General features: G+C 42.0%; 1 protein-coding gene across 2 annotated transcripts; it reads left to right on the forward strand.

The window, feature by feature from the left end:
• The first annotated feature begins 10,053 nt into the window (after positions 1 to 10,053).
• On the forward strand, positions 10,054 to 57,702 carry LOC116867113 (aromatase). Of its 2 annotated transcripts, none has more exons than XM_032856489.1 (10): positions 10,054 to 10,683; positions 23,790 to 23,972; positions 29,578 to 29,728; positions 40,617 to 40,771; positions 44,908 to 45,084; positions 47,162 to 47,276; positions 51,394 to 51,508; positions 51,936 to 52,098; positions 54,810 to 55,051; positions 56,293 to 57,702. In XM_032856489.1, exons 2-10 carry the CDS (start codon positions 23,828 to 23,830, stop codon positions 56,539 to 56,541), a joined length of 1,512 nt encoding a protein of 503 aa, XP_032712380.1. In that variant the 5' UTR covers positions 10,054 to 10,683; positions 23,790 to 23,827; the 3' UTR covers positions 56,542 to 57,702. The 2 variants fall into 2 exon arrangements, with proteins under 2 accessions (XP_032712380.1, XP_032712381.1); XM_032856490.1 differs by lacking the exon at positions 10,054 to 10,683 and adding an exon at positions 11,445 to 11,906.
• Positions 57,703 to 72,089: the final 14,387 nt, after the last annotated feature.

Here is a 72,089-nt window from a genome sequence, read left to right on the forward strand (position 1 = left end):
TTTCCTTAACAGAGGCCTGAAACCTGAATTTTAAAGTTTGAGATATTCAAAATTTTAAATGATGACAGCAAAAGCAAATTTAAAACACAGCGTAAGCCAAAATGAGAAGGTAAGAAGGGTGAGCGGGTTACAGATGGGAACTTCAGTTAAGGCAGGGAAATGCAACAGAAGATGGTCCTGTGCCCTGCTTCCTGCAGAGAGCCTCCTCCTCCAGGCTGCCCAGCTCCTGCATCAGCTTCTCCTTTTCCGTCACTTCTGCCTCCCCCAGGAGATGTCATCTCTCTCTGGAAGGTAGAGGTGAGAAGCCTTGCTCCTTTAAGTTGTACTTTTCCCCAAAGCTGTGAATGTGGCCAGTCCTTGCCTACCCCTACAAGGGCCTGGATTTTGAAATTCAAAAACCAGGAAAATGTTTTTCCCTCTGTGTTCTGCTTCCCTGAAGCAATGAAAAATCCTCAGCTGACTTAATAAGGAGAGGGCATAAAGAGTCATCCGGTAGCACTAGCTAGCCTGTCCCCCACCCCAGGGACTAGACCAGATGGAGGAACATCACATACACGATCTCAAGAGGCCCAAATGGGGATGGTGTGCTTGGGAAGTTAGGACTAGTTTGGTACAGCTGAGTGGAGTGTAGGGCACATGGCAGGGAAGGAGACTGGAAAGGCCGAGGAAAATAGGGACTTAATATAGAGAAAGTTGTTCATTGGCTCAGGAGTGATTACTTACGTTCTTTTTATAGAGCTATTTTGTAAAGTTGGTGACTAATCCTTCATCCCGTTGGGTATAATTTATCATCTGTGCACTCTGAAGTGACATAAATGGGCTTCCAAAACCATGATCTGGGGAACCATGCCCATTATAATGTGGGTGGTCTTGACCTCTACTATGTATCCAAAGCTGCTACAGGTTGCACGGAGGGTATTAGGTAACGCAAGACTTGACTGAGCAGTGTGCCAGAGCTGTCACTAAACTTTGCTGTTCCTTGAACTGCTGTGTTTTCTGCCTGCCCTCCTCCCACTTCAGCTCCCATTCCCTGTTTCCCCAGGCTCCACCAACTCCTCTTCTTCCCCAGCAATCTTTCCAGCTCTGTCTCTGCACCATACTTGGGCTGATCCCTGAGGACCCTGTTTTCCCATCTGTCTGCTCAAGTAAAGGATGTGTGTGCACCATTAGGTTTCCAATGTCCCCTGTTGGGAGGGGGAGTTGGTGCCTTCCTGAGTGCTGCCTCTGGACAATTATTCCCTTTTTCTTTCTAAAGAGATGAAACCTGCTTGAGGTTTCACAGCATCTACCCACTCACTCTGTCTCCCCTAGTCACAGAAGCCTTTAGTCTCCTTCTACACGTCTTCCCCTCAACCCCATCATTCAAAACAGCTAAATGTCCTTGTGACTGATGGAAGCAAGAACACCCTGGTTGCTGTGTTATCTGACACTTGGTCCTTCTGTGACTATCTCCCTCATTCTCAGCCACTCCCATGAGCACAGCTGGGATCTTGGCATCATTCCAATGTGTATCTCCCCTGAAATCTCATTTTCTTGCCACCTCTTCCAGCTCCTTCTCTCAGGTGCCTTCACTGTGAGATCTCCATGCCAGTGGTCCCTCCACCTTCTCTGTCCGTGACCCTCCTTCTTTCTTTACTTCCTTCATATCTGCCTTAGAGGCAATAATTCTTCCCAGAGTGCCCTAAACAGATTACTGAGAGCATCATGCTCTTTCCAAAAGTCCTTGCCTGGCCAAGACCTGCAGAACAATCCATGCTTGTGCTAAGCATATGAGCCTTACTGAAGAAAATGACCTGCCTGGACATTTTGTCATGGATCTCACTTCATTGAGTTCTCCAGCCTTGTTGGGCCCCTTGGCACTGGCCAGCAGTACTGCTGCACTTTTCTAGACGCTCTCAAGCCACATTCACAATCATGGTTTCATTTCCTCTTCTCGGAGCTTCATGCTTCCAACCCGTTTATTCCAAGAGAAGAGGCCTGGCAGAAAACACTGGTCAGTTGTGTTTGTACCTGTCCTCTCCTCATACCTATATGACAACAGAGCACAGGTCTCCCCTCCAGCCAAAATCTCATCTCCTCCTGCCTAAAGAAAGTCCTGCTCCATCATGATATTTGCTCCCTTTTCCCACCCAAATATTCAATCTCTGCCTCACACCTGGATTTCACTTAAACATATGCTAGAATCCTCCATTACAAACAAAGCCAAGCAAACAAAACTTCCCTTAACTGAACACATCCCTCAAATTCTCACCTAATCTCTCTCCCCTCCACCCACAGCCAAGCTTTTTAATTTTTTTTAACAGTTATACACGGGCATTGTCTCCATTCTGTCTCCTCTTCCCTTTTCCAGTCTGGCTTCCTACCTCACCACTTGGCAGAAAGTGCTCTTGCTGAGGTCTCAGTAGCTTCCTTGCTTTATCAATATAAACTTTGTCTTCATCTGACTTGACCTCCCTGCAACATTCGATACAGTTGACCATATCCTGCTCTTTGAAACACTCTCCTCTTGTCTTTGGTGATAAATGCTATTTCTTCCTTATACCTTCTGACTAGCCTTTCTTAGGATCTTTTGCCTATTCTTCCTCTCCCCAAATTCTGAATTTTTGAGTTCTTTGGGAGCTTCTCTCATTCATAGCACAGTGTCCCTAGGCAACTTCAGGTTCTCCCAAGGCCTCAAATGCCATCTCCAACCTGGTTTAATCTTTCCTGAATCCTCACCTTTTCTATCCCAGAACTGCAGCTAAGTACTGAGTTGAGTGATTATCTGTATATTGTTTGTGGGTTTCCCTTACTAGAACTGTAAGCTCTCTGAGGGGGGGCAATGCCTTTTTTGCTTTTACCACTTCTATGATCCACAGGGACTGAGCTTCCCTGCTGATGGCTACTCGATGGGCCCCTGCTCTGCCTGCCAAAGGAGAAAGCATACTTCTGCCTTCTTGGGATGGTCGAACAGTTAGGACTTGTCACCGTAGTCTGTTTTCCAGATTCGGCCTACAGCTATCTTTTCTTTACTAAAGAATGTGGAGTCCAGATGTGTTCTTTTGCCAAGAGTGGGGGAATCTTGTATTAATAAAAGTAAACCTAGCACTGAGGAGTGGGGGAGGTCTTCAAGCTTTTAAACCGAGGAGTGACGTGGTGAGTGCTGCATTTTGAAAAGCTGTCAGCAGGAAGGAGAAAGAATTCGTGGAAGGAGAGAAGAGGGCCAGGGGCATTTGTGTGACTCTCTTTCAAAAGAGGGCTGGGAAGAGCCTTAGTTCACAGGCGGCATTGAGAAGAGAGAGGCAGGGGAGAGGCAAGACTTGCAGAGATAAAAGGGCAATTGACTATGGGGGTGGGATGGTGGGCAGGGAGAGACTGCCTGGAATCAGAAGACTTTAGTACTTTTCCCATCACCCACTTCAGCAAGCCTTCACAGCCATGATGTTCTCTCTCCCTGGAAAGACCTGCCCCATGCTTCCCTCTTTGGAATCCTATTGCTCCCTGGTGAGCTCTATGAAGCCCTCCTTGGTTACCCCAGGGAGAAGGACTCCCTCTCATTACCACATATATAACACAAGTGCTCTTATAGTTGACTCTATCAAGGCATTTGTGCCATCTGTGATGAACTGGCTAGTTCAAACTGGAACACTTGCCCCCCCCAAAAAAATTTAATAAGAGAAGCATATTTACTATCGTTATTTCCTTATAATTAACTAAGGATATCTCTTTTCTTACATCAAACAAAGTTCTGAAGGGATATGTTAATAATGCTAATTACTCATTTCTTTGACAAGATTTATACAAAGGTCTTGGTTGATCCTGGCTGACCTGCTCCTTACTTTTGTTACAGAGTCAACAAGCTCTTAACTCTAGAATAGCCTAAGAGGCCATCTCCGAGCTTCTTTTTTTTTTTTTTTTAAAGATTCTATTCATTTATTTGACAGAGATCACACAGCAGGCAGAGAGGCAGGCAGAGAGAGAGAGAGAGAGAGGAGGAAGCAGGCTCCCTGCTGAGCAGAAAGCCTGATGCAGTGCTTGATCCCAGGACCCTGGGAACATGACCTGAGCTGAAGGCAGGGCTTTAACCCACTGAGCCACACAGGTGCCCCCATCTTTGGGTTTTTAAATGATGCTTGTATCCTGAAAATTCACGGTAATTGCTCTCCAGCTCAGCTGGTTCAAATCAACCTCTTTGCGAGCTTTGTGTGTGTGTGCTTTGGCAATGTAGCAAAGGGGCCAGATGTTTTTAGTTACACTGGATGCATATTATCACATGGTTTAACTCATATATGCTCTGGGTTGACTTAAACAGATTTCCTCATAGTTAATGCTCCTCCTAAAATTTCTGAACATTCACCAAGGCTTCAGCAGTCCTTTAGGACCAATGCCTTCCATGAAAATGCTCAAAATATACCCGAGTTCATGTCCTATACCATTGCCAAGAGCACTTTGACATCTAGTTTCCGCAGAATCCTAATGATCCCACAACATCAGAAAGACTGCCTCCTTGTGAGATAGTTCCTGATTTCCATCTTCTTCTGTGATGAGTCAATCCTTTGCTATTCCACTGTCATAATTTGCATACTCCTTTCCTGTGGAGTTTATCATAGAAAGCCTTGCTATTTTTATTTGTATTCATGTCTTTCTCTCTAGCTGTATCAAAACCTCCTTAACAGCACAGACGGTATCCTTTTAGTCCTCCCTACCTGCCTTGCTTAATACCATGCCTTGCACTTAGTTGGAAGTTCAGAGTTCTAGAAAAGTCAATGAATGAGTCATAAGCATAATTTGGGTCATTTTTTTCTGCAAAATGCATCACCTGTCTTTGCCCACATTGAAAATCCTCAGCCTCTTCTCAGCCCACTCCTACTGGCTTCCTATAGTTTCTCCCCATCTGTCTGGCATTTCCCTCTACCTCTAGAGAGCTTTCCAATCTGCTCCCTTTTTTGACTCATTTTTAAACTTTTTAATAGGGCTAGTTCCAGGGTTTAGCATTCTTCCATTTGGAGAACTGTTCTACCACTCCTGGTTTCTCCAGCCCTAAGAACAATGCCCCCCCCACCCCACCTCCTTACCCATGACAACTCTACAAGAAAGCCTTATGAAGTTTCCCTTGGCAAAACAGCTGGTCATCTTAGAACCAAAAGAAGCTAGGTGCAGTGCCCAATTCACCCCTAAAAATCTCCCTTGAAACTGAAGAACACAATGTGGTCTCTCTCTGGGTAATTTCCTTATACCATCTTTTCTTGCACATAGCCAAAATGTTCCCAGCTATCTCCAGTTACTCCTAAACTTAAGCATTTGCCAGAATCTGATCCTTGTGCAACGCATTCACCATTATTTTTCATGCAATTTCTTTTCTTTCTTTCTCTTTCTCACTTTCTCTCTTTTTCTTTCTTCCTTCATTGCTTCCTTCCTCCTTCCTTCCTTCTTTCCTTTCTTGCTTTGACTACTTGATAATTTGACAGATGTTACAGGGGATAGCAATGCTAAGCCCTAACTCTGCCTAGCATAATTCTCTGGGTGCTTGTACTAGAGATTCACAATCTCCTCCAGTGATTACATCATCCTCTGGATGGTGAGAGGGCAGGGATCATTAGCTCCATTTTACAGATATACAATCTAGGGCTAGGAGAGAGCTTTTGTGATTTTCCTAAACTGCCACAGCTTGTAAATCATGGTAGGGGCTGGAGGTGGAAGTTAGTCAAACTCACAGCATCCTAAGACTTTCCCAGTTTCTCAAGCTTTTGTCAGATTTGTCGTGAGCAGCATTTGCTGAGGCCCACTTTGGTTCCTTGGACATTTGGTCATCTACTTAAGCTGGACGACCCACCCCCTTAGTTTTTTCGATTTGAACTCTTCTAATTGGATAAATCAGACTTACATTTTAAAGAGAAAACCACTCTTATAGTTCTCTTTGTTTTTTGTAAATATTTGCAATGATTTCAACAGAGCCTACCTTAGAATTCCAGGCCGCCAACACATAGATAGGTACTGAGCACTCCTTTCTTAGCCCTCCTGCTAGACACAAAGAGGACGGTGGGATAGAAGTACAGGGGCAGGAGGAACTGGAATCCAGTCCAAGGTCCACTGAAGGGGCGCCTTTTCCAAAGTTTTCCTCTCAGATGTGGATTTTTCTAGATCATACAAGTGTTCTGTAGAGGCTGACAGGGGTATTGCTGGGAAGTGACCAGAGAGAGAGGCATGATAGTTTACAATCTAACCTGGAAGTCAAGCCACATGCTTAAAAGGACCTGGGTTACGCTGGGATAAAGGCACGTTAGAAATGTCACAAGAAGTGACGAGAAGTTCACAAGTGCTGACCCTGGTCGTGGGCAATAAAGGAGGACACAGGTGGGAGAAGGGACTGGGGCGATCTGGAAAGCTTTGTGGAGAAGAAGCAGTGATTTGGAGAGCACACAATCCTAGCTATAAGGAAAAACATAGTTCCATCCTCTGGCAGGGCTCTAGAGTCCTACTTAGTGCCTGCTCAAGGAGCCTCTGGTCCTTTGGAAGTAGGCAGCATATGTAACATTAGCTACCAGTACAGAGCAGAGGAGAGAGAAGAAAGCAAGAAGCAGTAGAGAGGATCAAAGTATGCTTCTGAGCTACACTGCCAGGATCTGAGTCTGGTTCTACTGCTCAGTAGCTCAGTGACCTTGGGCAAGCTGTTGCTAGTTTCTGGACTTCAGTATTAGTGCCTAACTCCTAGAGTTGGTATAAGGACTAAGTGAGAATACTACCTACAAGGCGCTTTGCACAGTGCCTGGTGCACAGTAAGTGCTCAATAAGTGTTAGCTATTATTATTTACATTTACTGATATATACATATATGTAGGCACAAAATGTCTGTTGTGATCCACAAGTAGGATTGAGAGTTATAGTCTAAAAGATACCACAAAAGGGAAAGAGGGTTTGATCCTCATGTTGCTGCTGTTTTTGTATGGTTGAGCACTTTGGGATAGTATTTGGAAGAAAATGTTGTAATGATAATGGTACTGTTTGAGACTCACCTCAGTGCCCTGGGCTCAGGCACTGGAGCACAGTGTCTAAGAAGCTAGGGCCTGTTTGGAATTCCTCGCACTCTGGCATGGAGGCAAAGCTCCTATTGGTCACCAACCCAAGAGCCAACATTCCTTTGAGCTCTGCACCCTTCCCAGAAGTGTTTGTGGTTCAGACCCTGGAGGTCATGGGAGACCAGCTCTACTTGCAAGGGAAATTTCCAGAGTGGCTCTCCTCACCCTCATAGAATCACTACCTGCTCTGCCCTTCTCTAGACTGAAGGCCACACAGAAGCTTGCTATTCCATCCAGCTCCAAGTTCTATGCTTTGTGAAATCTGAACTCTTAGGCAAGTTACTTCATCTCTCTAAGCCACATATGTAAATGGAAATGAGAGTAAAATCTTTATGGGACTTATTGTGAGGCTTGGATGTAGTAAGGTAAAGCTTGGTGTTCAATAAAATGTAACCATTATAATTATTGATAGCTGGAGTCACTGTAGTGTGATGCTGCAGGCAGAAGGAAGGGGGTGACTGCTTCTGGAAGCACACTGAAGAATCACATATAATTAAGGTGATTATAAAATTTATTACTAAACTGGAACACTTTTGAGAGTAAAGGGAATACTATTAATGGTGCAGGGACAATAGGCATCATTGGGAGTGTTTTGGGCAAACCAGTCCAAGAGTCTCTCTCTACTGTCTACCCCTCACCTCCAATGCCAAGCTGTCTGACTATACATCTTTTCTCAAAACATAGCTCTTAGTTGGATATTTTTCTTCTTCTTAACATCTTTGTCTTTTGACAACCATTAAGGTTGGCTATCACTTATTGGGGAATGAATATGCATTAGCCATTGTACTAGGTGCTTTAAGTAAATGAGCTCTAAAATCCTCACCAACCACTCTAGAATGTAGGTGCTACTTCCATTACAAGGCTATGGAATCCGAGGTTCAGAGAGGTTAAGTAACTTGCCCAACCAAGGTTAGTCTATTAAATGGTATATTGGGGATTTACCAAATAGGTCAAAGCCAGGCCTTTACTGGATCAGAATTTTTAGAGGTGAGCCCAGAATGATATATGCAGGGCCGTCATGCCCACCCCTCACCTGCTGGACTTATGGGCAAATATCCAAAGTAAATATCTTCCTCTCCTATAAATGCCAAATTTCCAAATTCTCAGGTCAGAGAACTGGGCTAAATAACCAGTGGCTTCTGTCTTGATTCTCACAGAAATGGGAGCTTCATAAATATAGGTTCTTGAACCTGCTCCTGGATTCTTTGTAAATGGAATCTTGTGTAGTTTTTGTAAGACCTAAAGATTGTACAGCTAAGCTGGCAGCAGATTTTATCTTTATTTTTTCCATTTTAAGATCCCTAGAGTGGGGGCAGCAGACATAGGGCAGTATCTCTAGGCTCAGTGCTTTTTTTGATAAGCTGTACAGAAACATTTCTTTCAGGAATGCCTACTTTGCATTCTGCCACAGCGATATAGGTACACTGCCTTACCCAGTAAGTATCTCTTGGTGGAAAGATATTAACTCTGAATGTCTGGCTCTATATGAGCAAAATTAGGGCTCCCATAAATCGAGGGAATAATACTTAGGATTTGGCTGAACTATTTGGGCCACTTCATCCTTTCTGGGACAATAATTTTCAGGATTGTTCCCATCAAGTGAGGAAAGGACTGCTTCTTATAGCACTGGCAGGAGTGTGTAAAGAGCTCTTTGGGAAACACCTTACTCATCCATCATTACAGAGCCTGTCACCTTCAGGGTGCTTTCCAGACGTACTCTCTGCCTACGTCATGTCCAAGCAAGGGGGAGTTTTCCTCTGTACCCCTTGGCTGGTTTCTTAGGACCCTTATTAGCAGCTTCCATGTAGAACTTGGGATCAATAGCAGGCAAGCCACAACTTTTGTCTCAGCTAAACATGGGGTTAAAGGCTTCCAAACTTTTCCTGAGGAGAGGAAACACCAGAAAGCCTCCCTCCCCGTTCACTTGTGAGCAAAACAAACTGAAAATGAAATTTCTTCTCAAAATATTGTGTTAAGATTCCTTTGAGTTACTTTAACTGGGTTTTTATGGGAGACAGGGATCCCTCATTGTGCCCAGGTCATTAGTGACTTTAATGAGAAATGGTGGCAATCAATTCAGTGGCAATCAATTCAGGCGCGTGCACCTGCACATGGGGCCAGCCCCCATTTCACTCCCCCGACGAGTCAGGAAACCATGTAAGAACTTACAGCCCAGCTGTTCCAGAGACCCTCCACACAAATAAAATCTGCCTCCAATTACTGGAATAGTGTCTGCATAATTTGGAAAGAAGTTTTCCTACTTTTGGTAAGAGCATTTTCTTCTTAACCACCAGAGCCTTTATACACACTGTTCCCTCTCTCTGGAATAAGTCACCCCTTTGCCATTCCTTCTCCTGGAAAATACCATCTTTCAGATTGAGCTTGAGTAGGCACCTGACCTCATCTGGGGAATCTGGAAGGGGTTTTCTCTTACATACTCTGATAGGACCATGCATGCTCTCTCTGAGTTTATCTCTCTGATAAACCTTGTCTCAATGTTATGCTTACCAGTTCAAGGCCTGCCTTCACTACTAGGTCTTGAGCTCTATGGACAGGGTCTGTCAACCGTGTTCCTCAGGTGCCTATCACCTGGTGTAGTACCTAGAACAGAAGGCCCTTGCTGAAGGAGTAGACACCTTGAGAGAACATGTCTGGTTTGCTGGCTGTGGCATTTCAGAGCCTTGCAGGGATCCCTGGAATGCTTACCTGAGGGTTTCTCTCTTTCAAGGGACTCTCTAGATGGTTCATTTTTGCTTTGCTTCTGAACTCCCAAGAGAGAAGAAGTATCACGCAAAATCATGCCTACCATTTGTACTCTATCACAGTGTATGTAGATATTTCATCTAAGTTATCTCAAGGCAAAGAAGACTCTATTATCTCCATTTTACTGGGAAGGAAACTGAAGGCTCAGACGGGTTTAGTAACTTGCCTCAAGTCACACAGTATGGGGCTATAAATTAAATTATTCCCCCTTATGACAACATAGAATGTCATAAAAACTGTAACAATGCTGATTGTCTCACTTTCAAGTTCCAACTGGTCACAGATCATTCAGGGCCTTGTGCAAACTGTTTCTAACACTTATGAAGGATTTACCCATTACCTTTTTCCAAGTTTACCCTGCATTAGAGAAATGTTGATCATTTTATTAGAATTCTCATGCCTGGCCAAAATCTCCCATGTTCACTATTCTACCCACTCTGGGAGAAGCCATTTTTATGTATGTGCATTTCTGCTTGTTTCTTCTCCCTCCAGCTGGGTCACAGCCCTCCATATCTAACCTATATTTGCTCTCCTGGGTCTCCTGAGTATATCGCTCTTTGTTCTTTATCCCCTGCTGTCTCCTCTGTTTACCATATCCAACTCTGGACCCTCTGTGGATGAAGTCTAGAGCACCTCTGAAATCAACAACGCTGCCTTATTGCCACAGGGTCTGGCCTCAGAGCCACAGGACTGATGAGTAACTATTACATCAGACATTACAGGACCAAGCAGATGACACTCCTATGCAGCCTACTCACTCATTTCAATGATAGAAGCCAACACATCCCCAGAGTTGCTTCTTTGGAATTGCTTTCAGAAGCCTGTGACACTTGTAATCTCCTGAGTAAACTCCTGGTTCTAGATGGTAGGTGAAGCACACATTACAGCCTTTCTTTGTCACCCCAAATCTCTGGAATTGATAGAAAAAGATATTTTAAAAACCTACAACTGAACTCTAAAACAAGAAGGGAGCTCTCCTTGGGCCAGGAATTCTGAAAGTATAAAACCTGACAGGATTGACCTGATAGAGGAAACAAATCAACATACACACTGAAGAGTATCCCTATAAAGGAAAGACAAAACTGAATGGGACTCCCTATGTGGAAAAAGTAGATTCGTGAGGGCAGGAGGAAACTAGGGGCAACAAGAAGGTTGAGGAATTGGCTTCAGGAGTTCCTGAATATCTCCTTCCCCCTTTTCAAGCAGTAGCTGATGTAGGGACTCTTCCCAAAGGAGCTATCAGCACAGAGGGCTGGAGCGGGAGGTGCAGGGTACACCCGAGCCCAGAAGCCTAACTCTAAGATATTCTTACTAGTGGCACGTTTCACCTTTCTCACTCTTCCTGTAAACAGATTGGAATACAAACTGCACCAGAACGTCCTGTCTCTTCTCTTCCTCCCCAAAAAGGTGGACAAACAGAGTCAGCCAGATGCCTTACAGGGAATTTCAGCCACAAAAATGAGCACATAATTAAGACTCACCAAAATCTGATGAATGCCAACACCATAGGAAGTCACAAACTGTAAACAGAAGAGTTTGCACCTGAGGAAACAAGACTTACTGGTCAATGAAAACAGGGCCCAAAAAATACACTGAATAACAACCTCAGAGGTATCAGCAGATATTGCCATCCATAAAGAAATTAATATAAAATGGACATTAATAGTTTGATTTTTGAAATGGAAATCTGAATGGATAGACTGAAAGCCAAATAACAGTTGAAGAGCTGGGAGTTTCAATCATGGAATTATCTCAGAATGCAGCAAAAAGAGGTAAAAGAGATGGGAAATATAAAAAGAGCAGGTAAGAAACATGAAGAATGGATCCATAGGGCTCAATATTTGTCTAGCTGGTATTCTAGGAAGCAAAAATACTGAGAACGGAGGAGAGACAACCACCACAGAAGTATTAGCCAAGAATTCGCCAGAACTGAGGTGGGATTGCCTGAATTCTCCTACACCTATATCAAGGGGCCAATTCTTCATTCACCAATGATAGACTTGATTTGGGAAGCCGTAAAAGGTCATTTGAAGCCATGCGTGGTGGAACAAATGGATGATCAAACCCAGTGCTTGTTGACAGTGAGCCGTAAGTGAAATTAGATGTGAATTTAAAACATTTTTGCAAGGCTCACAAATTGGTTCTGAGGATGCCTGCACCCACACAGGTAGTTTAGCTAGTCGAATTTTCTGTTTCTTCAAACCTTCCCCTAGTTTCCTAGCATAGAAGTACATGAACAAGCTAGAAGCCAGGGGGTCAGCTAAGAGAATCCTGCCTCTCTTGTACCCTCCCTCATCATCCCCACCCCTGCTTAGAGCTCCACCAGTAGATAGTAATGCTTCCCAATATGGATCCAGCTTCTTTAGTCTCATTATCCCCAACCACCCTACTCATTCCTGCCTCCAAGCACTTACAAAACCCTGTCCTCTTACCATTAAAACTCCAACCACATTTCAAGGCCCAGAACAAGTCTCACCATTCATGCAAAGCCTTCTTTGGCCATGTCTCTGTACTAATATCTCTTTGTACTTGTCAACTGTGTCATGCTTATTAGTTTTCTTCTCCTACTAGACCACAGGCTCCCAGAGAGCTGAGAGAGTGCCAAACATTTCTTTTGTGCCCTCCAAAAAACTGCTCCAGGCACCTGTTAAAATGAAAATATCCCTAGGAGGGAGAACAAGTTGAAAGATTAGCCCCTGGAGACCAATTATTTTGGTGAGATGATTTCTTATGACTGGGGAGAAGAAAGTGGGTGGATACAAAACGTGGGCAAATGACACAGAAAAGGAAGTCTGGGTGAGGAAGGGCACTGGAGGCAAACATCAATTATTCGGCAACTCTGCAATTCTGTTCAGGCCACCTCAGCCTCTCTCACATGATCCCCAATTGCTCCATGACAAAAGGGTCATAGAATCATTGACCTCCAGACCACCCACCAATGGGGCTTATGGTGCAGGGAGGTGTAGTGACTTGCCCCAAAGTACAGATGTCTTTGGTGACCCCCAGGATACCACTCCAGTCCAAAGACTGCTGCTCCTAGCTATTCCTAGGACTGTCCCTTATAGCCTATGTTTTTGCTGGACACTGGAGACTAATAACATTTATTGAACTCTTCCCACATGGTAGAGACACTAATAAGGTCTCTTTCTTTATAGTTACCACATCAAGAAACTCTATTTCTCCTTTTTTTCTGATGAAGAAACTGAGGCAGAGCTGTAGCCGTGAACATAAACAGTGATGGGCATCCATTTGAACACAGGAAAACTAATGGCATGGGGAGGGAAGCAGGAACAGCTTTGAGTTTCCCCTGTCAATTCTTTTCTCATTCTCTTAAGCTGCAATGCCTTTCCTTCAATTTGATACCTTGAAAATAATGCTCCTCCTTCAAAGCCTGTTCACTAAACCATAGCCAACCTTCCCACGATAATCAGTTTCTCTTGTCTTCCTAAGGATGCCCGTGGTTAAACTTGTAATTTGACTTACAAGAATGGTAATACAGGTGGCTCTGTATTGTCCAAATTAACTCCTTGAGGGCACGGACCTCATTTTGTTCATTGCTATATTCCTAGAGCCTAGTGCATAAGATGTTGTAGATACGAAACTTGGGGAATGAGCACAGTAGTCTGCCTGCATGTGTGTTTTCCCATGAGGTGGGACCTTCCATGGCAGAAGTCCACAGATCTTAGGAGCCTTGATGCCTACCAACAGTTACTTGGAGAGTGTCCGTGAGAGACAGTGTCAGTGAGAGGTAGGCCACAGCTGGGATTTCAGGGTTATCAGACATTCTCCTGTTAATTTTCTCTCACTAGTTCCACTGGCTGCTTAATCTACCACCTTATCATTAAGGTTTCACCTGTAGATTTAGAGTCCAGGAGAAATGTAAAATTCCCAAAGGAAATTCCACTCACTTACAATCTGAAAATCACACTCTACTGGTCAGTGAAGGTGGTTTTGATGTGGAAAGGGTCTCTGGGATATTGGGAAACTGAGGTGGAAAGTGGAAAAAGGAACTGGTCCCAGAGGTTGTTAATTTGAAGTCTGTGAATGGGCCTCAGGGGGTCCAGAACCCAGACGTGTGTTCAAAAGCACTGCATGTTGATTCCTGAGTGTGTTTCCCAGACTGCAGTTCTGTAAGTTCTTTCATTTGATTCTCAGAATGGGCCTGGGGATTTAAGGAGAATGAGAAGAGCTACAGCACCCCAGCTTCCCTGACATTCCAATTTTGCTCTGGATACCTGGGCCTATGGGCACCCCTGGCTGGCCTAAGGCAATGATACACAAGGAAAAAGAATCAAGGAAGATGAAGAGAGAACCAGGAGGGGAAGCTAAGATAAAGGGTAAGAATTCTGGGGATCAGACACAGAACTAGAAAAGGTCATATGGCCCAATCCCTGTGTTTTAGAGATAAGGAAAGGAGGTCCAGAGGGGTTAAGTAATGTGAGCACTTGGGGTCAGCCAGTGGCTCCCTTGTCAGAGACTGGCCCTGCTCTAGGCCATCTGTGTGGCCTAGTTTGCTCAACAACAGATAAGCTCACAAGGAAAGGCCAGCCGCTGTTATCTGACTGTATGGGTGGTGGCTGTGAGCCACTGCATTGCTGAAACTTGATATATGCAAGCACAGATAGGATATGGAAAACATTCCCTTGCGGGTATGTGAGTTCATCATGTTTTAACAACCCAGGCGCCAAAGTTTAACCTGCTAACCATTCATGTCACTGACATTTACTGAGCACTTACTAGGCACAAGGCACCCATGTAGCCTCCATGGGAGCCACAGGGAGGACAGAGATGTGACTGGTAGCCCTGGAGGATCTTATGCTGTGGTAATGACAAAAGACATTCCACTGCAGAGGCAGCTGGGCGTTCTATACAGGAGCCAGCTTCGTTATTGCCCTTAAAGAGCTTATCACATCCAGGCAGGTAAGCTAAAGCAGGGCCACTTGGGACCTCAGTGTAGTAAATCTTGGATACCAAGGCTGAGGGAGGGCTCTGGATCTTGCCACAAGAAAGAGGTTCTCTCTCTGGACCTCTCCAGCTGGTGGCATCAGGGCTACCTTAGGCAATCCCACTTGGGGACCTGGCATAGTTGCTCCCAGAGTCCTGGAGTCCCACAATTCCATGTGCCACAGAGAGTCTGAGCCTGAGGAGCACCAGCCAACACCACTGGTGCTAGCTCTGGAGGTTTCGCTTTAACCCTTGTCTCCATGTCCTAAGGTAGAATTGGTTTCCTCAGCCAGGGCTCAGGGAGGCTTGGGAAGCAAACAAGCTCACAGAGCTGGTTAGCCACTGAGACTTGAACTCAGCCCCCCTCTCCAAACCTTCCTGTGATATGTGTCACTTCTGCTTTTTCCCTCTTCAGGTTAAAAGCCAAGATTAGGTTGAAAAACTCTACCACCTGTTCCCTCAGAGACCAGACAACATGTTGGGTCTCGTAAAACTGAACGGCCCATGGTGGGCCTCTGGTTCCACAATACCCACACCCTGTCTAGTGGCCTGAAAAGCTTTTAATGTCAAGATATAGAAGGTTTTGCCAGGGATCTCTGCTAACTATGTTTTAAAACATTGTTTTGGGAGGAGATATCAGATATAGCCCATTGGGAAGACAATGGATTAGGTATCTGAGGGACAAGAGGGTACCCTCAGAGGGGCAAAGAGGAAAGCTAAGGTAACAGAGCAGCCAGGTCTCCTGGTAGTTGGCCAGTAAGCTCTTGCAAAGAAAAGAGTATTTCCACAAACATGCACTGAAGTCATGGGACCTCAAAGATGAGGAAAAAAGCCCTAGCCCCACCTGATGCCCAAGAGCTTTGGATCTGCATGCTCATGTGAAATGTGGGTTTTGGCAGCTGTGCAATTATTCAAGAGGGACCCTTACCTTTAACACAATGTCAATAAGTCTTCCCTTTGTGTTTGGAGTGCCAGTGGCTCAGGTCTTGCCAGTGGTCCCTAAAAGGGAGTCCAGGCCAACCACACAATGCTTATCCCTCCAGGTGTCTCCTGTTGGTTCTTATTATCTCTCATTCTCCAGAACAAGAAATTCCCAGAGACTCACTTGGAAACTTGCTGGAAAGAATGACTAGAATCTGCAGTGTCATGACCCCAGTAGGAAGGCATCATGGAAATCATACCGTAGAATGTGCATGTGGGCAAATTTTTCCACTCGTAAGGGACCACTGATGAGTGGATCTTTACTCCTGGACCTCAGGTGGTTGGTTCATTTTTTAAGAGAGAAAACTGTACTATTGGAAGATCTCAGAGTTTCTTTCCAGCTGTGTTTCCTTGATATAGCAGTTCATGGGCAACTCTGCCTGTCATCCTAGAGACTTGCCATCCTCCCACCAGGTCCTGGCTTAACACCACCTTCCTTGAAACTTGTCTTATGCCTCTCATGTCTGAATATAGCATCTTGCTCAGACAATATCTTTAATAAATGCTTGTTTAATGAAACAATGACTCTTGAGTTATAGAGTGACTTCGCAGTCAAAAGCGAGAGTGTCCCAGAACTAAAGTCAAAGAAAGGAGGAAGGGGCTTTTATACCAGGTAAGAGATGGTTCAGAGATGGGAGAGGAGGAAGCAAATCTTTCCTGTGAGGCCTGTAGGGCAGAACCAGCCAAGTTGGGGAGATAGGGAAGGCATGAGGAAGAGCTCCCAGGTAGGATGTCTGTGGGTCAGTGAGGAGTCAGAATGTTGGTGCAGAAAGCCAAGAAATAAATCTGAATGAGGATGAATTTCAACTAGAAGCAAGAAGAGGCTTAGCAAGGAACTGATGTCATGAAAACTGAATTGAAAAGGAGTCTGGCAACAGTGCATAGGACAGACTGAAAGAGAAGGTCTGAGAAGAAGGGTCTCAGGGAGATTGCACCGAGTAGTAAAACCTGAATGAATGTGGAGACTGCAAACCCAGGCAACAGGCTTGTAGTGAGCATATACAAAGTAAAGTCCAGGACACTGTTCTGGGAATGGGATATAGTCTTGAAGGAGAAAGACACAGATCTTTGGTTTCGGAGAACTCCCCTCCTAGAAGGAGAAGTAACAAAAGGAGGGAGAGAACTTTTAAGGATGAATGTCTCATTTTATTCTGTAAAGGACTTACAGGGAGAACCAAGTTACATTTCTCTGTGAGTGGGGACAAGAGGAGCACATCAGGTATAGTGACGAGAAGGAAAAGAAGGGCAGGCTTGGCACCTGGCCCACAGACCCAGGGTGGAAGGGTCCCCTAGACAGGTTGCCCCCATACTGCAGGGCAGGATTTGGTAGGATCTGGCCCGGCCAGGTGGTACTCCTGCAAGCCTGGGGACTGCTTCTCCACCCTGCAGAGGGTCAAGGCTGTACCAGGACATCTGGGAACCCCTCCTGGTACTGCAGGGCCCAGAGTGTGTCCTGAACTCAGGGCACCAGGACACCCAGGCTCTGCAGTGTCCCCAACAGCCTTTGCCCTGCATTGGGACTCTGGGTGTAGGACTGGCATTTCCTCATCCTGAGGTTATGGGGCGGTAAGTGAAGGTGTTAGGATACCTGTGGTTCCACAGAGCACAGAAACACAGATCTGGTTCCTGTTTGGTACCAGGACCCATGTGGGATGCCCAGTGAGTGAAGAGTAGAGACTGCTTGGCAAACAAATGCCCGGAGCCCCAAATACTTGAGATGGCTTTTGAAGGAACATGGCACTTGAGGGCCATGTGTATGCGTGTTTGGGGGTGCGGTGGGGGAGGTATTCCTGGCACAGAGGACATCTAAGCATCCCCTATGACGTTCTAGGACTTTCCTACATTCCTATACCACCGCTCAAAGGTGTCTGTTCAACCAACCTGTCTGTGCGGCCCATTAGAACGTTCTACTGAACAGGAAAATCAATCTGCAAGGAAAGAATTTGAAAGGACCTTTCCAGGTGTTGGTATTCAAAGGTCTGAAAAGCTTACTAATTTAAAGGAAGTCATTCTGAATAGCTTACAAATAAACATAAATAGCTTAGAATTAAAAAGTCCCTGAATGAAGATACCCAATAAATCCCATAATAGGTATTAAAATGGCATGACTGAGAGCATGGGCTCTGCACTAGGTGTTGTATGTAAGTGATGAATCACTAGATTCTAAACCTGCAACTAATGTTACATTGTATGTTAACCTAACTGGAATGTAAATAAAAACTTGAAAACCAAAAGAGCATGGGCTACAGGGAGAGACTACATGGACTTTAATCCCAACTCTGCAGTAAACAAGCTGGGTGCCCTACTTATCACACTTCCCATTTCCTCATCTGTAAAATAGCGATCATCTTACTTAACTCAGGATGGTTGTGAGGATGAATGACTTAGTATTTATAAAGCACTTGGAACAATGTCTGACACAGAGTAAATGGTCTGTAAGCATTTAAAAAAAAATTCTCACACTCTCACATCTTGAGGAAGATGAGGAACCAGCAACCGGATGAGGAACCAGGCTTCTAAGCCCTATTAAGCATTTAGACATACAGGCATTCTTTGCTTTACACAGTAGTATAAGACCACAACAACGACCAAAAAAGTGAAACTATAAAAATCAAGAGAAAAGGGCTCCTGGGTGGCTCAGTTGGTTAAAAATCTGCTTTTGGCTCAGGTCGTGATTCCAGGGTCCTGGGATTGAGACCCTCATCAGGCTCTCTGCTCAGTGGGGAGTCTGCTTCTCTCTCTCCCTCTGCTGCTCCCTGCTTGTGCTCTCTCTCTCTGTCAAATAAAATCTTTTGCAGAAAAAACATTTGACAAAGTACAGCATCCTTTCTTGATCAAAACTCTTCACAGTATAGGGATAGAGGGTACATACTTCAACATCATCAAAGCCATCTAGGAAAAGCCCATTATCAAAAACCCAAATATCATTCTCAATGGGGAAAAACTGAGAGCTTTTCCCCTCAGGTCAGGAACACGGCAGGGCTGTCCACTATCGCCACTGCTATTCAACATGGTACTAGAAGTCCTAGCCTCAGCAATCAGACAACAAAAAGGAATAAAAGGCATCCGAATCAGCAAAGAAGAAGTCAAACTCTCACTCTTTGCAGATGAGATGATACTTTATGTGGAAAACCCAAAAGACTCCACTCCAAAAGTGCTAGAAATTGTACAGGAATTCAGTGAAGTATCAGGATATAAAATCAATGCACAGAATTCAGTTGCATTTCTATACACCAACGACAAGACAGAAGAAAGAGAAATTAAGGAGTTGATCCCATTAACAACTGTACCATGAGATACCTAGGAATAAACCTAACCAAAGGTGCAAAGAATCTATACTCAGAACACTCTAAAGTACTCATGAAAGAAACTGAGGAAGACACAAAGAAATGGAAAAATGTTCCATGCTCATGGATTGGAAGAACAAATATTGAGAAAATGTCTATGCTACCTAGAGCAATCTACACCTTTAATGAAATCTCTATCAAAATACCGTCAACTTTTTTCAAAGAAATGGAACAAATAATCCTAAAATTTGTATGGAACCAGAAAAGACCCCAAATAGCCAGAGGACTGTTGAAAAAGAAAACCAAAGCTGGTGGCATCACAATTATGGGCTTCAAGCTCTATTACAAAGCTCTAATCATCAAGACAGTATGGTACTGGCACAAAAAGACACATAGATCAATGGAACAGAACAGAGAGCCCAGAAATGGGCCCTCAACTAATCTTCGACAAAGCAGGAAAGAATGTCCAATGGAAAAAAGACAGTCTCTTCAACAAATGGGTGTTGGGAAAATTGGACAGCCACATGCAGAAGAATAAAACTGGACCATTTCTTCCACCACACACAAAAACAGACGCAAAGTGGAGGAAAGACCTCAATGTGAGATAGGAACCCATCAAAATCCTTGAGGAGAACACAGGCGACAACCTCTCCACCTCAGCCACAGCAACTTCTTCCTAGAAACATCACCAAAGGCAAGAGAAGTAAGGGCAAAACTGAACTATTGGGACTTCATCAAGATCAAAAGCTTTTGTGCAACAAAGGAAACAGTCAACAAAACCAAAAGAAAAACTGACAGAATGGGTGAAAATATTTGCAAACGACATATCAGATAAAGGGCTAGTATCCAAAAAATACATCAAAGTCAACACCGAAGGAACAAATATCCCAATCAAGAAATGGACAGAAGACACGAGCAGACATTTCTCCAAAGAAGACATACAAATGGCCAATAGACACATGAAAAAATGCTCAACATCATTCAGTATCAGGGAAATACAAATGAAAACCACAATGAGATACCACCTCATGCCAGTCAGAATGGCTAAAATTAACAAGTCAGGAAGTGACAGATGTTGGAGAGGATGCAGAGAAAGGGGAACCCTCCTACACTGTTGGTGGGAATGCAAGCTGGTATAATCACTCTGGAAAACAGTATGGGGATTCCTCAAGAAGTTGAAAATAGAGCTACCCTATGACCTAGCAACTGTACTACTGGGTATTTACCTGAAAGATACAAATGTAGTGATCCAAAGTGGCATGTGCACACCAATGTTTATAGCAGCAATGTCCACAATAGCCAAACCATGGAAAGAACCCAGATGTCCATCAGTAAATGAATGGATTTATGTCTCACATCTTTATCCATTCATTTACTGATGGACATCTGGGTTCTTTCCATATATATATCTATACACACACACACACACACACACACACACACACACACACACATACAAAATGGAATACAATGCAGCATTCAAAAAATGAAATTTTCCTACTTGCAATGATGTGGATGGAACTAGAGGGTATTACGCTAAGCGAAATAAGTCAATCAGAGAAAGACAATTATCATATGATCTCATTGATATGAGGAATTTGAGAAACAAGACAGAGGATCATAGGGAAAGGGAGGGAAAAATGAAACAAGATGAAACCAGAGAGGGCGACAAACATTAAGAGACTCAATCTCAGGTGAGGGCTGCTGGAGTGGAGGGGAGTGGAACTGCTGGGGTGGTTGGGTGATGGGCACTGTGTGCTATGGTGAGTGCTGTGAATCGTGTAAGACTGGTGAATCACAGACCTCTACCCCTGAAACAAATAATACATCATATGTTCATTTTAAAATAAAAATAAATAAATAAAATCTTTTTACAAATCGAGAGAAAAGAACATAAGTGTTCTATGACCTTTTAAATTTTTGTTGAATCATTAAAAACTTTCACACTACAGGTTTAAAGTGTATATGGAAGTGGAAAAAAAAATAGTAAGACCCAATACATAATACACTAAAAATTTTTTTTAAAGATTTCATTTATTTGAGAGAAAGGAAGAGATAGAGATAGAGATAGAGCACGAGCAGGAGGAGGAGCAGGAGAGGAGAGAAAGACTCCCCACTCAGTAGGGAGCTCAATGGGACTGATCTCAGGACTCTGGGATCTCGATCTGAGCCGAAGGCAGAAGCTTAAGTGACCAAGCCATCAGGGTGCCTCTTCACTTACACTTTTAACACTGGGTTCAGGTTTCATTAATATCAACAGAAACCTTGAAGGTCCTGGCTGTCATAAAGTCACAGGGAGCTTATTCAGAATGCTGTAAAATTCCACACTGGAAATTCAAAACCTAAAATTCAACCTGTTTCAAAGCAGCTTCTCGTTAACAAAGGAACCAGATAATAACAGACACACTTCTGACTTTTCAGCCTCATCTTATATACATTTAAAAACACCCAAATTGGGGGCGCCTGGGTGGCTCAGTGGGTTGAGCCATTGCCTTCAGCTCAGGTCATGATCTCAGGGTCCTAGGATCGAGCCCCGCATTGGGCTTTCTGCTCAGGGGGCAGCCTGCTTCCCCCCCCACCCCTCTGCCTGACTCTCTGCCTACTTGTGATCTCTGTCTGTCAAATAAAATAAAATCTTTAAACAAACAAACAAACCAACAAACAAACCACCCAAATTGCCCAATATACATGCAGGCATTTAATGCCTTGCACTTAACTGTTAATAATTATTTAAATGGGGGCGCCTGGGTGGCTCAGCAGGTTAAGCCTCTGCTTTCAGCTCAGGTCATGATCTCAGGGTCCTGGGATTGAGCCCTGCATGGGGCTCTCTGCACAGCAGGGAGCCTGTTTCCCACCACCCCCACTGCCTGCCTCTCTGTCTACTTGTGATCTCTGTCAAATAAATAAATAAAATCTTTAAAAAAATAATTATTTAAATGGTGCAATAATAGAATGAATCCATAGTATGAATTAAGCAAGTGAATAAATTCAACTATATTGTGAAATTTCTCTAATTTCCAGAAATGGGTTTTTAACTGGATATTTAAGATCTCATAGATTGAGGGGTGCCTGGGTAGGTCAGTGGTTTGAGCCTCTGCCTTTGGCTCAGGTCATGATCCCAGAGTCCTGGGATTGAGCCCCACATCAGACTCCCTGCTCAGCGGGGAGTCTGCTTCTCCTTCTCTCTCTGCCTGCTAATCCCCCTGCTTGTGTCCCCCCCCCCCCCCGTCAAATAAATTTTAAAAAATAAATAAAATGAGATCTCCTATAGATCAGGAGAGAAATGTAACTATGTACCCTTTAAGAATCTGATGAAAGTTCTTTCCTTCTAAAAGTTCAGGTGAGGAGATACAACACTTCATGTAGCATTTCAGGGAGTTCACAGAATATCCATAATCCAATCAGAAGATGTGGTTAAGAATCTAGAACTAGGGGCTGCCTGGGTGGCTTGGTGGGTTAAGCCTCTGCCTTCAGCTCAGGTCCTGATCTCAGGGTTCTGGGATCGAGTCCCACATCAGGCTCTCTGCTAGGCAGGGAGCCTGCTTCCTCCTCTCTCTCTCTCTCTCTCTCTCTCTCTACTTGTGATCTCTCTCTCTGTCAAATAAATAAAATCTTAAAAAAAAAAAAAAGAATCTAGAACTATTCCTAGATAAAATCCTGCCAAAAACTGTTTCAGAGCCATTACAAGTCTTGCAAACTCAGGTCACTTTCCAAGGGAGGGTAATCCTCAGAACAGTCATGGGCCATCAGAACCACACTGAATGGTGGCTCTTGCCTTATAATGCAAGTTTATTCAGTCTAGGTTCTTCAACAAACCACTATCCCTGAAGCTCTCCTCTGTGAGTATTGGTCTTAGAAAACCCTACTGAAGAGACAGACTCAACATTACATTGTTGAGAAACACAACAGAACCAGCCAAATCAAATTGAAAGTTACCTTGCATAGGAGGTTAGCTGCTGTGGGCAAAGCACAAGTGGGACCTGAGCCTATTGCTGGCAGCATTCTACTCTTTCTGTCCTTTCTTTTCTCCCTCCTCTCCATTCCTTCTCTTTCTCCTCTGCCTTGATTCTCCCTCTCTTATTCTTCTCTCCTGCTGTCTCTGACATTGGCCCACATGGACACTGTTTCATCCAGCCTGTGGTGCAAGAGATTTTAAGCCTTATTAAAGCCAATAGAGAAAGATCATCCTGAGTCACACTGAATTCAAGAAACAACCCAACAGGAGGCACTGAGGAAACCTCGACAATGCCCAAGCAACAATTCTTGCTAGGGAAGCTCACTCTTTGGGGGAAGGAATTTTGAGCAAGGAAGGGGGTTAGAGGTTTTTTAAAAAACTGATTTGATGTCAAGAGAAAAAGATTGCCTAAGCAGTATCTGTTAATGAAGTCACAGAATGGCTCTACCTCTGGAACGAGCTTCATTTTCTTATATTTTGGTAAGAAATCTGATTCTCAATTGAGAATTCAGCCACTCTACCCACTCAAGGGCAAGATGATAAGGTTCTATCAAACCAAGTGTCTAAACAAACCTGAGACTCTACCAAGGTCAGAAATGCTGCACTTGAAGCCAAAAGATCTCTCTTTGGCTTGTTTTGACTTGTAACCACAAGTTTATCTTGTCTGGGTGTCCAATCACTTTATAAAACAAATGCTGATTTCTGCACTACAGCATCCTCTGAAGAAGCAACGTGAGTCCTGGATGTAACCTTTCGGGGATTCTCTAATTTTTTTTTTTTTTTGCACTCCCCTGATTTCCACAGGACTTTAAGTTTTTTCTCCTGAGATCCAGGAACAAAGGATGGTTTGGGAAATGCTGAACCCAATGCATTATAACATCACCAGCATGATGCCCGAAGTCATGCCTGTGGCCACCATGTTGATGCTGTTGCTCACTGGCTTTCTTCTTTTGGTTTGGAATTATGAAGACACATCCTCAATACCAGGTGAGTCAGTCATTTAGTTCTGTAACTAAGGAGATTGTTTACTTGGGGCTCTCGGTCCATGAGGGTAAGGAAATTTTACAAAAGGACAAAAGCAAACATGGGGAAATGGCAGAAGCCCATGGCAATGTTAGCAAATAAAAACTCAGGTGAAAAATTTTATACCAATTACCTGCACTTTTCAAATGAAAGCATTTGAAAAAAAAAAAAAATCTTAGATAATCCCTTCCAGTCTGTGCTTTGCTTTGGTAAAGTAGACTTGGCAGAAGTATCCTTTCAAGTAAGTTTGAAAAAAAAAGATGGAAAAAAAAAAAAAGTAAGTTTGAGATGGGGTGAAGCAAGGTAAACCAGGAATTTTTTTTTTAAATTCAAACTCATTCCAGTGTTGCTCTGGAGGTGAAAACGTCTCTGGAATGCCTTCTTTTTTAAAAGATTTTATTTTTAAGTAATCTCTACATCCAGTGTAGGGCTTGAGCTCACAACCTAGAGATCAAGAGTCATGTGCTCCTCTGACCAGCCAGGCTCCTCTGAGCCAGCCAGGCTCACCTGGAATGCTTCTTATACCCCTCTCCTTCTCCCTCCTGCTTTGCCTCATCCATGTGCTCTGCCCTCTTCCTTTTTTGAACTTATTTCCTCTCTTCATCCCACTCTTTCTTTCTCCTTCATCCCACATTTCCTCTTAGTCTTGGGGGTAGGTGTGATGGTGGTGCCACCATAAGAGTTGGCTGGGTCCTGGGCAGTGGAAGAAAAATAGGGACCACTATGGTTCCCTTAGAACATCATACCCTGAAAGAATCATCAACAAGATCTGTGGATAACCAAACATAGGGTGTCATATAATTATGCAGATAACTCCAAAAGAAACTGCTACCACTCCACACTATCAGATTAATTCAGAGTTATCAGAACTATTCAAATATTTCTCTGGTGTTCAGTGAAAATTGTTCAGGGCAGGCATCAATCCCCAGTCTCATGAGATAACCAACAAGGCTTTACTTCAAGAGCATAGTCATTACTCACTTCCAAGTGCCGTGGGCCTCATCACAGAGCGACCAAATGTAGGAATGTGAAGCTGATGCCAAGTGCCCCATGTCTGGTTCTTCCAAACCTTTCCAGAGAACTGTGTGTCCTGTTGATCTGATTTAGCCTGGTGTTGTAGGGGACTTTCATGCCCACTTAAACAGAGCACTCAGTTAATGCTGTTCTCTGCTCCCTGAGGGTTCTGAGGGAAGACTCTTTCATGGCCTTTAACTTGAGCTCCTTCCCACAACAGCCCCTTCCTCACTGGACTTCTCCCACAGTGGGCTCCCAGGTCAGGATCTGTGAATGGTAGGTGAGATGGAGAGTATTTTTTAGCAAGTCCCCCCAGACATTTATGTTGCAAGTGTTAGAAGTCGTCCCTGGATCTTTGAAAAAGGAGGTCAGCCTATGGGGGGGCAAGCACAAGAACCGGCACCCCTGGAGCTTTGGATCAGGAGACTACATGACAGCTCAGTGTGTCTACCATTCCTGCGCTGGGGACATCATGCTGTCATACACTAATTGTACTACGGTTCTCCGCCATGTCTGGAGCAGGGCCTGCATGTTGATATTAAAAAAAATCTGGGATGCCTGGGTGGCTCAGCTGCTTGAGGGTCTGACTCTTGATTTTAACTCAGTTCATGACCTTGGGGTCATGAGATAGAGCCCGCCTGGCCCGCACTGGGCACCATGCTAAGCTTGGAGTCTGCTTAAGATTCTCTCTCTCCTTCTCCCTCTGTACCACGACCCCCAGCTAAAAATAAAATAAAATAAAATAAAAATTTAAAAAACCTTCCCAAGTGATTTTTTCATTAGCAGTCAGAATTGAGAGCCATAGATATGAGCCCAACCCCTTCACTTGACAGAAGGGGAAACTGAGCCCCAGAGAAGTGAACGGCCTTACCCAAACAAACAATTATGAGAAATAAACCACTGAGTTCAAACCCTTCAGTGAGGAGTTAAAGCCCCCAAAAAGGAAATGGCTTGTCAGCATCTCAGCTTGAAAGGAAGTGGGAGTTGAGGGGCAGGGGGGTAACCAGGAATTCCTAAATTTCAGCTTAGTGATCATTTTGCTAGCCGGGAATCTTCTAGTCCCATGCTTTCCCTTCGGAAATGTGAGTTCTAGTCAGAATCCACTCGTGGCACAGACTAAGATCCCATGGTGCCCAGCGGGGGAAGGAAAAGTGGGAAAATTGGCTTTGTTGGGGTGGTTCTTCCTGAACTCCTTTTGGTAGTTTCCTCAAATCACTGGTTCTCTGGGTTCTTGGTTTTACAGGTTTGGGGGAAGCTTAGGGTCAGGGAAAGTCAAGGGGAGTTAAAAAGGTGTAATAATTTAAAAACACTTAAGTTAGTTACAATTTACAAAGCAGTTTCACATTCATTTTTCTCTTGTGATCCTCATAGCACTCTGGTGAGGTAGGTGTGTTTATGACTATTTTGCAGATGAAGAAACAGATTAAAGAGGGTCAATGGTGCGTAGCTAGTAAACGATGAAACTGGAACTCAGAACTAAGTCTCTTGAGCCATCCCCAAACCTGCATCTGGGTCCACTTCCCCAGAGCCTCTCTCTGCCCTGGGCACCATGTCCCCAGAGGATGGCACTGGGAAAAGGACTTGGCCACACATTTCCCTTTCTCCCACTAAGAAAAGACTTCACAGAAAAGTACACAAAATAAATATGTCGCCACAACACAAGACAAGAAACAGGGTGTTAGCATCCCAGAAACTTCTCTTGGGCTTCCTCTCTCACTTCCAGAGATAAACATTCTTCTGTCTTGTGATAATCACTCCCTTGCTTTTTATAATTTTGCCACCTAATCTCATATCCCCAAATAATACAGATTAATTTTGCCTGTTACTTTTAACTGTTTTAACAATTGAGTCCTATGTACTTCTATATTCTTCTTTTGCTCAGTATTGTGTTTGGAAACTTCACCCACATTGTGACATGCCACTATAGCTCGCATGGTATGCAGTAGCACACACATCTCATGGTTTAGTTACTGATGATACTGTTGGTGCACATTTGGGTGGCTCCAGTTTGAGACTATTGTGAGCAGTGCTGCTATGAACCTTCCCATGCACAGGTTTCTCTGGGGCGTACATATAGCCTGGAATGCAACACCTTCTACATTAGGACAGTGGGTGAGAGGTCCCAGCTGTTGGCTTCCGGGAGGCTATTTCTGCACAAACACGCAGTGTAGTATTCATTGCTCCTCTTAGGGTATGGAAGAGCCTCCCGAAATCACTGCAGGCCTAGATCAGCCTTCCCAAATCCGACAGGTGGAGAGCAACTTAAGGCGATTGCAAACAAAGTATTTCTTAAATATTGTACCAAGGTCTCTCCCCTCCTAGAACAGTCTTTTCTCAGATGGAGGGTTTAAGATATACATGTAAATGAAAGGGTCACACTGTGTTATAATAATTCAATATTGTACTTTCTCCTCACATACTCTCCTCTCCTGGCCGGGGACTCTGATGGGAACCTAGTTATGCATATCGCTCATCTCTGGCCTCTGACTTGTAGCTAGGGTCTTTACCTAGCAGAGTCTCAGTGTTTGTTGGATGACTTAAGCTGACACGTGACTGATCACTAGGGACCCCAGACTCGGATTCTCCTCTGGTTAGAACATTCAGGTTTTCAACCTGAGCAAAGCTCATTGTCATCTCCCTTTTTCAATGGATAGAGATCTGCACTGTCATATTTTAAACTTGAATGGTGGTTCCCTAATATTAAAACTATCTACATGGCACCCAACTGTTAGATTATAAAAAGGAAGAGTGCAGCTTTTCATTTGTATGTCTTTGTACCTCGTGGGCCTAGCATAGTAAGTAAGTAAATGTTTGTTGAATGAATCTATTTTCAAATAGCCAGATGTCTGATCTCCCGTGGACTAAATGTACATGACACAACAATATTTTTCCATTTTATCAAAATGTAAATACTACCTAAAATACTCTAAATGAGGATGACACTTAAAACTTCATCCTTTACATTATACACCCATTTCTAATTAATTTAAAAAATTCACCAGGGAACACTTATTACACATCTACAATGTTTCAAGCTGTAAACCCCAGCAGAGTAGTTTATTGTTATGTACATTTTAGTTGATTAGAGATCTATATATCTGATGACCTTTAAGGAAATACATATTCAAATTTGCTTTTTTCAATCTTTTAAAGAACTTAATGAAATTATTTAATATAAAGTCAGTCATCTTCTTATAATACAGTATTATCAGAACAATCAGATTAAGAAGAACCCTTTGAAAATGTTTTGATTCTATAGATACTACCAAAGACCTTCACTTCTAAGATTTTATTTATTTATTTGTCAGAGAGAAAGAGAGAGAGTGAGCACAAGCAGGGGGAGCAGCAGTCGGAAGGAGAAACAAACTCCCTGCTGAGCAAGGAGCCTGATGCTGAACTCACTCCCAGGACCCTGGGATCATCACCTGAGCTGAAGGCAGACACTTAACAACTGAGCCACCCAGGCGTCCTAAAGGACCTTCACTCTAAAGAAAAAAACCTGACAGTCTTATCCCCATTAATCCGGCAATTGCAAAAGACTAAATCTTATTTGCCAAATTTGGGAATTAAGATCTAATTTAGATAATTTAAGCAGAATTAAGATCTAATTTAGATAATTTAAGCAGAAGCTTAGATTATCCAGATTTATTTACACAGTCCTTGCCCCTGGAATGAGAATACTGTCTCAAACCATTGTGCATGTTGGTTTCCTATTTTACTACTGGAATGGAATTAAAGGAGAAAGATTTGATGTACAAAAGCTACTATTCCCAGGAAAACTCCTAAAACCATTCCAAGAAGTTTCTGTCTAACTTTTTACTGCCACCAGTAAAATCAAGCTAGCAAGTTTATTCTCTGGTCTAAGCAATAGCAAATTTTTCCATTTTTAATGTAAGCAAGGACATGAACAGTCACTTCTCTTGAGTAAAACCACATCACTGGACCAAATTCTAGTCCAGACTCTAATTGGACTCATTGACTAGTTCCTCAATGCTTAGCTGTATTATTTGCATAATGAAATTTAGCTTAGGATTCTTCTCTAAAACGGAATCCTTTTTGAAGGAAAAAAAAAAAAGAATGGTTAAAAAAAAATGAATGGTTAAAAAGTTCACACCAAAACTACAATCTAATTTTAAGCCACCCATTCCATCAGCTGGGCATTCAAATCGAAAGTTTTCAGACAAAACTGGACAGCCAAACAGATCGGTCAGCTTGTCGCATGTCCTGGTCTCCGTGCTTGGAACTAGATGGACTGACTGACTTGTATTTAAAACTCACTGACATTGTTTAACATGGCAAGAAAATAGCAGACCCCTACCCTGGTTCATTCAGATCAAAATGATGGAGACCAAATGGAACTACTGTTGTATGGACACTGAACTACTCTTTTTTCATGTTAAGCTTGTTTGTTTGTTTGTTTAGTGATTCACAGATATGCACTGGAAGATATCAAAGACCTTTCAAATATAAAAGAACACAAGCAGAAATAACATAAAGCGGTTGCTCTTTTCTGGTGTCTGCTAAAATGCTGACTGTGGTCTGATGACTCTTCTAGGTCCTGGCTATTGTATGGGGATCGGGCCCCTCATTTCCCACTGCAGGTTCCTGTGGATGGGCATCGGCAGTGCCTGTAACTACTACAACAAGATGTATGGAGAGTTCATGAGAGTCTGGATATGTGGAGAGGAAACACTCATTATTAGCAAGTGAGTCTGTTATAATCAGAGACAAATTTTTAAAACCAAGGCTGTGTTTTTCCTATTAAGTAACAAACAAACTTATTTTGATATCTTGACGCTTTCGTTGCTAAGGCTGTGTTTTTACTTCCCGGGTAAAAAAAAAAAATCTAATCCTATATAGAAGTGGAATGCTTGAGTTTTGCTTAAACCCAAAGGTACATAGATAAAGAACTCTGGAAAGCTGGGAAACTATTTGAAATTTCTCTGAGCAGTGAATGGAAACTTAGAATCCAAAGGATATGAGTTTGACAAGACATACGTTAGGGAGAGGCATTATCTTTTCTGATTTCCTAAGATTTTGGTCTAATTGCTGTAAGCAAAGCAGTTAAATAAAAATAAAACCAAACCCTTGAGAGAAAAGAATCTGCATCAATTTGCTAATGTGCTTCTAATGGCAGGCTCTAGAGCACCTCTAGAAGGGGAAACAGTAGAAAAAGATGTCATTCTTTTTTTTTTTTTTTTTAAATTTATTTGACAAAGATCGCAAGCTGGCAGAGAGGCAGGCAGAGATAGAGGGGGAAGCAGGCTCCCCACTGAGCAGAGAGCCAGACATGGGGCTTGATCCCAGGACCCTGGGATCATGACCTTAGCCGAAGGCAGAGACCTTAACCCACTGAGCCACCCAAATGCCCCAGAAAAAGATGTCATTCTTATGCTCCTATTCTATTTATGACTATTGTCCAGTGTCTCAGCTGAGTGACCTTAAATAAATCAGGAATATTTCCTATTTTTAAAAAATGATTTGTTATATTTTCTGGATAAATTTAGCAGATTGAATTCATCCGGGGTTAATCAAATAGGCATTGACTGTAGAGATCTAGCTTTGTGAAATACTAGTTTTCTTATTTACTGATCATAGAAAATAGAGAGCACATTTCACTAGACTTTCAGCTATCTTTACTGGATATTTCACAATGTTATACTCCAACACTGTGTCATTGATAAGTTTTTATATTCCCTGACAGTAAAACTAGGGTTTTACTGATCCATTAGAATTTTTTGTCCAGATATATAAACTATTACTCAGAAGTAAGTGAAGCATTTCTGGAAACTACAGTGATTTCTTTCAAGCCAAGACTACATGCATTATTTCATAAAATACCATGGTAATCTCAAAGGTCAATTCTTTGAACCAAATAACACAGAAGGGAGTGGGGACCAATAATTATTGTTGGGTTTACTTCTCTGGGCTACTCTGGTCAGCCAGGATTTAGGTTTTTAGAAATTAATACTTTACATTAGCAATGGCCTACAGTCTCGAAATGTCTCAAAATGTCCTCAAAATGTCTCAAAATGTCCTGGGACTGATGACACAAGGGCTTCGTGGCTTGGGATGTTTGGCCCTGTCCTTTCATCCACCGGCATAGCTAGTTGCCTTCCAGCCCTTCTCAGCAGACAGGTGAAGTGACCCGCAGGGTATTTAACCTACAGCTCAGGACATAAAGCAGTGGTTCTCACCCAGGCTGCACATTAAAGTCACCCAGGGAGCTTTTAAACATCCCAATGCCCAGGGCACACCCCAGCTTTCAGAATCTCTGGGGGGGGGGTGTGGAACCTGGGCAGCAGGTATTTGTAGAGCTCCCCAAGTAATGCCAATGTGCTGCAGAGCCTGAGACAGGAGAACAGGTAAGCAGCTGCTAGCACCGGGGGCCTTGCCTTGGGGTTGGGCAGCAGCTAAGCAGGGTTGGAGTGCTTTCCTATCATCAACTTACCCTTCAGTCTAGCTCGAGTGGTGGTAGTATAAGGTAAGAACTGGAGTGAAGAATGGGACAAAGGACCAGAGGACCAGAACACATACTACACATTTGGATCACAAGATCCAATCCTGGAAGCCCAAAGCCATTCCTGAAGTAGGATCCTTCAGTGACAGTGCAGGGTGGCATCGGACTGCTCTCCTGTCTTCATTAAGAAAGTCACCTTAATGACCCTGACCAATTCAGATGCTGAGTCATGCTCTAGATGAGTACACAACCCATCCCGCCCTTCCCCCAGCTCTCCCAGTTCTCTCCTCATCCTGTTCTCACAGGCTCTTCACTGGTTGGAGTCTTTGTGTTCTCCTTAATTGCCTCTGAGCCGCTCAATTTTGTTGTTAAGGGCTGAGCTCCCTGCGAGAATAGGACATGTTTGTCCCCATCTCCTCCCCTTGCCTGTTCTTCAGGGACCTTCCAGAACTACCCGTGCCTCTTGAAAATACCCCACTGGACCTCAGAAAGCTTTTTATTTTTAGTTGAATAGTTTCCCAGATTTTTTCTTTTGAAAAGTTTAAGATCTGCAGTCATTACAACTGAGTAGAGATTATGGTCCAACTTTCCCTACCAGCATCATCCCAAAGTGGTGGGGGCTGCAGAACTTCACAGGCAGGGGACGGAGGGCGGTTGCGGGGGTGGGGCAGGAAGGTCAGGCCAGAGTGCTGCCAGGATGTTGCCTGAGCAGCTGGGAGTTTTGGGAGAAAGTTCATCTCATCATCAGTAGATGAGGCAGGTGAGCTCTTAAGGGTCTACAGATACTGTACATGACACTGTGTGTTGTGTGTATATACTAGTTTTAGTAATGAATAGAAAAAAAAGACTATAGGTAGCATCCATTAAGGAGAGTTAGCAATTAACATGCTAATTAGGGTTATTTTTGTATATCTGTTTTAATCATGTGTACATTTATAGGGAATGCATTCATGTATTCTTTCAACATACATTTATTGAGAATTTACTATATATTAAGCACTGGATGATCCTAACATATAATTATTATTGGCTCCCATTCACTAAATAAATATTTATTGAGGACTTAACTATGTACATGGTGTATCATGAGCAGATCAGTCAAATATCCTTACTCTCGTGGAGAAGTATATCGTTGTGTTGTTAATATACCAACAACAGATGAGTAAAACATATAGTATAGGAGTAGAGTGACCTAATATCTTGGTATGCCTGGGACTAGGGGGTTTCACAGGATGTGGGACTTTTAATGCTAAAACTGGGACAGTCCCAAGCAAACCAAGGTGGTTGCTCATCAGGTAGATATGAGCTATATAGGAGACTAAAGTGGGGAGGACCAGTTGCAGGCAGTTAAGAATGGCCTCACTGAGAAGATAGCATTTGAATAAAGACCTAAAGGAAGTGAGGGAGTGAGTCATGCAGAGATGTAGAGGAAAAGCATTCTGGATGAAAGGAAGAACAAGTGCAAAGTCACTGAGGTGGGAGCCTGTCTGAAATGTTCAAGGAACACCAAGGATACCAGTGTGGCTACAGGAAGAATAGTGGTGGTGACATTAGAGAGGTATTAAGATACCCAGTCATGTTGGGCCTTGTTGGCCGTTGTAACAACTCTGAATTTTATCCTGCATGAGATGGGAAGCCTTTGAAGAATTTGAGCAGAAGAGTGACATATCTGACTCATTCATGTTTCAGCACATTCCTGGCTTCTCTACCCACATTTTACTTCCATTCTACCTACATTCTTTAAGAATAGGTGCTAAAGGAACAAGGATGAATGTACGGAGAGCAGTTATGCAAGAGAGGGTAGCTGGTCCACATCAGCACAGTAGAAGTGATAAGATGAGAGGTGAAATTCTAGGCATATTTTGAGGGCAAAGCCAGTAAGGTGTTAAGAGATTGGAAGTTGGGTGTAAGAATCAAGGTGACAGCATAATTTCTGCCTCTAGTACCTAGAAAAATGCAGGTATCATTACCTCAGATAAGTGGAACAAGTGTGGGATGGGGAGAAATCAGGATTGCATTTGGGATATTTTGACTTGACATGCCTAGTAGACAGCTGAGTGGGATGTTGTAAAGGAAGGTTTGTGTCTTTAGACCACCCCCTCCCATCTCACAACCATAATCAGAAACTAGAAAAGGAGGCTGAGAAAGACAGCCAAAGAAGGGAAAACCAGAAGCATGCACAGGTCTGAAAGCCAGGTGATGAATGCAAATCAGAAGGGATGGAATTGTCAACCATGCCAGAGAGTGCCTGGTGAATAGGAGATTTGAGTGTTGCATTTAGCAAAAGGGAGGTCATGGATGACCTTGAAAAGAGCAGTTTCAATGGAGTGCTGGGGGCAAAAGTAGGACTACAGTACAGAAAGAGGGGAAAGAATTACAGACAGCAGATGTAGACAACTTTTCTAAGGAGTTTGTCTTAAAGGCAGCAGAGAAATGGGACAAAGAAATAGAAAGGATGTATGGTCATAGGAGCCTTTGTTAAGATAGGAGAATTTACAACGTGTGTGTTGAGATGGCAATAATGGATTACAAAGCAAAATTGTTGATGGAAGAGAAAGGGGTGTGCTAGGTGAGATGGCAAGGGGGTCCAAGTGACAAGTAGAGTTGGTCTTGAATAGGGACATAGAAGTTTACCCACAGTAAGTTTGGGAAGTCTGAAAATATGAGCACAGATCCTAATAGTTGGAGCTTGCAGAGATTCTAGTTTCTTCTTTTTCTTCAGTAAAATAGGAAATAAAGTCTTCAGCTGAGACTGAGGAAGTAGAGTATTTGAGGAGCGAGAAGTCGGGTTGTAATAGTCATCTAGAACAGTGACAGTGAAGGAACTTGAGGAAATGGAGAATTGCCAGCTGCGCCAAGGGTCCATTTGAATTTAACTGGGACCTGTGTGTGTGTGTGTGTGTGTGTGTGTGTGCATGTGCGGTTTTTACCCCAGGCACATTCAGCTGTCAGGGGTAAGCACAGAGTAAGCTAAGAGTTGGATTTAGCCAGGGGTGAGTTTTTACCAGGCAACTATGACAAAGTAAGGAGAGGGTCAAGGGAGTTGAGAATGCATGGGAAGAGAGTGATTTTAATGATTGACAATAAAATATTTTTCCATTTTTTTTATTAAGAAAATGTTCAAATGAATAGGAAAGCTGAAAGAGCAGTTCTCTCATTCCCTGCCCCACGTGACATTGTCCTTCTCAAGGGAACAAGTCAATTGTCTTATGGGATGTTCTACATTTCCAAATTTCTCTCATTACATTATGGTGTCACTTAACATACTCCCCTATTCCCTGTATTTCTTATAAGCTGAAAATTATGGCTTAAGGCTTAGTTTCATTCAGGTTAAACACTTTTGTAACGATACCTCCTTGGCAATATTGGGCACTTCATACTGCATCCCATCAAGAGACAAGAAAATGTTGTCCCACTATCAGGGATGTTAAATGTGATCACTGGGTAGGGTACTTACAGGCAGATCTCTCTATTATAAAAATTGTTTTTCTCTTGCATGATTCCACTATTTAAGCTGGGTAAGTGAGACTATTAGAGGGGCAAAGGACAGGGGAAAGGCAATGGGATCAACAGACTGTAAGTCTCAAGCACAAAACAGGTCTACACAGGCAAGTGTTTTTAACTGTTTGGTACCAATTATTCCATTAGTTTCTCTTCCATATGTTCAGTACTCATCATTCCTGAACCTGGCCACAGAGGCGTGAGCATGAGTCCTTTTTTTTTAAGATTGTATTTTTAAAAATTTTTTATTTTTTTGAAGATTTTCTTTTTAAGTAACTTCTATACCCAACACAGGTCTCAAACTCACAACCCCAAGATCGAGAGTCCTGTGCTCCACCAACTGAGCCAGCCAGGTGCCCCTATGTGAGTCCTTTAAATTCAGAACTGAAGGTGGCTTCCTCCTCAATACCTAAGAACTTACTCTGGCTACTTTTCATTTTGAATAGACTATAGGTTTGCCATCTTTAACAATGTCTTTTGACTTTAGTCATGTTTAAAGAAGAATAATGAAGGGGAAAGGGGGATATAGGCTTCCACTTATGGAATGAATAAGTCACAAGGATGAAAGGTACAAGACAGGAATACAGTCAAAGGTCTTGTAATAGCACTGTATGGTGACAGATAGCAGCTGTGCTTGTGGTGAGCACAGCATAATGTATAAACTGGTTGAATGACAACCTTTTACTTCTGAAACTAACGTAACACTGTGTCAACTATATTCAAATAAGGAAGAAAGAAAAGAAAAGAAAAAGAGAGAAAGAGGAAGAAAAGAAGGACAGAAGGATGGAGGGAGGGGGAGAGGGAGAAAGGGAAGGAGGGAGGGAGGGAAGAGAGGAAGGAAGGATAATGACCTCATTTACCAACCAGTTTACACTACCCACTACCCCTCCTGAGCCTGGGGATTCCCTTAGTCTCTCTTGAGTGGTAAGAAGTCCTTACTCTCCCAGTCAGTATAACATCTCCCTTAACTGGTATTACAGGCTAGCCCACAAGGCTGGAGCAAGGTCTCTACTATTTCCGGAATGTCCTGAGAGCTCTGGGCTGGAGTCCTTAGTTCTTCACCAACTTTCTTTTCTTCACTTTCTTGATTTATTCTGGTTAGATAAAGCCAGCCTACTTTTGATCAAAGACTTTTTTTTTTTTTCATTCTGACGTTCTTTATTTTTTTTTCCATTCTGACATTCTTTTTTTTTTAATCTTTTTTTTTTAATTTATTTTCAGCATAACAGTATTCATTGTTTTTGTACCACACCCAGTGCTCCATGCAGTCCATGCCCTCTCTAATACCCACCACCTGGTTCCCCCAACCTCCCACTCCCCCACCTCTTCAAACCCTTCAGATTGTTTTTTCAGAGTCCATAGTCTCTCATTGTTCACCTCCTTGGTTTTAAATTGCTCACCTGCAGCCTGTCTTCTCCCTCAAGGTCTCTCACTTCTGTCTTCGTCCCTTGCCAAGTCCCAGCCTCCGACTCAAAGAAATCACTGAGTTGTTGGCGCCCCCTAAAGAACACATTTATGTCTGAAGTTAGCTCTACACTTTTAGCAGGATTTAAGTCTGGAGTCTCTTGTTCTTTTTTTAAAATTGATTAGTAATTTTTCAAAGTAAATGGACAGGTTAATGTGGTTAAATGCAAAAAGTAAATGTGGTTAAATGCAGTATATAAAAAATAGTGTTCTGCTTTACCTCTGAACACTTAAAAATTTTAGATATGAATTTGTGAATACAGAATGTACAAATCACTTACTTTCTGTTGTCAGTATAGACTAAGGTAGGGGAAGGTAAAAGAAGCTAAAGTCCTGAAATCTATTAATAAGATTTTCAGTCCTCTCATAGCATGATTTTTATATACAGGACAAAGTTTTAGCTATTTGCCAGTCAAATTAATTCCCTAGAATGTAAACAGAAGCATCTGGATTTTGTTTTTATTTTTGTCGCTAGGGAGAGAAAAAACTTGTGAAAACACAAGGATCATTTGGTAAATATTATCCAGAATCGAGAGAACATCTGACTTAATAGAGAGTGTTTTGATTTGAAAATAAGAATTTGTTTCCTTAAAGAAATTATCTAGTACATAATTTATTCATAAAATAATAGTTTTCATTTTTTGACACTGACATTATTTCAGGGTCTTTCTTTTAAAATTTAAATAGGACTACGGAACCATCACAAATGAGGATTTGGCTATTTCTTAGCCCGCAGCCTGATCTATTCAGTCAGAACCCCCAGCTCCTTTGGCCCAATGCCTTCTTTGGGAATGTGTTTTCACAAGCACTAACTGAACAACCTCATTAAGGCAAAGTCATCCTTTTATGAACCAAGTATCAACTTTAAGAGGGAAGAGCAAGTGGTAATATGGCCACTCCAGCCCAGTGTAGGAACCAGGTACATACACTATAATGGCCACTCCCATCTCTCAGGGTTATGTGTTCAGAAACGTCCCATAGTAGGAGAATTTGCAGTTGAAAAACAAAATTTCAGTGGAAAAGTGGAGAGGAAGAACCAAAGTCACAGTGAACACATGAAAACTTGTATAAATATTAAGGTCACCCAAATAGAAAAAAAATAACAACAGCGTCTAAAATGTAACACAGGTGATATTTTATGTATTTTGATTTTGCACATTTAAGGCACCATGCTGTTAGGTGTTTTTTTTCCCCCCTCGACCCCTCCCACACCAGAAAGCTGCCCAGGTTCTCTCTCCTTTGCAGTAGCAGAGAGACATTTACAGATATCCTTTGCTTTCTTGCAATAATGTGCCCGTTTTCTTCCTATTCCTCTGCTCAAATGTTTAGTTCCTTTCTAATTTTGTGATCTCTTTCTCTGAACTCAACTCTGGTCTCAGAGACATGGAGTAATTTATAATCCCCAGGTGAAAAAAAGCTCTGGGAGATCTATTCGAACTTACCTGGCAGACCTGAGTAGTTTAGTTCTTAAGCCCCAAGGTTAAGAGCTATGTCACTTGGGGTTTGCCTGAAATCCCCACCAGAGCATACACAGCTAAGTGACATTTATACATGGCCTGGTTCTGGCACTGTTAACACGGCCAAAAGCCAGACTCCTGACAGTTTACCCTGCCTCCACTTTCTTCACACCTCCTATGGGTGCATGCCAAAAACCTCTATTCCTCCTCTGCTCACCATTCTGCCTCCTCTTTTTAATTCCCAAACCCTTCTCCCTCCCATTTTCTCCCTATCTCCAAGAAAAATGGCGATCCATTTGAATATACTTGAGTGGAAATTTGTTGAAGTGGCTGAAAATATATATGGAGGGAAGTAAATCTGCTTATGCTTACAGTTTACCAAGGGTAATTTGCATTTGGCCATATTGTCCACATATAAGTACTTGGACATCGGCCTTATGATCTGAAGAACCTGTCACCATGTGCCTCAGAGGAGTCTGGGTAATGTATGTGCTTGGAACAGGCTTTGTTACCATAGGGAGGCCAAGGACGACACATGAGACTTTCTGAGCACAAACTCTGCAGTCCTCTGTGTACTCTGTGTTTCTAGTGTCCACTCAGGAGCACAGGGATGTTGGAGGGCCCCAAGCCTCTGAGGTGGCATCCTCCAGCCTTCTGTATGGAAGGGCTGGGCCTTGAAAGGAAGTGGCTGACGTGTGACCTCCCTTTCTTCACTTACTCAGGCATGACCATGCACCACTGTGGGTGAGGATTTGGGGATCTGGCAGCTTGCACCCCCTTCTGCACTATTTCGTCTGCCTCTTGTTCTCACTCTGCCCACTTTCTTCAATATCCTTTAGATAACCTCATTTGATTTTTTTCCAAGTGGGGTCTACACCTACAATATGATATTGGCATTTATGAAAACAATAGACATACAAGCACCACATGTCCTGTTTATTATCTTCTCCATCCTCCAGTAAACACTGTCCTGTCTGTCTTCATGTAGTGTCCATCTTGCTTAGCTTATGAAGGGTTAGCCACATAGCTTATTAACACATGCCATCTTGGCGTTCTGGCTTCCTGACCCATTCCATCCATGGCCTCAGCCATCACTCAGCCCTTGTCCAGCTAGCCTGCTTCCCTCTGGGCCCTGCATGAACCTGTTTTCCAGCCAAAGCCCCATGCCACGGGAAATGCAGTCACCTGTAACATCTTTTAATTTTTCTCTTGGCAGATGAAAAATGAATTCATTCCATCTACCCCATAATTCTCAACTTCATAAATTACAGCAGACTTCTTTTGCTGAGTACTGAGCCAGGAGTCCTCTCTCTACAAATCTTCACTCTACAGCATTCATCTCAGCTCCCCACCCTCTCCTTCCCCATGCTGCTTGCACCCACCCTCCAATAAACCCACCTATTATTTATCCTGAAGAGAATAATTATCATTTTGCCTTTTATCCTTTTGATTATTACTTAAATTACCCATATCCTTCTAATGCCATAGGCTAACTCCTAAGCAGTCTTAACATCTTCTCAACAAAGCGAGTCAGTCTCTCCCTACAGAAGAGTTCTATACCACTGTCCTAAGAATATAATACTCTACTCACATGTGCAGGCTCCTATAACTTCTTCAGCTTGAGTTTTATCACATTTTCTAATTTTCAGTGCCTCATCATGCTCAAATTGCCTCCTGGGATGTGGAGGGGCAGGAAGTAGCTCCTAGAGGAGGAAAAGGCCTTAAAAGCTGGGCATGGCATGGAAGCAAAACAGTGGAGAGGAGCTGAGAAGTTCAAAGAAGACTGTTGGCAAGGTCCCAGCGTTGCTGCCTCAAGGGCTATCAATGCCTCCCCATGCCCTATATCCTAAGAGAACTGTGTGACCCTGGAGACCTTGATGAGTCAGGATGGAATGTAGAGTCTCAAGATAACTGCTGCCACCACCACAGAGAGCCTTCCAGGCCCAGCCCAGCCAGCGAAGCCAGACCCATGAGTGCCCAGGAGATTCCTTCAAGCCCAGAATAATACCCACCAGAGAGGCTAGGCCTGATGAGAGATTCTGAGGATAGGTGGTATGAGGAAGAACTGCTTGTTCCAAACAGAAGAAGACTTCAGCAATTCCAGGAACTCATGATTCTGAGACTCAGTCCTGCAGGGGGTGGTGACTGTCTGGAGTGGGGCTGAACTCTTCTGGGACTCAGGGCCTTGCAGCTCTGACCCCAGTCATGGCTAGTATTTTTGTGATTTGGGATTAGAAAAAAAGGGGGGGGGATAAGGAATGATGTGTGTGTGTGTGTGTTCTATCTTTGGTGATACTCAAACAGGGAGTCAGTAAGTAGGAATATTTCAACTGGAGAAGGATGTTCTTATGCTCACAAACACTACTCAATATGAATACTAGAATGCCTTGCGTTTTTAAAAAAGATTTATTTATTTATTTTTAGAGAGAGGGAGAGAGTGTGTGAGTATGGGAGGAGGCAAAAGGAGAGGGAGAGAATTTCCAGCAGACTTCGTGCTGAGAACAGAGTCCACCCTGGGGCTTAATCTCAGGACCTCAAGGTCATGACCTGATTAAAAAACCAAGCATTGGACACTTAACCTACTGGCACCCCTCGAATGCTTTGCATTTAGAGCAACATGCATTTGCTAAGAAAGCCACCTGGTAGTCAAAATCATCATCATGAGCTTTCTGGACCCTTCAAAATTAACATGAACTTTTGCTGTCTCTGTAGGTCCTCAAGTATGTTCCACATAATGAAGCACAGTCACTACAGCTCCCGATTCGGCAGCAAACTTGGATTGCAGTGCATCGGAATGCATGAAAATGGCATCATATTTAACAATAATCCAACCCTCTGGAAAGCCATTCGTCCTTTCTTTACAAAAGGTAATCAGATGCTGGTGACCTTCTGCTCTTTTGTCTGTAAATGAGCCCCTTTTCTGGAACTTAAATTCTGCTGCATCACTTACGTTGAAATAATAAGATATGGGAGGCACTATTCTAAGTACTTGATATTTTAATCCCACAACAACCTCATGGGGTAAATACTCTTGTCACCTACATTTTACACATAAGAAAGCTGAAATAACTTACCCAAGGTCCCCAAATTAGTAAATGGTGGCCCAGAAGACAATGCCAGTGCCTACATTTTTAACCACCACAAACTCCATTCTTCCTGTTGATACACAAAGCAATTCCACAGACATGAAGAAGAGCTACAGCTCTGTACTTAGGATCATTTCAATTAAGAATTTAGTGTTTCAGTCACATGTTTGATTTAAACATAGCCAAACAATGTGTTCACTGAATCATTGACTGACGTCCTGGATGTTTTAACAGAAAGCAATTTGTGAATAAAACTAGAGAATTTTAGAACTAGGAAGGACTATATATATGTCATCTCATCCAGTCTCTGAATTTTATAGTTGGGGAAATGCAGTCCTAGAGAGGTTGTGATTTTTACTCAGGCAACATAGAAAATAATAGAAGAGCAGAGACTTGGTCCCAAAGCTCCTTATCTAGGCCCCTTTACTGTATTTCACTGGAAAATGAAGCAGCTGGGGAATACACACGGCCAGTCTTTGACATCAATATCAAGGAAGATAATCATGCCCTGTCAACACTGTCAGTGATAGAATCTGGGGCTAGATGGATCTTAGGCCTGACCATGCAACATTCTTCCCTCCAGCCAGCCTCTGTAGTGAACCTGGATGCCTCCCATGTGGCTAATGGGACCGGGAGAATCTATGCCTGACACAGCTGAGCATTGATTCTCTCTACAGAGTTGCCTATCACCAAGGCTCAGTACAACTCTACCATAGACTCCATTGTATTAGTCTCCTAGTGCTGCTGTAACAAATTACCACAAACTTAGTGAGTACCCAGAATACAATAATAGTCAAGACATGGTCCTTGCCCTCAGGGAATTTATAATAGGGGGAGGGGCAGATATCATATCACCAAATATCATCCTAGGTGATATATTATGCTAGAGGTGTGTACAGAGTGCTACAAGACATAGAAAAAATGGGCCATCTAAAGTACTCTGAAGGGTCATGGGAGGTTTTTTCAGGAGCAGATGCTTGCAATAAGTTTTGAAAGAAGATAAAAGCTATCTACATTAAGAAAGTTTGACAAGGATGCATTCCACAGAAGGAAAGAACAGGATACTCCAAGACAGAGAAGGGTGGATCAGCACTGTATGTCCATAAGTAGGCCCTTGTGCCTGTGATGGACACATGTAGGCATGAGGCCTAGGGGAGGCACCAAGCTGAGTTTATCTCAAAAGTTACCGTAAGTCATTCAAGATTTTAAGCAGAATGACATGAACATCTCTTTGTGACTTTTTTTAGATAAACATTGTATATAGAAGATCAGATTTTCTAATAAAAACATTATAAAACTACCCATATTAAATGCCAAAAATAGAGGTCTTTAAAAAAAAAAGTAGAGGTCTAATTACTTATTAAAAGTTCTCTGCTGTGTCTGACATTTTTAGTAATCAATGAGAGTCCCAAGCATTTTTTTAAAGATTTTATTTATTTGAGAGAAAAAGAACATGAGTGAGAAGCAGAGGCAGAGAGAGAAGCAGACTCCTCACTGAGCAGGGAACCTGAAGTGGGGCTCCATTCCCGGACCCTGAGATCATGACCTGAGCTGAAGCCAAACGCTTAACTGACTAAGCCACCCAGGCATTTCTTGAATCTCCCTTGAGGGTTATGTTTCTCATTAGTTTTCCTGATATAGCAGAAATTTGGAGTTACCCTATGACCCTGCAATTACACTACTGGGTATTTACCCCAAAGATACAGATGTAGTGGAAAAAAAAGGGCCATATGCTCCCCAATGTTCATAGCAGCCATGGCCACAATAGCCAAACTGTGGAAAGAGCCGAGATGCCCTTCAACAGACGAATGGATAAAGAAGATGTGGTCTATATACACAATGGAGTATTACTCAGCCATCAGAAAGGATGAATACCCAACTTTTGCATCGACATGGATGGGACTGGAGGAGATTATACTGAGTAAAATAAGTCAAGCAGAGAAAGTTAATTATCATTTGGTTTCACTTTTTTGTGGAATATGAGGCATAGCATGGAGGACATTGGAAGAAGGAAGGGAAAAAAGAAGGGGGGTGAAATTGGTGGGGGAGATGAACCATGAAAGACTATGGACTCTGAGAAACAAACTGAGGGTTTTAGAGGGGAGGGGTGCGTGGGAATGGATGAGCCCAGTGGTGGGTATTAAGGAGGGCACAGACTGCATGGAGCACTGGGTATTATACGCACACAATGAATTATGGAACATTACATCAAACACTAATGTTGTACTGTATGGTGACTAAGATAATATAATAAAAAAAAAGAAATTTGGGGGTACATTTTGGTATCTAAAGTAGTAACATTAATGAAGGCTTTGATTCTCTGGGCTTACCTATGGAGAGATAATGAAGAGCAGCCTAGGCAAATGGCCCATCCTGGAGAGATGAAGGTGGAGGGGCAAAAAATAGCCTGTATTTCCTGAAACTGCCAGAAGAGTTCTCCACAGTGAAGGAATTACGTTGATTACTTGCTCTACTTTTTTTTTTTTTTAACGTGGATAAGATTCAGTACTTTTTCACACATTTTAAAAATTAAAATTATATCCACATCAGACCACTGCCTATAAGCAATGATATTACATTTTGCTTATATGGTTGAAACGTGGCTTCCAGCTCTTGGACAGAGAGGCAAGTCATACATTGATAATAGGAGAAAACCACCAGTAATATTCCAAGCCAACCCTTCTGCACAAAGGGCTGAATCATTAAAGAATCATTAAGGAATCCCACCTGGGAATGTGATAGAAAGTATGAAAATCAGAAAGTATGCTACCAACACAACCTTCCTTTTTTATAGATAAGTAGAAATCTTAGGACTCTAGAACTGCTTACCAGGCTTCCTTTCTTATTTGCAAAGTCTGCCTTCAGGGGGCTCTTTTGTACAACTGATTTTTTTTTTTTTTTAAAGAAAGAATTATGGCTACAAATTTTCCTAGGATTTTTCATTGCATTTCAAAAACTGACTTTAACAGTAAGTCTGAATAATAAAAGACATAAGTAGGAGAGATGACTCTTAAAGAGAACTTAAAAAAAAATAGGAGAAAGGAAGGCTTTAAGAGTTAAACTCTCTAGACAGATCATCTACCACCATGACCCACTAGCTACCCAGATGACCTGGAGCAGAGCCAGTTCATTCTGTCTTTACTCATTTATTCACCCATCCTTTCATTCGTTCATTACTCTATTTGACAAATAGGATTTGAAGGCCACCATGTACTGTGGACTTGAAGGACAGCGCTAATAGCAGGCTGTCACTGCAATTCAAGAATTCCCAGCCAGTTGGGAAGACTGGTACACAAACAAAAATTTGCTTAGTTGTCACGTCCTTGGCTAAGTAAAACAAATCTAGAAGTAGTCTGAAGAAAAACCAAAATTAACAGAAGAACACTTTTGGCAATTTCTAAGACTAGTATTTTGAACTGTATAAACCACAATTAAACAGGAAGCACTTTAAATCAAATAGTCAAGGGCCAGTTTGACTAGTTCGATAGCAATACCCTGCCACCTGTTGAAATATAAACATCTCCCTGGCCAAATCTAGACCTTCTTTAGAGAAATACATATACAATAAATATGGAAAATCATTGATGTGTGATTCACGACCATAAGAACTAAATGTTTCATTTGTAGTCTCTCAAGTGCTTTGCCATAACATGAAGAAGAGTTTAATTTTGAATGTTTTAAGATTTTCATTCATTCATTCATTCATTCATTCATTCACTTTTCCCCATAAAGGTGATGCGCGTTTGTAAAAAATTAGGAGAATGCAGAAAAGTATTCAAAAAGACATGAAAATTTCTGCCAAGTTATTGAATTAAAAAAATCGTGTATGGTGAAACTCCACACAGAAAAGGCCAAACTAAGCTGATTGTGTGTGTCCCTAAGTTCATGTGACTCCCTCTCCGACATGCTCCCCTCAGCTTTGTCCGGCCCGGGCCTTGTGCGCATGGTGACCGTTTGTGTTGGATCCGTCCTCACGCATCTGGACAGGCTGGAGGAGGTCAGCAACGAACTGGGGTACATCGATGTGTTGACCCTCATGCGGCGTATCATGCTGGACACCTCCAACGTTCTCTTCCTGGGGATCCCCTTGGACGGTACGTGAGAACTGACATGCTCCCCTTTATTGACTAAGGGGATGGAGGGGATGACAGACTCGAGGAGAGATAATGCTGCTTTTGTACATCACTCGTATTCAAACATCTCCAAGTATTCTTCTGATATTTTTTCCCCTAGAGTGTCTGCCTTGATCCTTTATAAGTTTCTGTAAGTAGGGACCATCTCCTCATTGCTCTGGGAAATATGATTCTACCCAGTCAAAATTTGACAAATATGATCAGTTCATTTGGCCATGAATATACCCTACCACCAATCAAATGGATATATTTAACCAATTCCAACCATTCTTGTGGGCACACGCACACACACACACACACACACACATACACATGCACAGATATACATACATATATACATAAATATACATATATAGTCCTCCCTCAAAGCTATTAAGCATGAAAATTTTGACTGTCTGTACGATAATGGTGCTGGTGCTGAAGCTGCTGGAAATGATAAAAAGAGCTACTACTAGTTTAGTATCTACTATAAAAAAGTTGCCTTATATATGGAGTTTGTCATGTAGCATTATAACAACTCTTATAAGAATGTCCCACTCAAAAAGCTACTCCCTTCACTATACTACAGAAACAAATATTAAAACACATACACGCAACTCTATCACCACCAAAAAATAAACACTAATCAGTTGGGTTAATTCCATGCTGCTGTTGTCCAGCATAATGTAATTTCCCCTGAATTCTAGCATATTTGTTGACTCCTGTGTTCATTCAAAAAATATTTTCTAATTGCCTATTTTATGCTAGGCACTGTTCTAGGTTCTGGGGACTGAACAGTGAACAAGACAGATAAAGTCCTTGCCTTCAAGGTGGTCACATCCCAGTGGCAATATAAACAGAAACAAGTAAATATACATAATACATCAGGCAATACTAAGTGTCCTGAAGAATAAACGAAGCAGGGCAAGGGGACAGAAAGTGAAGAAGGAGGTGCACGGGGTGTGGGGAGAGGGTGTGGCTATCCCAGAGAGAGTTGTCAGGAAAGGATTGCACAGGGAGGACACCTGGACATCAGCCTAAATGAAGGGAGATCGGGAGCTACATCCAAGTCTGAGGGAAGAACACTTCCAGCACGAGAACAGGGCCTCATTTTAACAATGGCCCAAAGCAGCTGAGCTGTAACACCTGCTGCCTCACTGGCCACATTTGGAAGAATAGATAAGCTATAAGCCTCCTTTTCTCCTCTCCAGCTCTGCTTACCTCATGTCCCCTGCTCTTTACTTACTCCCCACAAGAGTCATAGAAACCATGCCTGACTGTCATTTGGATGGGGGCCCCATTCAACTCTGAGTATTTTTAGTCACACCCATTCCTTCATCCCCTTCAGACTGGAACGCTAATCCCGGCTGGCCTGTCCTACATGCAGCTTCCCAGTTTCTTGGTCTGAAAAAGTGATGACACTATATTAGTGTCATCCCCTAGCAAGACTGTAAGGATTAAATGAGGTCTCTTTTGTAAAGCATTTTGCATGGTGACTGGTATTTAGCAGTTGAAAAGAAACGTCTGTTCCCTTCCTTCTTGCACAATTTGAAAAATGCAGGAGTTTTCTTTCCCCAAACATGCAATTTAATTAAAGGATGTTCATTAGGAGTTGACTATGCATGAGGCTCAGGATAAGGGATACTAAGATGAATTCTATACTCTGGATCAAGATGTAACCAGGAGAGAGTGACGTGGCTTTTTGCCCTCCCAGGGGCCAGAATTGAGGCCAATGACACCCATAATTACTGGTGTCCCTCTTATTTCCATAGTCCAAAAAAACCAGGAAGGAGTTGGACACTCAAAGAGGTGACATGAGATTCTAGGCTGTGTCTATAAACACAAACTTGAAAACTTGCAAACTCTGGTTAACTTGGTTGATTTAGATGTCAAGCAGAATAAGTTAATGTTGGTTTGTCTAGTGGCATTCATATGGCTGAAACACCTACTAAAGCCCAGGGTGGCAAGAGACTCTATACAGGGGGACTTCTCTTCTCAGATAACTTTCTTGGGCTCACATTTTTGCTCAACTACTCTGCTCTTTGTTTTGTTTTTCCAGAAAGTGCCATCGTGGTTAAAATCCAGGGTTATTTTGATGCATGGCAAGCTCTCCTTCTCAAACCAGACATCTTCTTTAAGATTTCTTGGCTATACAAAAAGTATGAAAAGTCTGTGTAAGTAACACAAGTTTGGAAAACTTATCAGTGAGATTGGATTGACTTTGGGTTGTGTCTTTGCTATTGTTGGCCTCTTTGGCTAGCTTTCTGCTCTTCAGAACCCACAGGGGAGCTGTGGATTAAGTTGCTGATGAAACACTGTACAGCAATTTGGCGGCATGTGGTGGCCAGACCGGAGTAAGGGAGGCCTGAGGCCCAGGCAGCTTTTCAACAAGGGGACCAAATAGGTGGTCTGAGAGCCCCATGTCTGGAATTAGGACATGGCAGTGTAGTTTCAGTTGAAGAGATGGGTTGGCTAAACCTATCATTATTATCTGTAAAAATTCTCTTTTCATATCTGGAAAGTGGAAACGCAAAATCATTTTATAGCCCTGTTGCTTCTGAATAAATTTAATATAATTCAACTTGTAGGAATTAACAGTAGTCTCAAAAGAATTTTTCCCAATGAATATAATGGACTTCAACAAAATGTGTGATTTCCTTTTTTTTTTTTTTTTTGGTCATATATATTAGGGTGATCCTGAAACTGTCATTAAATGGCTTTGCCTTGATTATAGACAAGTCTAGACAGAAACTGGACAAATGCTCAATGGCCTACAGGCTAAAGAATAGGTTTCTAGAGTAAGGAGCCAGCCACTAAACACTGCCCCTCTCACCATCAGTGAGGAGATTATGGGGTTTAGAGGCAGACAGACCTGGTTTATATCCTGTCTCTACCGCTTAGTAACTAATTGGCCTTGGGCAGTTATTTAAAGTAAAATATAACCTACCTTCCAGAATAGAGATATAGATTAATGAGAGCCTATATATGGGCAATTATCACAGAGGATGGCACATGGAAGGCACTAAAGATGATAGTTTTCTCCTTCCCTCTGTTCATATCTTCTCCCAGATATCCCTGATGATCTTAAATTCTTCATCTCTAAAAGTTCCCAAACTTGTTTGAAGACCCAACTTTATCCTGTTTGTGTATTTTGAAATTTAATAATGTTAGTCTCCAGGAAGGAAGCCAACTTGATGTCGCTTTATATATTCTCCTGTGGTTGGTGAATATTAAGTAGGTGATTTGGACACTTGGGTCTTTATATGTTTCATTTAGTTTTCACCAGACCTTATTGTGACTTGCATCAATGAGATAAAGGATTCATCACTTCCATATGTTCAAATTTGGCAGTGGTTTGAAGAGTCTCATTTTATGCTTCCTGGTCATTAGTTTGGCTTTGGTTTTGGCCAGCAAGCCCGTTGAAACTTATTACATGAAACTATATAATGGTTTCTCTTAGGTTTCTATAGAAATTAGCTCCACAACATTCCCTCTGTATATAATATTTGCCAATGGTTGTTAGTACACTAATCTATATAACCTAAGTCCTAGAGCAGTAAAGACAGAGAGAAATCTTTTAATCTTCTCTCCCACCCATGCCCATTGTAATAAAGCCATTTTTTTTTAATTAAAGTATAACTGACATAAAACATTTCAGGTATACAAACAACACCATGAGTCAGTAATTTTAAATATTGTGAAATGATCACCATTATATCTCACTACTAAACTTTCTTCTCGTGATGAAAACTTTTAAGATCTATACTCTTAGCAACTTTCAAATCTGTAATACAGTATTGTTAACTATAGTCACTATGCTGTACATCATGTCTCCATGACTTATTTTATAACTAGAAGTTTCTACCTTTTCACTCCCTTCAGCCATTTTGCCCACCCTTACCCCCCTCCACCTCTGGCAGCCACCAATCTGTTCTCTGTATCTTTGAGCTAGGGTTTTGTGTTTTAAGAGTCCACATATAAATGAGATCATGTATTAGTTGTCTTTCTCTATCATGCCAGTACTTTTTAGAAATATACTGATGGAAAGGATTCTGGGACAACTACTCCCATCCCTATTTATTCAGTTTTATACTTCTGCCTGTCTTAATTCCCAATATTACAGCAGTATTGTTTTCTACTTTTTATTCTGGCAAGTTTGAGGGTTTTTTAGCCACAGAACACCTTAAATAAGTGTTCTTGGCCTGGACTGATAACCTAACCAACCTGTTTGGATGCAAAATACGCTCAGAGTTCCAAACCACAAACCCACAGATACATTCTTATAATACATGTTTGTAAGTTGGAGATTTCCTGTTTCCTGAACACTGTCGATGAACTCAATTCTCCCAGTTTTTAAGGGCATATAAATTCAGACGCATACATTTATGTAAGACCAGCTTCTAACCTGAATAGGGAGGATTCCAATGGACATTCATAGGTCCCAATTCTGGCCCAGGGAGGACGTAGGTGGTCAGAAATGGCTGCAGTTCCATCAAGGAATTCTCCATGAATTTATAGTCTTAAAGCATTTCAACAACTCCTTGACCTAAATTTAGGGGCCGTGGCTCAGGTAGGAATGCTACGAGCATTCACAGCCCACCAACTGAGTGAATATCTGTCCCTTATAAGTAAGAGTTTCAGTAAATATTCGCTGAGTAAATGGACTGGTAGATGAATGAATGAATGAATGTAAATTTATCTCTGGTGTATTTCTGGAGGTATGTATGTATCTACAGACACACTTACAGAGATACACAATAGATGGCAGCTTCATTTTGAATGACACAGTTACTACACTAGCCTGAAGAATACCTCTTCAAATGTTCAAACACCTTTCTTGAGGGGCGCCTGGGTGGCTCAGTTGGTTAAGTGTCTGCCTTCATCTCAGGTCATGATCTCAGGGTTCTGGGATCAAGTCCATCTTAGGCTCCATGCTCAGTGGGGAGCCTGCTTCTCCCTCTGCCTGCTGCTTCCCCTGCTTGTGCCTGTGCTCTCTCTTTCTGACAAATGAATAATAAAATCTTAAAAAAAAAATTTCCTTGAGATGCTCATAAAGAAACTTCAAAAAGTGGGAAGAATCTTAAAGAATGTTCCCTTACTTTTCCTGCTGAGCTGGAGTAAACATAGAGGTTATTTATGTCAGCACCATCCACAAGGTGTACAGGTGACCATATCAGCAAATTTTTGAAAGAAATATTTATTGTGCATGTAAGGTAATGCAGAATAGCATGCCCTGAGATTGGTAAACAATACACTTACAGGTGGACACATACGGTTTAAGACAAAGGCAAGCAGAGCAGAATCTAGATCTTAAGATGGACTTACTGTTCATTGAGTCTGAGCCCTTCACTTTAAAAGAGATGTAAGAGATGTAAAATAGGTCACATAGAAAGAGAACAATCTGAACTAGAACCTGACTCTCTCTTTCCAAGGTGCTCTTCCCATTACCACACCATCAAAACACACATAATATACATGCTCTTGTGGCTAGTCAATCAATAAATATCTACTTCATGTTTACTATGTGGGAGAAACTGCAAGGTACAGGAGTAAATATCAAGAATAATATTTGATCCCTTGTGTTCACTTTCTAGAACAGGAAATCTCAAACTCAATTGTTTCCAGAGTTGGGCAAATAGAAATGGGCTGGGTGGTTATGAGTCAACAGGAAGTGAAGGTGCCTGGGGCAAATTGGTGAGTGCATGCCCCCACCAAAGACCTTCACTTGTCTTGGGGTTTGTTTTTCAACTTAGACACTGTACTGGATCCATCAAAAATCAGAAAACATGATTGGATTTATCATTCTGGTACCAGCTTTTAACCCTTAACTAGAGGTTAGAGCCTTCATTTTGCTACCAGTACCTACAAATCATAGCTAAATTTGGTTCCTTCAGATGAAGTGTAATGAAAATGTAACTTAAGGATCTTTGCGAAAAATTAAGTTTAAATTCAGTAATTCATGAGTGCTAAAGGCTTCAATTAAAGCAGATAATTTTATTTAAACAAATGGGACATGAATTCGTTTTTGGGCACCTCGGTAGCTCAGCTGGTTGAGCAACTGTCTTCAGCTCAGGTCATGATCCCGGGGTCCCGTGATTGAGTCCCTCATGGGGCTCCCTGCTCAGTGGGAAGTCTGTTTCTCCCTCTGACCCTCCCACATCTCGTGTTCTCTCTTTCTCAAATAATTTTTTTTAATCTTTTAAAAAAATGAATTCGTTTTTCTAGATGTCTTAATTGACTGCAGATAGATTACATTTTCCTTTTTTCTTTTTTTTTTTTTTTTTTTTTTAGCAAGGATTTGAAAGATGCCATGGAAATTCTGATAGAAGAAAAAAGACATAGAATTTCCGCAGCAGAGAAACTGGAAGACTATATGGATTTTGCCACCGAGTTGATTTTTGCTGAGGTACTGACCTGGATTAACCATAATTCCCACACAATATATGTACTCAACTGTGTGCAGGTTGTGTAAAGATCCCCTCTTGTAATTGTTGCATACTTCCGCTTTTAAGTATCTGCTCTAGTACTTCTATAATGATGACTCAAAGAGCCCACTCATTGCACATTCTGGTGAGACTGACCTTTAAGATTGAAACTACTGTGTCTGCACAGCACAAAATATGAAAATGGGGGAGCCCAGAGACAGTAAATACAGATAATTAGTTAAATTTTTCTGATTTCACCTGAAGACTATTACGAAAAATGTCAGTTACAGAGGTGTAATATTTATGACCTCATTTTACTGATGTTTTTGATCCTGACTGTCCCTTCCCCTCCTTTTTGGAAGCTTTGAGTCTCTTTTCTAACTTTTCTCCCTTCTTGCAATTGTTCAGAAACGTGGTGACCTGACAAGAGAGAATGTGAACCAGTGCATACTGGAAATGCTGGTTGCAGCACCAGACACCATGTCTGTCTCTGTGTTTTTTATGCTATTTCTCATTGCAAAGCACCCTAAGGTTGAAGAGGCAATAGTGAAGGAGATCCAGACTGTTATTGGTAAGAACTTATCAAATAATAATAGAGCTTAGAAAACAATTCCTTCTGAACCTCAGCTTTTTATGTCCTAAGAATCTGATTTCAAAAAAATCTTTATTTTAATCCAACCAGAGAATAATAAAGGTAGTCATTTTGCCACACTTGGTTATGCCAGATAGATCGCAAATTCATTCTTACTGTGTTTTTTTTTATTATAAAAACAGTGAATCTTCATTGCAAAAAAATTAAATAACACAGAGATGTATAAAGCAGAAAGTGACATTCCCTGACCCCTTCCACTCTTTACCAGCCTCATCTGCACTCCCCAGGGGGAATCACTGTTAATACTTTGCTGTATATTCTTCAAGGTCTTCCTTAATGTGCACTTAAATGTTCTGCCTACCCTACCAGGGTCAAATGCTTTTGTGGGTCCTTCCAGGGAACTGGCTATCATCCACAGCAGTGTTTCTGGGTTTCAAGCAATCTGTTTACAAATGAACTTCCAGTCAGTGGCAGAAGGACAAGGGGAGGATGACAGCAAAGGGACAGGAATGATCAGTTTCCCTCTCCCCCCAGATCCAGTGATGCTGGACCCTTCTTCCCCCAGTCCTCTCCCCCTCCACCAGGTACCTGCTCAGCTCTTCCTGACACCACATTTTCTGTTCTGCCTTTGCCTAAGCATCATTCTGCACGCTGCCACCCCCTTCCATACAAACACTGTCACATTTGGAGGAAATTGCTTTCTGGAGAACAAAACCAGAATTCCTTATTTGGAATGTCCTTCATGTGGATAATCTTTTTTCTTTTCTTTTCTTTTCTTTTTTTTTTTTTTAAGAGGGAGAGCAAATGAGAGAGAGCAAGCACAGGTACCATGAGCATGGGTGGGTGGGGTTGGTGGGAAGGGGGAGAGGAAGAGGAAGAGAGAGAAAGAGATGCCTCAGGATCCTGGGCTGATTTTGATTCTGCAAGAGTAGTAACCCATTCGAGGATGCTCTGATGCAGGGCTTGATCTCACAGCTCTGGGATCATAAGGAGCCGAAATCAAGAGTTAGACGCTTAACCGACTGAGCCACCCAGGCTCCCCAACATAGATGATCTTTTTAGGAACACATTTCTGACATGTGAAGAGATATCAGTAATGATAAAGACCTTTCTCTCTTGATCTTATACAATCCCTGTGAAAAGACTTACTTGGTTGCAGAGCGGCACCATCTTTTTAAAGCCATTCGAGTGTTACTTGAAATAGTTGACAGAAAGGGGAAATTTCACAGAAGGGTTAAATATGTGAGAGAAGGTATCTACAGATGTGTTGCTGTGGATGGGAAATTACCTGGGAAGATAGAGAGCAGGAAGCCAGAATAACATCTAAGACCCCAATTCCAGAATGGTTTCTCATGTGCCCCCTGTCAGGTTCTGGGTTCTGGGTCAGGCACAGGGGGACATCAGTGAATAAGCCAGAGCTATTCCTATACCTGTAGGGCTCACAGGCTGGCAGGAGAAAGAGAACTTAACAAGCAAGCCCAGAGGAGTGAAGAGAGAGCCATAGAATGATGGAGTTCAGGCAACAAGGGGAAAATTGTTCTTGAAACCATGAGCATTTAATACAATTTCCTTGAGAGGTGAAAAGTGTTTGTGCCCTATGATGTCCCCCTGACACTTCAACAAACCTTTACAAAGACGGAAAACAGCTGAACCATTTGTCCATGTGTTCGTGCTCCCTCCAGAAATACCTACATACTAATTACTTCCTAGGGAATGCCTCTGATTATCTTCTCTATCGTCTTCACTTCTATCCACCCCACCCCAGATAAATGTACCCCATGAGACCTGTGAGTATTAAAAAAAAGCAGTATGCAAAGTGCAGGGCTGTTACAGTTCTCTAACCAAATGAGAACTTTTCTGAATGGCATAGTTGTATAGGAGACAAAGCTGACTGAGGACCCTGGGCTGATTTTGGTTCTGCAAAAGTGGTAACCCATTTGAAAATGCTCTGAAGCTTTGCCAATTCTGGGAGTAATCCAAGCCTCTCTGACCAGTGTCAGGCCAATCTGAAACAGTGAAAGTATCTGTCAACCCTAGCACATCCAGAGTTTAGCTGAGGCACCTGTTTTGCTCTGGTAGGGAGAGAGGTTCTTGCCACTCTACTGCAATAGGTCGTACTTGATGAGATGGAAGGAGGGACTATCAATGATGCATTCCAGGCAGATGACTGCACAGGTGACCAGACGAGAAAATTTCATTGAAAGGGATTTAATTCACCATTTCACTTTGACTAGAGAAGGAGTGAATGTGTCCTAGAATTTAGAGGAGGATACCAAACTCAAAGACCTCAGAGGCCAGGCAGATAAAAGTTTGAAGCAGACTGTAGGTCTGTATAAAACTGCAGGTGGATACCCCTCTAAAGGGCTCATCGGCCACTCAAGGTCAGCCCGTCATTGTCATGCAGGGATGTGGGTCCAGTATCCCCAGGTTTTCTGATTTTTCTAGAAATCCAGACTTTTCCATGAAATCTCCTAGGTTTTATAGTAATTAGCTTCAAGTCTGAATTTTTATAAAACATGCTGTGAACCAAATGACATATTCAGCCTAGGTTGCTGGTTTGCATTAGAATCTAGAAAAAAAAATTATTTTCAGCCAGGAGAAGACTTTTCTGTGGAAACTATGGGAGTTTTAATGCCCATCACATATTGTAACTACCATTACCTCCTTGTCCTGTTTACCTGTTCCCACAGGTGAAAGAGATGTAAGGATTGATGATATGCAAAAATTAAAAGTGGTGGAGAACTTTATCTACGAGAGCATGCGGTACCAGCCTGTTGTGAACTTGGTCATGCGCAAAGCCTTACAGGATGATGTCATCGATGGCTACCCAGTGAAAAAGGGGACTAACATTATCCTGAATATTGGAAGAATGCATAGACTCGAGTTTTTCCCCAAGCCCAATGAATTTACTCTTGAAAACTTTGCGAAGAATGTAAGAGCTCTTCCTTAAAACTAAGCATGCCACTCTTAAAAATGTCAACTGTTAAATCCTCTCTGGTTCTGTGTTTGCACCATGTACATTTCATTCTATTTACTTGTTTCCCTCTCTTGCCTCACCAGAAGCACATGTTTCCTCTAGCTTAGGACAAGACTACCGTCCTCAAGCCAACAATGCTGGGTCTCCAGCTCTGAGAAGCATCCACCTGGTGGCCACACAATGGGTCAAAGGTCCAGCCCTTAATTTGGCTGCCATGAGACAAATGTTGTTTAACCCAACTACTTTCCCATTTCAACTTGTCCCTTCGTAACCATGTAGATCCAACTCTGGTACCACGTAAGCAAAGGAAAATCCAGTTGTGCTTCAGATGGAAATCAAACGAGACCAAGAGATTTAGTTTTTACAGTCTGCCTTTGGTTAGCCAAATGGCCCAATGAACCCTAGTTCCCATTCTAAATGGAATTTAGTACCTAGAAGAGCTTCTAAATTCCATTCTAAATGGAATTTAGTACCTAGAAGAGCTTCGGCTTTTTCTATCACTGAAATATAGTGTAGATTCTGCTTCAGTTATGTCAAATTTTAGGCAATGATGTTTATTAACCAAAATTTTCCAGATATTTCCCTCTCCTCCTCTTTTTCCATTTGCATATGATGTATAAATCTGATCCCTATTAATCCAGGTCTCTAATTCATTCTGTTTCTATGTGATCAACCCATGCTATATTGACAACGGGTCAACAAAAATTTATTGAACATATACTATGCACCAGGTATTATGTAAACACAGATGGTAACAAGACAGACAGATGTGGTCCCCATTAATTTTTTGCATATCTAAAAATATTTGGATACTTGACACTAATGGGCCAGGAGTCAACACCTTTGCACAAAAAAAACAATCTTTGCCTTGGTGAAATGCAGTAGAGTAATAAAGCTGTGGCTATCACACAGACCTAGTTGAGTATGCTAACATTGGCTGTAATAACATGATGTGCATTGCTTTATCCCAGCAAATTAATGTGAAAAGCAAAAGCAGGGACTGTCCAAGTTGGGCATATATCACGGGGTGAATCATACTGGATAAAAAAAAGAACTTACTTGAGTTACACTCATGCATCTCAGTGAAGGAACAGTATGGTTTGGACCCTATAACAGCGTTCTGACCGATTGGTGGTTTCAGGGTGAATCAAAGAGAGACTGCATGACTCTGGCTAACTGTCTGATCATTTTCATAGGTTCCCTACAGGTATTTTCAGCCTTTTGGTTTTGGGCCCCGTAGCTGTGCAGGAAAATACATCGCCATGGTGATGATGAAAGTCGTCCTGGTTACACTTCTGAGACGATTCCACGTGCAGACATTGCAAGGAGAGTGTGTTGAAAGTTTACGGAAAACATATGGCTTGTCCTTACACCCAGATGAAACTAGCAACTTGCTGGATATGGTTTTTATCCCAAGAAATTCAGAAAAGTGCCTCAAACACTAAAGAAAATTGATCAGTACCTACTCTGGAGCATTTCTCATCAGTAGTTCACATGAAAATCGTCCGTCTTTACCAGGTAGTGTCATCCTCACAATGAACATTTGGTGGCCTGTGCCATTTTATAGGCAGACCTCATATGGATTGTCAGCAAGTCAGGAGACATTGCTCACCTGTTCTTTCCAAATCAGAGAACAAGATTTCCGGAGAAAATAGAGGCCAAGAGTTTATAGGGAAAATTGTCAATCCCACAAAACATGCTTTGGAAAAAGTAGGTCATCAGCAAAACTTACGTCCTCCTTCCCACAAAATCTCCACTGCCCTGCCCCAAGAGCACTTTAATGTCTGGGGCAGAAACACTCAAGTCCATTAGAAAGGCCAGCCTGATGTCCAGGTACTTAGGGCCCAACATACCTGCTAATGTGAATAAAAGTATTTTGATTTAGTTTTCAGTGGTAAGCTCCATGACATTCATATTCTTTGGAGAAGTGCTTACAAATTCAACATTTGATGTTTCCTATGAATTATTCAATTAACTCTTGATTACCCACAGGTGACTTGTCTGTGGCAAAAGTTAAATAGGGGACTATCCTTTCCCAGGGTCTCAGTTTATGCCTCAGCCACTCACTCCCACTACAATAGACACAGATTTGGGTAATATAAAGTAACTTAGTAATAGCCTGAGTAAAATATAATCAGGACCACACATCTGCTGTAGGAAAAGAAAAATCACCCAGTGCATTTCAAATTCAAATAAAAATTCTTTTCTTCATGTTTGCATCATTGCTTAGCTCCACTAGTGCTAGTCAAGAGATAACTTTAAATAATGGTATCTCTGAACTCTTACAATGGCCCCAATGATTTGAGAGAGGAGAGCTCCTTTACATCTACATCTAATTCCACAACCTAGTGGGTTCAAACCCATTCCAACCTCTTTCTCCCTCAACAGTTTCCCCCCTCTTTCTTTCCGTGATTCCGAAGTTAACAGCAACAGATCAGTAGAGAACTTGGTCAGGGTAGAGGTCTTGCAATCATCTTTTATTCTACCTCGAATTTAATAGTTACTTCAGAGATTTAACAGCTATTGAGTTTATTGAATCATTATATATAGCCACGGATAAAATGCACACCTTGTAAATTAGTTCTTTAAAGAGAATCAAGTATGAGCCCCGGGTGGCTCAGTCAGTTAAGCATCTGACTCTCGGTTTCGGTTCAGGTCATGATCTCAGGGTTGTGAGATCGAGCCACGTGTCGGGCTCCATGCTGGGTGTGGAGCCTGTTTAAGATACCTTCTCTCCCTCTCCTTCTGCCCCTCTCCCCACTCTTGTGTGCTCTCACTCTAAAATAAATAAGGAAATAATGAAAATTTTTAAAAAGAAAGAATCAAGTAGACAAGTTAATTTTCCAAATACCACTTTACTTGTGTTAAATAGCGAATATGATTGTATCTACTGAATGCCATTTAAAAATTGTAAACTCATTTACAAGTAAGTAAATGTTTGCTATTGAGTTAAGTGCCATCTCAACATTTGAATATTTTTTTCATCCTATTGTTTGGTAATAGGACAACAGATGAGAATAAAATGAGAGTATAAGAACCTTGAGAGTAGGAGCTCTTTTATTTCTTTTGTAACCCATCCCAATCCCCCATTCGGATTCTGTATATTTACCCTGGAAGAAGGATATCACTGAACAGACACTCTTGCTTATACATAATTTAAGTGGTCTCAGAATCCAAGTAAAGGGGAGGCAGGTATTCTAAGAATTCAAGGATAGGTCTTAGTAAAGAAGGAAATATTTGAACTTGGAACAATATAGATCATTTATATGGCTTAAACATACACAGAAATATACCTGTATACCTGGATATGTCCATAGTCAGGTCTGGACAATCATCCAAATAATTCAGACTCCAGTAAGAAAGGCCAGGATTTTATAGTTAATGTACCCAAGTTAATTCACTTGATGACTATAAACACACACTTTACTTGGCCTCTAGCTGGAGCTGCAGGGTAGAGGAAAACAGACTTCAGACAGTATACTTTGCCCATCTAGTTCCCTTGGAACATCTACTGTATTTTGTATGTATGCATGTAGCGAAGGCCAATGTCTACACAGTCAAAGTCAAATGGAAGGTTTATATAGTTATACAGAGATATTGTAGATACAAAAATATGCTGGGGAAAAGCTAGATATGGGGGTGGGGGACAAGGGAAGGATAGGAAGAGGGAAAGTGTTGGTTTGAATGACCCAAGAAGACTCCCAAAATCAAATTATCCTGGTAGTCATTCAACTTTTCATTCTGCTTGGTCTGTACTAACAACCCTCATATGTTTGTACAGGCTTTGCTTAAGGAATTGGGAGTATCATTGATTTTTCATTAGGTTGTTCAACATATATTTGAAAATCCTGTTTTCAGAATTTTGCCTCATTGTTATGTACTTAATTATCATCTTGAATGTGCTGTGGATTCAACTTTTACCAGTTTTCAAAGAAATTGTCAGTGAAATGCATGTATAAAGACTCTATTGTTGTGAAATCATGAAGACAGTTGTGCCCTCCTATCTTCAGGTGTACTATCTTCAGGTGTACACTGCTCCCTCTGCTTTCATTGACATCCCACTTTTTTCTCATCCAAGGAGAAAATAATGCCATACGGATCATCCCACATATTGAGAAATGTCAGTTGGAAATTGTCACTTTTATTTCTAAATAACACCTTTGGCTAATCATGGTGCTAATATTCTCATAAGTGTATGGCATTGGCCCACTAGAAAGAATACAAGCTGAACCCTCCTCAGTCTCCTTTATCATCTGGGCTCTGTGACTGAATCTTTCACCCATACTTGCAGAAGGATATGCTCAATTAAATTCCATCAAAGTAATGAATGACATGGAATTTGTGATACTTTAGTTGGACTTAGCTCACGAAAAGCAAAGTCAAAGGCTGAACTCTCCAGGGCTCAACAGATAGGGCTTACCTGAGTGAACGCCCTCATTTCTTTTCTGCAGCTCTTTGCAGATGTTGGCCAATGTCTAGGGAGCCAATGGCCATACCCTCTTTCCACCAGCTCAACCAAACAGGATGCATTCACACAAATCAACCTGGTCCAAGTCCAGCCCGTTAAGTATACTCTGCCTTTCTTCTTCTATCAAGAAAGCATTTTAAAGCATAAAACAAATGGGAATCATTATAAGAATATAATTATAAAAATTACTATAAGAATAACCTTGAATCCACTCTTATTATAAACAAATGTAAACGTTTCACAAACTTCAGTATTTTTAATTTACAGTAGTCCCCCTTTATCCATGGTTTCACTCTGCACCATTTCAGAGACTCATGGTCAACAGCAGTGAGGGAGAAGATGATCCTTCGCAAGTACTATGAGAAGGTCAACAGTAGCCTAACACTGTGTCACAGTGCCTGCATCAGTCACCTCACTTCTGCTCACCATGCCGGCATTTTATCATCTCACACCACCACAAGAAGAAAGGTTCATACAGTATAGTAAGATCTTTTGAGAAAGAGTGAAACCACTTTCATACAACTAATATCACAATCTGTTGTCAAAATTGTTCTCTTTTATTACTAACTATTGTTGTTAATCTTTTACTGTGCTTAATTTATAAGTTAAACTTTATCATAGAGATGTCTGTACAGGAAGAAAACAGTATGTATAGGGTTTGGTACTATCTGTGGTTTCAGGCATCCACTGTGGGTCTTGGATGGCATCCCACATGGATAGCGTGGACTACTGTATTAGTAAAATATTTCTTATGATGAAGATCTGAAATTACAAGACCTAGAGGTTGAGCCTGTGGCCCAAGTGGTTTTTTAAATTCCTTTCAGCTCTATGACCTCCTAAATAAGGAGGCAATAAAGCCTCGAATCTAGGCTCGGCCTTTTCTTAAATGTATAGTTGGGGCAAGCTGTTCAATCTCTCCATACCACAGTTTTCTCATCAATCCAATGGGGATAATAATTACTTCAGAAGGTTGCTGTAAGGCTTATAAGAGATGATTCATGTGAAGCTGTTAGGACAGTGTCTGGTACAGGACGACTTCTCAATAAGCATAGGCACAATAATGATGATGCTCAGCAGTTATGTTGACTCATGACACCCTCAAACATTTTCACATGCAGTAGAGAGGGCAGAAGATGTGCCAGATGCTTTTACATCCATTTCCCATTTTAAGCTTCATGACGACTCTCACATTAGTATGATTGCTCCAGGAAGCCCCACATTGTATTCATGAGAACAGAAACCCAGGGAGTTTGGTAGACTTGCCCTCAAGTCCACCACTCCTTCCAAAGCCCTTGGCCCCTTCATCGAGCTGCCCCTTTGCAACAGGGCTCACTGCTGGAAGGCTGAGAAGGACAGTTTCCCAGCTCTCCCATCTTGTGATGTTAGGCAAGCCCCTTTTGAGACTTGTCATTCCTTGTCTCCTTACCCAAGAAATATGACACAGGAAATATATCAGTTTCTTCATCCATAAAATCTGGATGATTCTGCCTTACTCACCCCACACACAGGTATGTTTAGAGAATCTTTCTCAAAAAGAGATAGTCCACGGGAAAGTGCTATAAAATTTCTCTTAGTATAAGGTGGGGGATCTAACATGTGCATGTCAACATCTCCCTCAAGAGGAAATTATCAGATTCCATCAGGCTATTCCCCAACCACTAGGAACATTTCTAGTTTTGCACAATTTCAATTCCTTTCAGCTGCAGTACTGTGTAAAAAAAGAGAGCAGAAGAAAAAAAAATAGTAATTTACTATAAACACACAGTAGGCAAACTGGACCTTATGATGGCCGCAAAATCATCTCTATTTTGGCCAAATTGGAAAAGGCTAAGAAGCCGACTATGGTGGACAGCTGTTAAGGAAATTCTACATTTGGCAAGGATTCCAGATATGAATGAACTATTCAGTCTTTCATTACTTCCAAATTGTTATGTGTTTGGCATGGAGGAAACCCAACCAGACACAGTGCATACAAGCTTCCTCTGCTAGCCCATTTGAGCTCAGATGGATAAGTAGCTGAACACAATACCCCTTTGCCTCCTTCCCACTCCAGGTTATTGTGAAAGTGTGTTTCTTCTTTCAGACCAAGAAAACAAGAATGACTGCATTTACTTTCTTATTCTTCTAAGTTCTTTACATTCTCACTTAATTCTCCCAGCAATACTATGAAGCAAGTATTATCCTCATTTCCAGAAAAAGTCACCCACCCATCCAGCCACGTATACCCCTTTGCTACCTGCTTGTTAGTGTTTCCCTCTCATACCTGCACATCCCCAACACACATGGTGAGTGTCTCAAGTTCTCTTATCAAAACCTGTTCTCAAAAAAATTTTTAAGTCTGCTTTTAACCAATCTGTTTTCTTTAAGATTTTATTTTTAAATAATCACTACATCTAATGTGGGACTTAAACTCGCAACCCTGAGATCAAGAGTCATGTACTCCCACCACATGAGCCAAGCAGGCACCCCTCTCCTCTGGTTTTTAGATCTACCTAAATTATAAATGATAAAGCAAAGCTAAGGCTTGAAATGTTATCCTCCCTTCCAACACAGGTTTTTGTTTGTCCAGAGGATTTCCCCAAAGCATTATAGGCAACAACAAGCTGGGCTTGTGGAAGGAGAGGAGGGAAAAGGAGGCAGTGCCTTTGAGAACCCCTTAAAATGATAGCACCTACTTCACACACACAGGAAGCTGGCTTTACCTACACAGTAGTCTCTAAGGTGTTAAGGGTCCTGAATCAGAATGTCTAGAGGAGCCAGGCAGGTAACATAAATCAGACGATCAGGCCAGCTGTAAATAGAGCTTGTGTGAAAAAAGAAGCATTCTCACCTAAAGGCATTCAAGTTCAATGTTCACAAAACACAGTGCCAGCCAGATCAGACATCCTTGGGCTGGACTGGGCCCATGGCTTAAGTCTCTAACATCAATCCCTTTCACATCCATCGTTTTTTTGGTGCCCCCTTCCCATCCAACCACCCTGTGAGGAAGGTGAGAAGTCTCCATTTCACTGATGAGCAAACTGAAGCCCAGGGAGGTCAAGTGGTTTGTCCAATGTCACACAGTAAGGACCACATCTAGAATTCCTCCCAGGGATCCCAGCTCTGAGTCTGACCTCACCCAGCCCAACTTCTCTTCCTAGCTGGCCATCTTCCAAACATGACTGCGATGTCCTCTCTCCAATCTGAACCTCAGTGGACCATCTGTAAATGCAGATTTCACCAGAGGACTTCTACAGTCATTTTCAATGCCTTCATTCGAACTTGTTATTTTGCTTCATAAACATAACACCATTTCCCCCTTTATATCTAGGCTCTAATAAACTGAGTGGGTAAGGCAATTTCACTCGCAGGTCAGACATGCAATTTGGCTGTTGAAGGGACGATTTGGGCATTCACTGCGTATCAACTACAGAATACAAGTCCCAAACACTAATATCCCTGTATGTAGCCCTGACTTACTGCTGCAAGGGCATGAAATGTGTTCATAGACCACTTTTCACTCATAGATTATCACTTTATGCCCTATTTGAACTTGTAGGCAAACCAATACATATACTGAAGCAAATCCTTTTCTCTGAGTGGCCTTGGTTTTATACTCAAACTAATGGATCACTAAGGTCAAAGTACCTCCCTTCCCTCCTGAAATTAATGCTCTCTCTGGCATGCTTACCACCCTCCCCAAATGCAGCTTGGTGCTTTTACTGTTCGTGTAACTCATGAAACAATCAAAAACACACAAAGAAAAATGAACTCTCTGCTCGTGATAATGCAGGAGTGCCTGACACATCTTTGTGTGTGGTCTCTGAGGCAAGTGTGGAGAAGAAGGAAATGTTATAAATCATTAAGTTGAAAAAAAAAAGAAAAAATCATTAAGTTGTCACAAGCAATTGCTCTCCATCTTCAAGCACTTGCATGTCCAGCTTATCTCATTTAAACCTCACAACAATCATGCAAGAGATTATTCCCCATTTTGCAGGTGATAAAACTGATTCTCAAAGAGTAACTTGCCCACACTTTCTTACCTGGAAATTTGAGCCTCTGGCTTATCCTAAAATCTATGATTTTTTTTCCATGTATGCTACACTGACTAAAAGTGGGATTTGGTCCTTTGTAAAATCAAATATAAATTTAAATATAAAGCCTGTAAGTTTTCATTGGCATAGTTATTAAAATTGGGGGGAAGAGTGCCAGAAAATCATGTCCTTAGAATACTGATAAATCTTTGCCCCTATCTGAGCTCCACCACCCAGATTACTACAGGAATAAGTCCAAAAACAGTGACTTGGGACTCTGTCTTGTCTCTCCCACCACCAGGCAATGATAGATCAAACCAGTTATATCCATTTGGCTATATGAAGGAGTCAAAGTAAATTAATCAATATATTTTCTCTAGCCATTCATGTTTTAGTCATCTTAGTGTCTGGCACATAGCATGAACTCAATACATTTTTGGTGGATAGAACATTGGTGAAAGAATATTTGAGTCACTAAGAAAATCAAGTTCTACTAGATTCACAAAAATAATTGGTATCATATGTACACCTTCTAAAATCAGCCACTGACCCAGGCTGAGTCAGTGAATGAACTGGCTATACATTTAAAAAAAGAAAAACGGGCACCTGGGTGGTTCAGTTGGTTAAGCCTCTGCCTTCTGCTCAGGTCATGATGCCAAGGTCCTGGGATCAAGTCCTGAGTCTCCCTGCTCAACAAGGGGTCTGCTCCTCCCTCTCATTCTGCCTCTCCTCCCTGCTTGTGCTCTCTCTCTCTCTCCCTCACTTAAATAAAATAAACTTAAAAAGATAAACAACAACAAAACAACAACAACAACAACAAAAACATGGCCAAACCAGGGGAGCTGGTACACTTCTTGGTCAGGGCTTCTAGGGAGAGAGTTCCTGCTCATTAGGGAGTTGGGACTAGATAAACCTTGACACCCCTCTTATAACTTGAAACTCCACAAGTCTATGGGTTGGTAAGGAGTTGAACATTTTCCTTTTTTTTTTTTTTAATAAAGACTTTATTTATTTATTTGACAGACGGAGGTCACAAGTAGGCAGAGAAGCAGGCAGAGAGAGAGGAGGAAACAGGCTCCCCACTGAGCAGAGGCCCCAAGGCGGGGCTCCATCCCAGGACCCTGGGATCATGACCTGAGCTGAAGGCAGAGGCTTTAACCCACTGAGCCACCGAGGCACTCCAGGAGTTGAACGTTTTATGATTGGAGCCAAAAAGCTGGTCCCCTGGAACACACAGCCTCAAAGAGGCCATCTTCCAGAAGAACCTCCCTTAGCTCCACAATCAGTCCCAATTCATAAGGATAGTGAATATACAGTATTTTTGTGCTTAGTGATTGCATGTGATGCCCACTGGTTATCAGGAGAGGTAACACTGTGCATATTTACAGCTCTAAGTCATTTCCAAATAAATCCAAAAAAGCACATTTCATCATATTTCAATGTGATTATCCCCTGTTCTCCATCATAGAATTCAGTAGTAGTGGTAATCCTCTCTAATTCAGTAGCCTGCATCCCGGCTTCTCATAGATCTTTGGCAGGGCCTGCCACCTGAGTTCTCCTGATAGTCCTTTCACTGCCCTGCCTCCTTTGTCAGGTGCACTGAGGACTGTGCTCAGGGAACCCCCACCCTGTTTCCTGGCCCAGGACTGCTGTTCTCTTCCAGCGAATCTGGTCTGTATTTGCTTTTCATCCTTCTTTTTCTTCTTCTTCTACAGATCCTCCTTCCACAATTCTTTGTGCTTTCGGAAACTCTGTTACCTCTTTCCTTTCTTTTACAATCCCTGGTCACCTTCCCGAATTTCTCTAGCACAAGCCACAGGTTCAGGGGCTTCATGGACCATTTTATTCAGCACTGGGGGAGCTGAGTTGCCCACTCCCCATTTACACCTCAAGCTCTTGCCTCAGTGAGGGGTCACCTTTCCTCACTGAGCCAGTTTCCTTGGAAGGCCATAACTACCCATAGCTGGGAGGCTTAAAACCTCAGAAATAGATTCTCTCATGCTTCTGAAGGCCAGAGGCTGAAATTAAGGTGTCGGCCGGGCAGTGCTTCTCAGATGTTCTAAGAGAGACTCCGCTGCCTCTCCAGTTTCTTCTTGACCTCCTTGGCTTATGGCCTCATCACTCTAATCTCTGTCTCTGTGGTCATGTTGCCTTATCCTCCTCAGTCTGTCTCAAGTCTCCCCCTGCCTCTCTTGTAAGGACACATCATGTGATTGCACATGGATTACCTGCACACCAGGTAATCTCGGATAATCTCATTTTAAGATCCTTAATTACACCTGCAAAGAACCCCCCCACACTTTTTTTTTTTTTTCCCAAAGATGGGTCACATTCACAAGGTCCAGGGATTTGGGTGTTGACATATGTTTTAGGGTAGGGCATGAGGGGTCATCATTCAATCCATATAGTCCCTCAGGACCTGCCTGGCAGTTCATACTTTCTAGAGCAGTGTTTCCTAAACTTGAATTTACATCTCAGTGACCTGAGATTCTGTTACACTGTGGATCCTGACTACGTTGGCCCGGGCAGAGCCTGAGATTTCTGCATTTCTCTCAGGTAACTATGGTGCCTAGCTAGGTGGTCCCAGATGAGCAAAGCGTGTCTGAGCATGGTCTACTGAGCAGCCGTGATGGCACCTGAAGCCTGTTAAGATGGAGACCCTCGGGCCCCACTCAGACCTGCTGAGTCCAAATCTGCATTATAGCTAGATCCCCAAGCTGCAACACTGGGGATTTGGTTGCACGCTGAAGTCTGAGAAGCATCAATCACACAAGAAGGTTTTTATCCTCCTGTGTTACACCCTTAGAAAATGAACAAGTCAACTGTGTCTTTCCTTTTTCTTCCTCCTCCTTCTTCCTGGCTCAGTGGTCTTTCAAATAGTTCATTTTATTTTTTTTTAAGATTTATTTATTATTTGAGAGAGAGAGAGAGTGAGAGAGAGAGAGAGCTTGGGGGGAAGGGGTGAAGGAGAGGGAGAGAGAATCTCAAGCAGACTCCCCCCCTGAACATAGAGCTGGTGGCAGGGCTTGATCTCACGTCCCTGACCTGAGCCAAAATCAAGAGTTAGAAACCTAACTGATTGAGACACCCAGGCACTCCTCAAATAGTTCATTTTGAAGAAAAGACTGGTCCCTATTTTGTCTTAAGAAGTCTATCTACATTTGTCTCCACATCAAAATAGAACTATGCCAACTTAAAAGGAAAAGAATTCTGAAACCAATGTTATAAACCTCCAGAGTCAAGCTTTTCCCTAATGCTTATCATTTCCATCTTGCAATAAAAACAATTAACTCTTGCCCTATTCTTAATTTCATTCTTCAACAAACATGCCATGAGCAGGCCCTGTTCTAAGTGCCTGTTCCCTTGCAGCTTATATGTTGAAACAAAAAATAAGTAAGTTGACAGATAATAAGATCATTTCAGATGATGTAAGGACAGCGAAGGAAATAAACTGAGTGATGAGATATGATGGGGGAGGGGTTCTGTTTTAGTGTTAGATGGTCAGGTGAGGCCTCTCTGAGATACTGACATTAAGACCAAAGAGTAACTAGTCAAGATCTGGAAAAGAAAGTTCTAGATGGAAGGAATAGCTAATGAGAAGGTCAACTTGGGATGAAAGTTGGAGTACTTGAGGGCTTGCAGGCAGTGTAGCAGCAGTGCCATAATAAGAGGGAGCATGAAACAGGGTTGACGAGGTAGGCAGATGCTATGGCCCCAAATTCGTGTACTGAAGCCCTAACCCTGGTGTAACTGTATTTGGAGACAGAACCTTTACAGAAGTAATTAAGTTAAATGAAGCCATCAGGTTAGGGCTCCAACACAGTGGGCTTAGTGAGTACCTTGTAAGCACATGAGGACACAGTGAGAAGACAGCTGTCCATAAGTCAGGAAGAAAGTCTTCACCAGGGACTGCCTTGGCCAGACCTTGATCTGGGACTGCTAGCCTCCAGAACAGGGAGAAAATTGATTTCTCTTTCTTAAGACATGCAGTCTAGTATTTTGTTATGACAGCAGACCAAGCTGGACCACGAGGGCCGCAGTAAGAAGCTGGGTTTGAGCAGGAGTATGCTGGGTCTGGTTCATTTGAGCTCAGAAAGGTCAATGTTGAGTTTTCAGGAATTTTGTGAGCCACTAAACACCAAGTTGGTGGCTTGAGATTGGCCTCAGTGGAAACATGCACACCATGGAAATTGGCAAATTCTATAAATCAGGGCTCTTCTTCATCATCCCAAGCAAACTTTTCTTTTAACATTTTGCTCTCAGGCCTGATTTCCTGAACATTTTTTTTTTTTAACCAGCTCTCCTCTTCACTCAAAATAACCATCAGTATCAAGCTTCACAATCGGGACCCCTCCCTCCCCCAAATGCATCAGAGCTAGAAAGACTCTCAGAGCTAAAGGGCCTATAAGACCTCTGACTGGCTGAGCCCTTGCCCCACCCCCACTCTATTCAATGTGGAAACTGAGGCCCGGAGCTTCATGGCCTGCTCATGGATGTACAGATAGATGGCAGGGGAAGAGCACAGATAGACACTGGCTCCTTGTCCAATAGCGTTTCTACTACACAGAAAGGCTGAGCACTAGTGAGCACAGAAGACTGTCCTACCATTCTTACTTCGGTAGAAGCCATCAACAAATGATAAAGACAGGATATTTTTGCAGACTGCAAATCACTAAACAACCAGAACAACCTCTTGGTGTGGTTTGCCTTCATGGCTGATCACCTGTGACTTGGTCTACATGTGCAGAGAAGGGACATTTCCAAGAGAACTGGTGGATCCACTTATATCCAAATAGGAATGTCTTAATTTTTTTTTAAGTCCAATGCGGCTTCAGCTCATAAATCCCATGTTCTACAATCTTTCAGTATATTTTTAATTTTCTAGGTTGCTATTCATGTTTTCAGATGACACACCCTTGGCACCCTCTGCAGCCTTTATGAGCATGTTCCCTATAAGGCATCTGGGTTAGGAGCATATAACAAGAGCAGATCAAGAATCAGCTCTCATGGGGTGCCTGGGTGGCTCATTCAGTCAGGCATTTGCCTTCAGCTCAGGTCATGATCTCAGGGTCCTGGGATCGAGTCCCATGTTAGGCTCTGTGCTCGGTGGGGAGCCTGCTTCTCCTTCTGCCCTTCCTCCCCTGCTTGTACTCTTTCTCTCTCCCAAATTAATAAATAAAATATTTTTTTAAAAAAGCAGCTTTCAGGAGACAACCTGCATTTTACTCAACTTTAAGAAGATATACACTCAATGCTGATACCTTGTCAAGGCTTCTCGCTATTTACAACACAAATTCAGATAATTTAAAAGGGGCCATAAGGGCACTCAAAGAAGCTTCCCTCCTTTAATCACACACACACACACAAAAAAACAAAACAAAAAGGCAAAAAGAAAAGAAAAGTGAATCTACCACCTTTTTCAAAAGATCTTGAAATTATAGATTATGGAAATGAAAGTGACTTAAGTATGTCAGGATGAAACACTTACTTCTTTTCTTAGGAATTAATCATATCTCAAGGTTTCAGGAGAAATTCGTTATATGACTGCCACCATTTTCACAGATTCATGGAATCTCATTGTTGGGGCAGACACAATCTACCATCTATAAATCCGGAAGGCCTAGACATGGTGAACTCTGCCTAAGCCTCACAGCTCCTGTGCGGCAAGATGAGGAAGCAGCTCGGTCTCTTGATTTTCAGTCTAATGATGCTTATGAAACTCTCAGTCCCTTCGAGAAGGCTCAGGTTACCCTCTGCCTAGTGTGGATGGCTGTGCATCACCCCTCCAGGGGTACTGTCACCCAAAGGTGGAGTCCAAATCTCATTGCCTTCAAAGTCACCTCCCAGTGCAAAGACCTGCCTGCCCTCTGCTCCTAGCCTGGCTCAGGCCATGCCTTCCTGAAGCATAAAGCAAGACTGCGCCGTAGCCTGGCTGTGAACAGTGACACAGAAATGGCAAAAGACTTTTTTTTCCCCCATTAATGAATGCAGCTGAGTGCTTCAACACTTCATTCCAAGGTCTGGATGTGGGCCAGCCTTGGTCTATTGGCCTATATTCAAGTCACTTTTCTTTTCATCGTGAACTGTGGTTCTATTCATTATGGAGGAAATTGGAGGAAATGAATTGGCACATGAAGTTTTCAAGTCATCCTGCATTTCTGAGGGACTGGCCTCAAGATTATAGTGAAAACACAGTCATGAGATGCACAGATGGGGGAGACACGAACTGAAAACCTACCTTTTTTTTCTCTTTTTCCTTTTTAAAAAAATGCTATCATCATAATATATATAACATAAACCTTATCATCTGAATCATCTTTAAGAGTACAGCTCAGTGGTATTAAGTATATTCAAGTTGCTAGGCAACCATCACCATCATCCACCTCCAGAACTCTTTCATCTTGCAAAACTAAAACTCTGTACCCCTTTCACGATAACTTCCCATTCCTTCCGCTCCACAGCCCCTGGCAACCATCGTTCTACTTCCTGTCTCCATGCATTGGACTATTCTAGGTACCTCATATAAATGGAATTTTACAGTATTTGTCCTTTGGTGACTGGCTTCTTTCACCTAGCATAAGGTCCCCAAGGTTCATCCATGTTGTAGCCTATGTCTGAATTTCCTTCCTTTTTAAGGCTGAATAATACTCCACTGCACCGATATATTGCATCTTGTTTATCTACTCATCTGTGGTGGGTGTTGGTACCTGGTCTATGGAGTTCCAGTAAAACAAACACAAACATCAGCTGTCTCTCCAATAGAAAAATGTTTACTTATCTGATTTGAACATTTGCCTCAGGGCAGTGATGTGGAATGACCATGGTTGGAAAATTAGTTCAGTGAAGCTGGAGGGTAGGGGATGAAGAACCTAGAAGATACTCTGCGTACAGGGTAGCAGATGCGAGGATGAAAGTAGGCTGTGTGATGGGGCAAAGGAGCAAATAAAAAAAAAGTGCTGGCGAACATAGATTAACCCTGGAGCCTTTGGAAACAGTGTATACCTCACATTTGGCAGGTGAGCTTGGACTTCTAGACCTTTGGGCCATCTGCAAGATCCAGACAAGCACATGGAAGCTATACCCGAAACTATAGAGCTGCCCAAGCATAAAACAGTAAAAATGACATCATTTGAAAACACAATTATCCTCAGAAGTCTTGGATAGGTTTTGAAAAATTATACGTTTTGCTAGTTATTTGTTCTACATGATTTTCCATGGGTTCTCTTATCTATATCTGAATGGACATAACCTGATGGTGACCCTAAAATTCTACAGTTAGCTTATGTTTCTAGAAGTCTCTAGACTTCTAGAACTACTTCTGAACCATTTCCCTAAATCTCAGGTTATTAGACATTATAATGAAAAAGTTTATTAATGTATGTCAATACTCAGGGTATTGTCCTCTGAACACAATTCTAAAAAAGTCATTCCAAAAATGTTCTGAGCAGTGACAGCATCATTAGAACAACAGTATGATCCACAAGCTGAATATATAAGTTCCGAATGTCTATTGAGAAACAGTCTCATTCCTGTAAATTAAAGCTCCCTCAGGGGCTTGGTACTGTCTATTTTTTTTTCTTTTTACATATTCAGGATATTTCCTAACAAGAGGATAATTTTGAAACCGATTACTAGTGTACCTAATTTTTAATTTTTATTTTTCAGTTGAACAAAGTTACATTAGCTTAGTAGCTGAAATCAAAATAGAAACATATTAAATTCAGTACTAAGATCCAAAGCTGAAAATAACCAGAAAATCAGAAAGGATAGGCACAGAGTTGGCGAATGTCCAGTCCTGTCCTGTCCCAGGAGAGCCAGCTCCTGCCTGTTCCCATTTCTGGACATGTTTTTCTCAATACCACAAAAAAGATTCAGAGTTTTACACTAAGTGTGGTAGAGTGTTATTAAAATGTAATAGTGTGCTATTGTTCCTTAACTTCTTAGTATTTGGTACCGTAAGTATGTTCAAGTTTAAAGGAGGAAAGCAATACTTCCGGTGGTGCTGAGAAACAATTCCAGGAATCAGAGGGCATAGCCATTGGCATACACAAATATCTCTTTAATACCACTGTCTTTGGGTAAATATGGTGACAAATGTTACGAATTTTCCTTTTGACTCCTTGTGGAAAATATCCACTTGTTAAAAAGTACTATCTCTATTGTAATTATGAAGACTGATTTCATCTCCAGAGAATCCAAAAATTAGAATTCACAAACTGGGGCTCAGGGTGAGATAAATGTAGATATAGAGAGTTAGGATTTAGAAATTTTATAGCAATGTGATGCAAACATGTCATTCAAGTATGTGATCAGAGCACTCATCTCACTGAAGAGAATAGAGACTAGTTTAGGCATTTTTCATTTTCTAGTATTTTCTTTTATTGCATTTTTTGAGGTGTCAGTCCATGACGGGCTGAAAATCAAGAAAAATAATTTGTTCTTCGCCACAGAAGCTCTGCTTTAGACCCTATCTGGGGTTGAATAAATGTCTATATTATGTGTGCTCCAAAGT

Source organism: Lontra canadensis, unplaced genomic scaffold, assembly GCF_010015895.1.
Source record: "Lontra canadensis isolate GAN:19392208 unplaced genomic scaffold, GSC_riverotter_1.0 scaffold12, whole genome shotgun sequence".
NCBI classification, from domain to species: Eukaryota; Metazoa; Chordata; class Mammalia; order Carnivora; family Mustelidae; genus Lontra; species Lontra canadensis.

Coding starts and splice junctions, on each gene's coding strand:
- LOC116867113 (XM_032856489.1), top strand. CDS start 23,828: ATGGTTTGGGAAATGCTGAACCCAATGCATTATAACATCACCAGCATG. Junction 29,729..40,616: donor GAAACACTCATTATTAGCAA/GTGAGTCTGTTA, acceptor CTGTCTCTGTAG/GTCCTCAAGTATGTTCCACA. Junction 45,085..47,161: donor CCTGGGGATCCCCTTGGACG/GTACGTGAGAAC, acceptor TTGTTTTTCCAG/AAAGTGCCATCGTGGTTAAA.